Here is a 72089-nt window from a genome sequence, read left to right on the forward strand (position 1 = left end):
TCATCTGTAAACATTTTTTCACAAACGTTACTTATTGTCAGGTATGCATACTAAAAGTATGTCAGTCTACCTTCCAAGGCTACTGCTGTTGTGAAGATGCACCCAAGCATTCGCATACACCCTATCAACTACATCTGAAAATCTGAACAGGCTTATTCCTTTTATTTTGCCTTTACAGGCAAACACTCCAAGGGCTACGTGCACTCTGACATTATCACTGGAATAGATTAGCATCAGGACTGGCTCTGCTCCAGGCTCTGCTGCTACTGCTATGTGACTGATGCGAGTGTAGCCTATGCTCATAACGACCAGTCAAATCCTTTAATATTCCTAGAAATGTACAACGCAACAAACAACGCAGTTCGCATAAGCCTCATTTAATAATTTTCCCTGAATGCGTGTCCTATGGAAAACGATCATGTTTCTTAACTACCATGTGTTTCCAGCTCTGCCCCTACAACACACAACCTAAAACAAGGTACACACTGGAACCAGATGTGTCTCTTTAATGTTGCCTTCCTGCTATCTAGGAGCTGACATCCTGACACAAGGAACAAAAACCTAACTTATTATTATAGTGGTCCAACTTGTCATTGTGTAGAATTGTCCTCGTAACTTTCTTTGTAATTAAATATTGATTGGGAAGAATACCGCCCGTGAAATAAAGAAAAAGATGATAAAGTGAAATTGCTTAACATATCTTGACTTTTACCAAAAAACAACAGCATGGTGCCAGAAGAAACCACCAGGCACACAGCTTGCCACAGCGCGTGCGTGCGCTGACTACGTCACCGACTCTGGTTCACCGTCCTCACGAGTGACCAAGGGGATACCCTGCTGCGGAAATTTTAACTCTTTTTTTTTTAACTGTTTTTGATTCGATTGCGCACATGTGTTACAGATGGGCGCCTGTCATCTCTGTGTGTGATCTGAGGTCTCCTAACACTTGCGTGTCTCTTTGAAACCTCCAAACGAGTGTTGAGCATGCGCTTCCTGAGGAAACACATACATGTGTGTCGCATGAGTTCGCTGTTCTCCTGATGATGGAAGCCTTTGAGGAGTGACCAAGCAGAGGAAAGCCGCTCCCGATCTGACATCCCCAGATGCGGAAATGTCGCCGTCGCACGCAATTTAAAAAAAACGGACCTCAAACATCCTCAGTCGGACTGTGACTGTGCCATTGTGAGGTGTATGGGTGGATTCCGTGTGTTCAGTTATCTCTCTGAGCAGGTTATGATGTGGGGTATACTCAAATCCATTTAACTAAGAATTGGGATATAGCCGTTTAGTCATTGAAGTAGGCCTGTTCCATCATGCATGGATACGTTCCATAATAGGGTAAAAATACAGACTAGGCTACTCTTGGCCCCGCAGCCTTCTTAAAAAATGGGGAGTTTGCATGGCTGGATGCTGCAGCATGCTAGCACCAACGACGGCCACAAGATGGTAGTATAAGGAAGAAACCGAATACAGTTTTTCTCAGTCTCGCAACAATTAGTGGCAATTGTTACAATAATACAGTAACAATTAGGAAACTGTAGCCTACCACATAGTGGATTAGCGAAAATGCGTAACTCAAAAGCAATTATTTGTGACAATGAATATGTCGGTGCAATCAGAATGACAAGTCCTTACGCCATTCTTTGTTTATGAAGAGTCAAACTGTCATGTCAAGTGCATGTCATGTCAGTATGGCAAGCATTGGAATAATGTACAAGGCAGCACTATTGTCTATGGGGCATATCAATTATAGAATGTGTGTGTGTGTGTGTGGGTTATACTGTTATACTGTACTGTAGGCCTACTGTTTGCACTGCAATTTGTTGACAGACATTGTTACAGTATAAATGTACAGCATTGTGCAATGGAAAAAGTTAGGAAACATATAGGAAGCACCCCTTGGGCAAAGCTGTGCACCAGATGTATTGTGTGGAAAATCTTTCTATACATCCTGACGTTCTCTGGCAGACCACATATGTTTGTCAGATTATGACAACTAGTTATGACAACCAGTTCAACACGTTTGCATGTAATGACTCAAACGATGAAATGCCTATTTGTTTTGGGACTATTCAGCATGGAACTATAGTGCATTTTGACGAACATGACATTGGTATTGAAAAGTGTAAAAAGCAGCAGACATTGGTGCACAATCCGTTGCATGTATACTAAAGCATTTGCACAAGTGATACGATATGGAGTTTGAACAAACAGTTTTGAGAATTTCAATTCTGATCTGAGAAATGGACCAAAGCGAATGAGAATCTTGAATTTCCCCTTGGGGATCAATAAAGTATATATCTATCTATCTATCTGAGAAAAACTGTATCCTAAAGTGTAAAACTGATTTTCCAAAAACGTGTATTTCAAAATCTGCAACCATTTCTTGTAAGAATCATGTAGATTTGGTTTGCAGAATAAAAAAAGTTCGGGGCCTGTTCTTAGCGGCCTTTACTCTCCCCGCGGATGTCTTCAGAATTTAGGAGACCTTCTCAGGGGCACCGCTAGAAATACCCCCCCCCCCCCCCCCCCAACTATATAAATAAATGTGCGAAAAATATTGTGAATCAGCGATCAGTGAATAGGCCTACATACATACAACACACATGATGTTTTTCAGCTGATTACAAGCCTAAGCCATTGTTTATGTAATTATTTAATTAGGCCTAATCTTAAGTAAGCATACATATTTTCTATCGTGTGTTCACTCTTGTGAATCTTGTTCACTCGTCAGTGTATTTCTGTTGGTGGTGTTTATTCTTTTCAATAGCCTACAAATCAAATTGTAAAAGCTTAACCTGCCTGCGTATTACAGAGCTTTTACATAGGCTAGGCCTAAAACTGATTTTCAGTGGGACGATTTTATTTGATGTACCCTAAATAAAAACGTATAAATGTAAAAATATTTGTGCCATTGCCACGAGAGAAATAACTATTGCATAGGCTATTTATTTCCCCCTAGCCTATCAGGTGACCTACAACACAATCAAATAAGTTGAACAAGCTGACATTGACAAATAAAATGTATTACTTCGATTTCTATTTTATTAATACCAAACATTAGCATAAAAACATGCATGTATATTTATCTTTTTTAAAAAGGGTAGCCTAATCTGTTCTTCAGGATTTTTCTGCATTGGGATAGGCCCACAAATCCCTAAACCCACCCACATGGAGACCAGCCAATCAGAGTTAGAGTTTGAGAACTGGGAGTTTTAATTGGATATGAAAGGGAAGGCGGGGCATTTCGGCTTGAATGACTGACGGAGAATCTGCGCCTCCAATGAAAACCGGTTCCGCTTCTCCACCCCTATTATTATGGAAAATAGGTCGTCCAACAACACAGTCCAGGAAGATCACTGACGACGCACCAATGAGTGTGCACACACAGTTTTAATAATGAGTATTATTAGTGATGTACAAAACACACAATCCATAGGCTACCTCAGTAACATTAACTAACATTTTACCTTCTAAATAGTCTATTAATCTTATTACCGACAAAGATTAAATTATTTTCGTACCCTACCCCTACACATAGGCCTTAGCCATCAAATAAAAAAAGTAGTCAGACTGTCAATAAAACTGTGGTTGGCAGTGAAATAAAAAAAGTCCATATTTAACAAAAAAAAATTATATAAATATTGCGGTGTTATTTCAGTTCAAAACAACAGATAGAATAGCCTAGTGTTTCTCTCTTTGGTGTGCAATAAAAATGAAAAAACGATCACTGCAGGGAAATAATTGTCGACATCATTAAACACTACATTTCAAATAGGCTATGCCTACTCTAACACAATGGCTTACGATACAAGTGCCTTCTGTCTTTAAGTGAACTATATTAGACTGTCATCTCGTCATCAAACCCTACAAATATTGGATTATTCTGGAAAAATAACTACAGGCATAGCCTAGGCCTAAACTATAATATAGTCTCCCGTCTCATCAAAAGTTTTCCCTTAATTGAAGGACGTTGGTGCTTCAATACTTTCTTTCATATTAAACAAGTGTACTTAATTAAATCGGCCGTATTTGGTGTGTGAGTTCATCCTGATCCGATTGTATAACTGGAACTACCGCACCCGCCCGGCCTTCGTTTGGGATGTGACAGCCAAAGAACAAATGACTTTCAAATGACAAAGGACGTTGGGACCCATAGTCTTGATATTTTACACTAAAGACTAACTTCATAGAAAAAATAATAATTTCAACAATTTTAAGGTGCTCCTAAAAGGTAAGGTAAGCCTTTAAAAAAATGACCTAGGCTATAGGCTACTCGGACCAAAGCAGGCCTGTAGCCTACTGTGCTCTTGACCAATTGATAATTCGAGTCTGAAACATGTTTAGACTAATAAATATTATATATTATGTACATAGAATTTTACCCTTATCGACAAAAACAAAGTATTTACACAAAATGTCACCCGACAAAACATGAAGATTATAGCTGCATAGCGCGAATCTCTATAGACTTCTATGTCCCGATCCTTGTGCAAGGGTGCATGCCCCTCATAGCGTCCACTGCTCACTTGAGTATTGACCACTTGATTTGATCCTTTGCTGACTGTAATACCTGAAAGGCAAACAAGCAAAAGCATTCATTAAAAAAGGGGAAACTGACGAGGCTATAAAGCTATTCTTTGCATGTTCAACGGGCTCACCAGCGCATGAGGTCCTGCAGTCTTAATTTTCTTCACTCACTGCGTGCACCACCCAGTAGGCCCTACTTACTTCTGATTTAAAGTTAAATGTTATAAATAATTTTGAAAACTACAGCGCAGATATTCTGGACAGATGGACAACAGCTCGGCAAAAAGCAAACACCCACACACGCACACGGCAGTTAAAATTGTTTTTAAGGTTATCGAGAGAGTACATTCAACCACCAGGTGGCGCATGAAACCCATAAATGTCTCATTTTCTTGTCATCTTTCAGGAGGCCACGCCATTATTTTATGCCGGGACTTACAGTGTTTTTGTTTTGCTCTTTACCCTATATTGTATTAAATTAAATGTTGGCAAAAAAGGATGGTAATGGTTAAGATGGTTGCTACACAAGCAATATTAGCTTACATCTGTTAGATTGCAAATATTGCAACTGGTTTGGATACACCAAGGGCCCTATTTTCCTACCTGGCGCATGGCGGAAAGCGGATTATTATCCCAGTGCAATGTATATTCATTGTTTATCTTGCACATCTCTTTTTAGGAGCAATTCGCCAAGGGGTGTGGCAATTAACAACGAAAGATGACATGGATTGGATGAAGGGAGTATTTTATCTTGGTCTCCGATATTAACATAGAAGGTATGCAACTTTGGTCTGTCAAAACATGCTATTTTACAACCCTATTATCAGGACTGGGGAGTAAAACATCCCATTTTAGCAGGTATGTAGCGCCCCCGCATGGTCACCCCCACAGGCTCCAGCAACTTCTTCCTGAATCTCCATGGGTGGAAGCGGGCGGTAATCAGACAAGTACTTTGCATCACAGTCTCTATTTGTGTCATAGTCTGTCTTTGTTAAGAGTCCCGAGACCCGTTTTTTAGTGGTCATCTCAAAGTACAGGATTTACATATGAAGGAAGAAATAACCGTGTTTGCAGTTCACAGTAGCTTTGTGACCCTGTGACCGAACTCTCCTTATTCAACACTGCCAAGGTAAAAATGGTTTTCCCTTCTATGTCATCTTTCAAAGGGGCCCGGAAAGAACAAAAGCGCTTTACAAGCCAAGGTGTTGCTGTTGTTTCTGTACCACTAAGCTGTGATGTAACTTCTGATTTTGAGAATCAGAAAACAGGCAAAACCATTCATAACCAGAAGGCTGCTTGGTTAATATGCCAGCAATACAGAGAGAGAAACAAGGACAGGTGAATGGAGAGCCAAAGAGAAAGAGAGAGAGAAAGGGAGAGAGTGAGTGAGTGAGTGAGTGAGAGAAAGAGAGAGATGAGCTGATTTCAAGAGATGGAATGGGGCGGGGAGTGAGTACAAGCAGACTTACAGTGGTAGTGAGAGCCAGTTTTTCTGTTAGGTGCTGCACAGGGGAGGTAAAGAGGTCAGTCAGTGTGATGAGGAGGCAGTAGATGAGCAAATCAAAATCAATAACAAAGACAGAAGAAAAACAATGGAGCGGGTCTGGCCCAGATTAGGCTCTGATATGGCCCGAGCCCGGCCCGGCACTGAGGAGAGCGAGCCAAATCTGCTCCAGGGTTTGCAGCAATGGTGTGAGGACAGCTACAGTATATGCCACAGAGGAAGGCAGGCAAGTAGGGAGGAATTCAGATGCAATGATGTTAAGGCAGTCCATCTATTGCCTATGTCCCATGCAAGTGTGCAGCGCTAATCTTAATAGCACAGCTATTTCAGACATGTCTGACTACAACTCTAAAATATCTTGCATGCATAATGGATTAGACTGAGTGACATTAACTGATTGAAGTGTTACCAACAGTATGGCTTAAAAACACACACATGCAGGGGATTCCTGGTATTCAGAGATTCTGGAAGATTACCCTTGTTATTTTTAAAGTCTTTCTATGCTGATTGCTGAGCTGTAATGCAAGATACATTTCTATGTAAACAGAGATTAAAGTATTATCTTATATTATTTGTCAAAAAACAAAAGTATGTACTGTGTGCACATATCTGTCAGTGTTGCATATTTTGTGTTGCATCAGTGTGTGTGTGCGTGCGTGTGGGTGTTTGTAAGTGCTTGCATGTCTTGGGCTGTGCATCAGTGTGTCCGTCTCACCTGTGCCACACTCTGCTCTGACAGAGGGTTGTCGTCCGCCTGCCAGAAAGAGAAAGAAAGAAAAAGAGAAACCAACTCAGACACGCCTGTGAGGCTACATTAGGAAAGACTGCACCTTCTCCACCAAAACACCCACATGCCATTCAGACATAACCAGTGGATGCTAAAACCTTGAGCATACAAAAGCTCCCTCATATTTCACAAGCATTCAAGTCCTCCCACAGGATGCTAAGAAAAGATTGAGACTTCAGCGGTGTCCGTACTACTGGTCTCTAGCAAGTGCCAAACAGAGAAAGGCTTTTGTTGCTTTTCTCATTACTTGTGCTGTGCACGTTCTGCTTGTGTCTTCACTAGGATTCAAAATATCAAGAAAGACCACTGATTTGATATCAGTGTGGATGGATCAAACTTTAGGGCCAATATGCATTTTGTCTTCTAGGCTCATTTCCTCATTTAGTTTAACAAGCCTACCTGTTGCATTTTAAATTTAAAAGTTAATCTAATCATTACCAGCATTCCCCATTAGATGTCGCTCTCTCATTTTAACTGCAAAGGCAATCCTGCATTTTTCATTGTTAAAACAATGTGAAAACACAATTTGATGTATGTTAACTACCCACTGTTATCACTGTGAGTAAGCAAATAAAGCAGTACAACAATTCATTTTTAATGAATTAATTACAAGTCAGATTCTTTATAAACTGAAACATGCAGGAGGATAACAACAGGAGGATAAGTGGGATATCGACCCTCTAGGTGTCCAGATTTAGGCTATGGAATGAATGAACTTGGCAAAGGAAACTCTTTACGTCCGTGTCGTCCATTAATAATGTGGGACACCTCGGCGGCTGTTATCCCTTCCTCATGTGCTAAATATCCAGGGAACACACACTGATATTCTATTTGTACAAATGGTAAATGCTACATGTAGATTAAAGGGACGTCTAGAAGGTTATGTAGCATCCCAATTACGTTCTATGCTTATAAATGGCTTTGTAGGACCAGCTGTGCTTTGCAAACTCGAGTATTCCCAGGACTTGAAACTTCACTGGACAAAAACTAACAGCTGGTGAACCCAATTGTTGGTTATTGAAATAACATAATAGGATTGCAATGTGAACGCACAGACCACTTAGTGCAAGTTTGTTCTGTAGCTCCTACTACAATAATAATAAACACAATTTATTTACAAACATTTCTATGTGTTTATTCTATGCTATTGCTATCCAGTTGTTAAGTCATGCTGTGATAATGCACCAAAAAATCTGTTTCTGGGTCCTACTGGGCCCAGAGTGGCCCGTTTTTTTCAAAGATAGCAAAATAAACTTCCCCCACTATTGCGAGTAGCCTACAAGCAAATGGTTATTCTACTACTCACTACTAATCTGCCTTCAAAGCTATACTAATTACTCTGTTAGAGTCAAGTGATTGTTTTTTACCCTCACTAAAACAGAGGTAATGGTGAAAAGGTTCACAGGTTGTGAAAACAGGCTGGTTGCACTAATAAACTTTTTTGGACGAAAGATATGTTGGGCCCGGAAACGATATGGACTTAACAACCGAATACTAATACACACGTCTGTTTTGCACTTCTACTGTATACATAATTACCCTTATTCCAAATTCATTCTGAAGTCTAACCTGTCGTTTATGGATATAACACATTGAAAAACATCCACATGCTCCATCAACCCACTATTTGTGAGAAACTACAGACATGTACTTTTGTGATCTTGGGTGGATTTCCAACACATTTCGATTTCAGCTCTTTTACTGATTTGTAACAGCAAAACATGTAGTTACCAGTTGGCAGAAATAGCAACAAAAGTTACCACTGAACCGTGTATATTTACTGAGAACAAACGTAAACATCCCTCTCTTGTTGAGGCCAGTGTTGGTTATGTGGAAACCCACCCATGGAAGTGTGCATCTCACTGCAAGGCCATGCGCTCACTCCATGCAGGTACCTTCTCTGGGCTTCCCACCCACTCTCTTGGTTTAGAAACCTCTTTGCCCTGCCCCCCTCACCCTTTCTGTCTCCTCTGGCTTGCCGTCCCCTCCCTCCCTCCCTGCAGGGGAGGCGGTGGGACTAAGCATACTGGCTGCTGGAGGACTGCGCCTCCACATTACCGGTGATGTAGTCAAACAGGACAAAGCCAAACGCCTGTTCAGAGCCAGCCTATCAGGGCAAGGCAAATGAAGATGTGTTTTTTTTTTTGTCTGTTTGTTTTATTTTGTGAGTAATGAATTGGTGTAGGAAAATGTAGAAAATGGGAGAGGTCTCAGAAGTATCAAAAGTTCTGGCCACGGGTCTTACCCTGTAGTTGACTTTCTCCACCACCTGCTGTGGGTCACTCTCCAAAATTACCCTGACAACAAGATCAACAAGAGACCCATCAAACAAACAACATCAGCCTGTGAACAAAGTTTAAAATAGGACATACCGGTAAATAAGTCAAAATTCATTAATATAGCCATTCTGAATATTGATCTATCTATTAATTTAAAGTAACTGAACTAAATAAATAAATAAATAAATATACTGTATCAAGGGCCGTTTACAGCAAGAACGATAACTATAACGGCAAAAAAATATCGTTCTAGCTAATACGAATGACAACATTAACTATAACGACATGAAGAATGATATCGTTGGGGATCACTTTCAGATCAATTTTGAGAACGATAAAAAGCTGACAGCCAATCAGAAACCATCAAATTTTAACCATTACATTCATCAACACAAAGAGATACTTTTCTTATCGTTGGTCAGTGTGGATGCTTTCGTTATGGTTATAGTTATAGTTATAGGTTATTGTTCCTGGTATGACCGGCCCTTTACACCAGTTTGATTTATTGTTTAGAGAGAGGAGGTCATTTTTTCTTCAACATCACTGCACGAGATCCATATTGTCCACAGATGACTTCCCAGTGTCAGTGACCAAGATACTGGCAATTAATTATTTTTACCCAAAAGGCTGTCCTCCCAGAATAGGAATTTCCCTGATTGTTTTGAACGGTGTTACACCTGTTGTGAAACGGAATACTGCAGGTGTCTCAAAGTCGGCCCTGCAGGTTTACTTGGCCCATATTACATGCCCTCCACACCCATCTATTTTCTCCTACCACCCAACTATTTTCCAGCTTTCTAGACTTCTGTGGTGAAATTCGACAACCACTCTCACCCGCCATCGATGATCTCATCCACCACCAGGAAGACTCCATCCATGTTATCCAGCAGACACCTCCTCTCCACGTTCTTCCTGTGAGGAGGAGACACAGACTGTTGAACAGGGGAGGTTTAGTGTGTTATTGCATTTATTAATGAGGCAGGCCCCGTCATGTCACTCAAACCAAACCAAGTCATAATAGGAGATCTGCGGAGGGTTAAGGAGAGGAGATCTAAGGAGAAGGAGATACTGTATGCGGAGGGTAAGTGCAACCCATGTTATTATATACAAAATAGTCATTTGTGCAACCATACTCAATTCCTTATTAGACATTAATGCCCGTGAAAGGTGCAGGTTGGAGGCAGAATAGCACTGGATGTATGAAAGGAAAGGAGCAGTACTTTTGTTTAGTATTTATTATGAAGGTTTTTGTTGTGTTTTCACTTTGTGTTTTGAATAATTTTGTGCATGCAGGTCCCCCCTCTGATCAGTTTATCAGACATACAATGTAAGACTCAGACTAAAAGCTTTCAGACCATCACACACACACACTCACTAAGGCTGACACTGTTACAGTATATATTTAGTATATTCTTTATATTCTACTGTCCTTATTGCTTAGTTGTGTTTTTATATTATATACTTTGAATTACTTTTTCTGCTGTTAGTGAATGTGTGTGTTGTCTGTATGCTACTGAGACCTTGAATTTCCCCTGGGGATCAATAAAGTGTCTATCTATCTATCTATCTATACACCAGCGACAGTTAGTCCTCTCTAACTGGCCATGCCTCTTAGGCATGACCACTCATGGGTTCACTACTCACTGTGTGCATCACTGATGATGCCGCTGCACCCCCCCCCCCCCCCCCCCCACACACACACACACAACCTCCCTTGCACTCACTGACTCCACGTAGCATCATGCTTCAGCCCATATCTGTATCCTCTACCCCTTCCTCCCTCCTTGCTTGCATGTACATTTGCCCATAGACCTTTTTCCTTTTTATATCCCATTTCTCCCCACATGGACAATTTTCAACGTTTTAATCATTTTCACTTATGTTTTAAATAAGCTTTCAGTGTGTGTTTTTCATTGCTTATGAAGAACTCTGATTTAAATTCTGATGCAATTTTGTTCGTGATTGTTTTACAGACCACACAAGTTACTGTGTATGGGCCAAGACTAATCAGTTCATTTTTGTATGTTTGTTATAATCTTGTTCTGTTTTCATAGCATTTATTCATCATCACCCCCCCCCCCCCACACACACACACACACACACACACACACGTATGGAAAGGCAAACAATGTGGCAATCAACAGGCCATTACTATTTTGGTGTGAGCCCTGCCCATGCAAACATGACTAATGTCTTTCCCCACTTCAGGGTGTGTCAGATTTAGAGCTGCTCAGCGCTTTTTCAAAGCCTAATGGAAGTGTGCTGTTTAGTTCTCTGTTTCGCCACAATCTCACACACACACACACACACACACAGAGAGAGTGAGAGAGAGAAAGAGAGAGTACGGGGGGGGGGGGGGGGGGGGGGGGTAACTGCATTCGTTTCTATGGTTACGGTACCAGGCTTTGCCAAGCAGCTGTAGTTTAGTGATTATGGGACCAAAATTGAAGAAGGAAACACACTGATGATGTACATCAGAAAACAACATTGTCTTCCAGCCATTATAATAAATCATCTTATTTCTGTTATTAGTGTTTCAGTGACACACTGGCATCCTCTATTATTAGCATATTATATCTGTGTTAAGAGAGTGGCATATTATATCTGTGTTAAGAGAGTGGCAACACATTGATTGCCGTTATTTGATGATGAAAAATGATTTGATAATGACGATAATGATTTGATAATGACCTTCGGTAGCTTATGAATGTGTGTAGAACTTACCTTAAGATTTGACTAAGTGATTCAAACAGGCAATTCAGGACAGCCATCAGCATAAGCTACAAAAGTCAAGAGAAAGATAGAGAGACCAAACACAATACACGATTAACTGGACAAATCCAGACATTGAGGGATGTGCATAAAGAGTGGGAATAGACGTAAACTGTATTAAAAAAGGAAATGGAACAGATATCAGGACTAAAAAGAGAGCGGGAGTGGGGAAGAGGAAGAGGTGTGTCCATGTTATTCTCACAGATCTGGCTCTCCTCAAACAAAACGATACGACTTTGCAGTGATAATGTGGACAAAGAATGCCGCCTTAGTGGCCTAGTAACAGGGCGCTGCGTTGCGCTGCCATGCACTGCATACCTCGTTCTCCTGGGCACTGCCGACCACGTAGAAGAACAGATCAATGCTGCCCTTGTAGACAATTGTCATCCCTTCCAAGAAGGCAATCTCATCTGCTCAGAGACAGAGAGTCAGAAAGAGAGTGAGAGAGAGAGAGAGAGAGAGAGAGAGAGAGAGAGAGAGAGAGAGAGAGAGAGAGAGAGACAGAGAGAGGAAGGAGAGTATGGAGATAAGACAGATGGAAGAAGCAGAATGAGAAAATGGATCCAAGCGGCGAAGAAAACACAATGAGAACAGGGAATGGCTGGACATGAGGGAGCAGTGCTGATTTAGGTTTGTAGGTTTGTGAGGTATAGATAAGAGGGGGGTGAAAGGTGATCATGCTGGCCACACCTGAAGGCCAGGTGGAGCCTTCGATTTCTTTGACCATGATGCCACAACGAAAAAAGCTGTCAGTCAGGAACAGGTTCTCTACTCTTTTGTCAGCCGTAATCCAAGCTCTGAACCCCTTGAGGATCGAGACATGGCTTTACAGTCACACAACAAAAAGTAGACCTTGCCAATCAGCACACGGGAGAAGTCTCACATTAACAAAGTTGACCAATAGGATCACAGCTGACACTACCACCTTCATTCATCGGAATAACTTGTGGGCCACTGGCGACGATTGAGAATAGCTCTCTGAAATAAAACCAGGGCATTTGTTGAATGTATATGCCCACAAATTCTATGTTCTATGGCTTCCAATTTTGATAGAGGAGCCAGCTGACATTGTCTTGAGAGTTGTAGCAAAGACGTTTGGACCGCTTGAGAAAGCATTATCTCTACACCCCATCAATGCTCCACATGCCCATCATTGAGGTGTATACGAGGGCCTTTTCCAGCTGTCTATCTAATCACCGGCAAAAACTGAGGCACTTACTGTCAGCTTTGTGGGTCTTGTTGAAGACATTCTTCTCAAAACTTCTCTGTTCCTTCATAGATGGGTAAAGGTCAGGATCGTAGTACTAGAAAAAGGTGAATCAGATAGGAAATATATAATGCATGTCTGAGTGCACGTTTTTCTTTGAAGAAAGACTGATAGTGTTTGGAAACAAGATATACAAGATGTTCAGTCCTATAGGCTCAAAAGCTTGCATAGATAATGTTTGATTGGCAGTGTGAAATTAGATGAATGTAATGTAATGCAATTTTACCTTCGACAGAAGTCTGTTCCCATCATTGTCCAAAATAAATACAGCCTTCACTGTGTATAGTGAAGGTTCCTGAAAACAATTTAAAAATATATCAAAGCCTGGTAACATTTCAAAATCAGAGAAGGCAGGATCAAATCAACAAAGAACACAGGAATCTGTCAACATTCAAGGAATCAGAGACATATGGTTTAGTGATTTGTCTTCATCCATTGCTGCCGAGTTGTTCCGAGCCAAAGTTCTGTTATGCACTGACTACAACTGACTTAGAGTCTTAGTGTATCACAGAACTTCGGCCAAGAGAACAGAGAGGGGGCTGGTAAATATTAACCTCAGAGATGTTAGCATGACGGTGACTCTCTCCTGCCTGGTTCAATGTGATGCCATATGGAGAGGAACGTAACTGTAGAACTTCAAAATGTGCCATTCCCTGGAAATTGACTCCACCTTCTGTTGTACATATCGGTAAGGGCCTTGGCAGAAGGCTTTTACTGAATTAAAAATTACATACACTAGATACACTAGAGGTCTAAGAGAGATTACCTTCGATGTGAAGATAAATGCGAAGGAATGCAACTATACTGGAAATGTGATCAATGAATTCCAAATCTCAGCCATATAAAAGTATTTAACCTATAGGCTACTTCGTTTGGTTAAGGGCACTAGTTGAAATAGACAAAAAATATCAATGAAAGTGTCACGTTTAAGGGTGACACGACATTTGAGACACCTGTGGATTGAAAAAACTCTGCACCACAACCGAAAGAGAGCCGCGGCAGCACACGTTTTGCAAACTGAGTGAAACGACATACCGAAGACGTGGCATCCACGTCCCACTCGGTACAGCCTCGGATTGGTCTGCTGCGCTCAGTTTAATAAGTTTGTGCTGTTGTAGGACAAAGTATTGCAAGTGTGTTCTAAGAAATACTTGATCCATCATGAAAGAGATCGTAACAACGTTCCACATTTCATTAGAATAGTTATGATAATTTTGGTGTAGGCTAGGATTTTACTTTGAGCCTGCACCTATAGCCTATTCAGTGAACTGACTGGCAACTGTTCGAGAGTTAGGCTATGCGACACTAGATTAAGCTATTCCTCGTCAGGAAATGAAAAGTGCAACATTGGCTGCAACATTGTTAACAATACACAATGGCAAGCAATGCAACAATGTCGTTCATTTAAAATGGTCAAGCATTTCAAAAGTAGAAGAGGTAGGCTATCCATCTGGTTTTACAGCCTTTTAGCTTAACTCAACGAGGTTCAATGTTCCACATAACGTCCGAGAGCGCATTTTAAACCTATATTTTGAACGCCATGTTTGTTAAAGGACATGATGCAATCAAGTTTGAATATTTTATGGATAACATTAAATATTTGCAAATTACTGACCAGAGCCACAGAGTCCATGGTGTTGTTCCTGTGTTGACGTGGACAGGTTTGAGCTGTCATTACAGCAGACCTCGTAGAATCCTCTGACTCACGAGTGGGCGGATCTAACTGTGGATAGGCTGCTAGATTTACTGAAACTGAACCACTGAGGACACCATTTGGGCTCTGCGGAGGTGCCAGCTGGCACTCTTGTCATACAGTATAAGAACCAAAATGGCGTTTTCCGACAAACTAATGTTAGACATAGCCTATTTTAATCCATGCAACAGGGTTTTCTTCATTTAAGTGTTCGATGGTTTAAAAACCTACAGCAACGATGCAGTCAAAGTAAAGTTAGGCTATATATGGAGGTTGCCATGTTGGTGTTGCCATTATAAATAATTTACAGTGATTAAAGATCCGTAATCTCGCCTGCTATTTGACTTTTGCATAACGTCTGGCATTGTAGGTAGGTCAGTGACCGCCTTCTGGAGGGGCCTGTTGACCAACAGTTTATAGCTTAGGCTACCATCCAACAAGAGTGTTGGTTTCTTGTGGTGCTTTTTACATCTATTACAGAAAATGAATTATTCAAAGTCAGTCACTAAACATCTGATTGTTCTTTTGCCTAATTCCATTCTTGCTGTGTAACTTTATTTGCTTACATGTTAAAATGCTATACTGCAAACAAAATCCTGCAGGTTGGGCCTAGTTGACAGTCATCTGAAATTAAACTCAGATTATAGGCCTCGCCCACGTTGACAGTCCCCAACACCGGGAAACATACATCAGATAGTCTCTGCATCTGGGAATCCTGATCTTTGTAATACACGTGCACATCATTGCATCCCTGGGATATTTTGTGCTCATTGTATGGATTACAGTTCTGGCTTCAAATCTCAGATCCGGTAGCCTAATAGAGTCAGTCACACTGAATAGAACGCCAGTTATAAAAGTGTGTTGACACTGCAATGGACCAGTCAAACTTCAACCTTTTACTTGCTTCAGTACAATTTTGAAAAATAGGACTCATCAAAATATCACACACACAACCACACTCACAGTTAGCAGAACTCTTCGCACCTTTTGTAAAATTGAACTTTTGCCAAAATTATATAATAATTTATAAAAAACTTGGTTATGTTACCGTATCATTCACACATTGGTCAATCTGATTTTGTTTGAAACAGTTACTTCAGAACACTTTTTAAATGTACACTTTTCTAATGATATAGCCTGAATTTGTTCATTTCAGGGATACTATAGAAGTAAAGTACATGAATATTTTGACAAAACACAACACACAAGAACAGTCCTGTACACTGACATACATACATACACATACACACATTTGGTATACCTTGCTAGTACTGGCTTTTGCCTTCAGACCTCCTTAATTCATTGTGGCATAGATTCAACAAGGTGCGGCAAACATTCCTCAGAGATTTTGGTGCATTTTGACATGATTGGGGCAGCCGTGGCCTACTGTTTAGCACTTCGGACTTGTAACTGGAGGGTTGCCGGTTCGAACCCCGACCAGTAGGCACGGCTGAAGTGCCCTTGAGCAAGGCACCTAACCCCTCACTGCTCACCGAGTGCCGCTGTTGTTGCAGGCAGCTCACTGCGCCGGGATTAGTGTGTGCTTCACCTCACTGTGTGTTCACTGTGTGCTGAGTGTGTTTCACTAATTCACGGATTGGGATAAATGCAGAGACCAAATTTCCCTCGGGATCAAAAGAGTATATATATTTATACTTATACTTACTTGATAGCGTCACACAGTTGCTGCAGATTCTGTGAGGTGCAGCCTCCTGTTACGCGACATCCCAACGGTGCTCTATTGGAGTGAGATCTGGTGACTGTGGAGGCCATTTGAGTACAGTGAATTCACTGTCATGTTCAAGACATCAGTTAGAGATGTTTCAAGCTTTGTGGCATGGCACATTATCCTGCTGCTAGTAACCATCAGAAGATCCATACTCTGTGGTCATTAAAGGGATGGACATGGTCAGCAACAATACGCTGGCAGGTGACAAATAAACTAGATGTACCGCATAGCGGTACAAAATATGACTGCCGCTCAGTCCTGTATATCCATTCCGCGAAAATAAATCACACTTCAATTTGTCTCCATATTTTACTCCATCCCCCACTCTTGAAACTTTTGTGTATGCTTGTTTGGCATGCCTGAGTGTGTGTGTGCGGCTGCACAGAAAGTAGCCTACTGGTGCTGAAAAGGTGAATAGATTGTAGAATAGCCAAAGAAGATGTAGCATTGTTATAAAACCTTTAAAATCTCTAAACAATCACAAGTAGGGCAGTTCATCACAGTTCATCCATTGCAACTGGATTGATGAAAGGTCACTTAGACCTGTAGGCTACATTGTATTTGGGAAAAGCAAAAGGTATCAGCATAATGTTATTATTTTTTTTTTTATGTATTTATAAACAAAAACATCTGTCAGTTCCATGCCGTTTTCAACAGCTATCAAAAACAAAGGTCATTTTTGGATGGATGGATTTTTTGTGAATGTTTCTTCTTCTACATAAGATTTTAGTCATCTTTAGTTCATGTAATACTTTATTGTCAATGCACAAATTAAGTAACAGTAGTCTGAAACTAAATGCTGTTTTACATCTAACCAGTGGTGCAAATAACTGACATGTCCAATTGGGCCTTGATGAAATGCGTCGCTAGACTGTTCATACACATTTTAACTTTTGTCCGTTATTGTTCGTGCAAATATAGGCTGATTCATGTTCCCTTGCATTGTGTAACTGAGGTCCATGGCTAGTCTGGCTTTCATCAGACCAAGCTCAATCTTTTAAGAAATAAAAAAATAAAAATAGCGGGCAGATCAGGCTGGGTTCACCCAGCCTAGTCCATAGGCACCCGATATTGTTTAATTTTCCGATTGAGATATACACGCTCTGGCTATTCTAAATGCAAAAATGCATCAGGGAGTTATGACAAAACTGTAACAAACTAGATCCTAATAGAAAGCTGTTAGCTTCCCTAAGCTACAGGATTATAAGGTAGGCCTATTTACAACATAAATTGTCAATAGGCTATGCTGGCGACACAAATAAAATCTCCTTTGGAAACCAATGGCTTACGCCTTACAGTATCAAGCGGACTTAAACTGCCATATCGTGGCGAAAAGTTGTAATAACATTCACGCAGCTCCATGAGTCAAGGAAAGCGCGAATGAAGTAGCCACTTCTAAATAGGACCCACTACACAGTAGCTTAAGGTGTGTTGCTAAAGCAGCCATAATGAAATGAAGGTGTCATTGTTTGGATACTTCACACACACGTGCTTTTTAATTTCACAGACTACAACTACCAAGCTGGAATCAAAGCACATCGATTCCCCTCTCACACCCTGCACGCACTTAAAACAAAATAAACAGGCATCTAAGTCTCACGCATGTATAGGCAAAACTGTATCAGACCGGTGTAACGTTGGTAAATCTTCCATTGCACAGAATGATTTTGTAGCACGTGCAATAAATGACAGTCGAAAGATACAAACAGTGCTGCTATCAATTTGCTTGGTATAACCGCATTTATAGTTTTCTACAAATGCAATCAATCAAATTGGCCTCCATCACTCAACCAACGCTAACGGTAACATTACCTAGGTCGTTATTGATATAAGATTAACGTACCTGCAGTAAAAGCCAAGCATGTCCGATAAACATCCTCAGATTTATTTCGGCTTCAAGAAGAAATGGGAATTACACTTCATGTGAACCCCGGGGACGAAACGAAATTTTTTCCGTAAAAGTCTAGTGGGGCTACATACCCACCAAATTTCATGTGCCCCGGTGGTTCGGTGTCCCGGGTATCTTTGACCAAGAATTCAGGAAATAGATGACGGGAAAAATTCTTGAATTGTGTGCGTGTACAAGTTTATGTTTATGTGTGTGGGTGTGTGTGTGTGTGTATGTGCGTACTTGTGTGTTTGCCTGCGTATGTGTGTTTGTGCATGTGCATGCATGCGTACATATGTCTACTGTGTGAGTATGTGTCATACGTATGATTACTGTAAATGTATGTGTGTGCGTGTGTATCTGTTTATGCACATGTGTGCACATGGAATGGGTTAACATGACCCCTGGAGGCAAACATACGGAAAAAATTGGTCATCCTAGGCCCTAAGGTTCTCAAGATATTCACAGAAAACTGTGTCTGCCCTACCCTCCTTTCGGGGGGTGCAGTCCAGCGGGGGGGGGGGGGGCTACAGATCAAAACGAAAAACGATGGTTCCATGCTATCCATATGGGGTTACATGCCCACCAAGTTTCGTCTACCCCGGTCTTTCAGTGTCCCGGGAATCCTTGACGGAAATTTGGACATGCGAAAAAGGAAAAAAAAGAAAAAAAAAAAAAAAAAAAAAAAATCTGACTAAACCTATATGACCGCTGCTTCGCTGCGTGGCGGTCATAATGATATAGTAGTATAATTTTAGTATAATTTGTATTTTAGTATATTTAGTATATTCTTTATCTTCTACTGTCCTTATTGCTTAGTTGTGTTTTTATATTATATACTTTTAATTACTTTTTTCTGCTGTTAGTGAATGTGTGTGTATGCTACTGAGACCTTGAATTTTCCCTTGGGGATCAATAAAGTATCTATCTATCTATCTATCTATCTATCTATCTTCTATCTATCTATCTATCTATCTAAATGATGCTCAATTGGTACTAAGTAGACCAAAGTCTGCCAAGAAACACTCTGCCACACTATTACATCACCACCACCAGCCTGGACTATTGATACAAGGCAGGATAGATCCATGCCTTTGTGTTATTTACACCAAATTCTGATCCTACCATCCAGATGTTGCAGCAGAAACCTTCAGGCTCTTCAGACAGGGTGACAATTTTCCAATCTACTGTCCAATTTTGGTGAGCCTGTGCAAATTGTAGCCTGTTTCCTGTTATTAGCTGACCATAGTGTTAACCATTGTGGTTTGCTTCAAGGTTCCACTGTGTTGTGTGTTCAGAGATGCTCTTCTGCATAGGCTACCTTGGTTGTAACAAGTGGTTATTTGAGTTACTGCCTTTCTTTCTGCTCGAATCAATCTGGTTTGACTCCTGGTATCACCAAGGCATTTTCAGATGTTAATCACTGGATATTTTTTTGTTTTCGGACCATTCTCTGTAAACCCGAGAGATTGATGTACGTGAAAATCCCAGTAGATCAGCAGTTTCTGAATTACTCATACAAGCCCATCTGGCACTGACAATAATTGTTGTCGCTGTTGTTGCCGGCAGCTCACTGCGCTGGGATTAGTATGTGTTTCACTAATTCACGGATTGGGATAAATGCAGAGACCAAATTTCCCTCATGGGATCAAAAGACTATATATACTTATACATGTTGGTTATTGTCTTCTTTGTTTACATAGCCTACGCCTCCAGGTCCTATACCTGGTACCTAGATCTCTTCCCCTTCCATTAATATTACCTTCCCTATCTGTTGGAAACAGATACTCACTTGTTGCCTTTTACAGTGATTATAGGCCTGATTGATGAGTTTATATTTATGCACCTGATCTCCACCTTCCGACTCTTTTTAGATGAGTTTATGATGCAGGACATCTCCAGGTCATCTCCACTTAGGAACAGTTACTTACTGAGGCCATACGATTGTTTAACTCTATGCACAAGCACTTTAATGACAAAATAAACTATACCACAGCACACATTTTACCATTCAAATTTTGTATAAAATATATGATAACTGTCCATGCCACGTTTTTGTGTATGTTTAGGTGCACATATTGTTTGTCATTATTGTCATTATTATCGTTTTAAGACCTGCACTAAGGCACATGGCAAGTAATCTAATCTAGACAATGGCGAAGAAGAGACATTATGTGAGATTTTGCTGACATTGCACTTTTTGTATGTTGGCCTCCAGGGGCCATGTCAACCCATCCCATATCCACTCATTTGATGTATAGCGCCACCTAGTTAAAAATTAAAAAGCAAAAATGAGGCATTGTAATCACAGGTATCTTTGGCTGACAGGTTCAAAACTGCACAGAATTTGAAGTGTAGGATCATTATGATACCCTCTGAATCCATGCCAAGTTTCGTTTATGGGTCACCATACAATAAATTAATATATGTAGACATTTAGTGACTGTACACTACACATGTACATACACACACACACATAAAGATACACCCATACACATGCAGGCACACACACACACACACACATAAACACACAGTCAAGTCAAGTTTATTTATATAGCACATTTCATACACAGAGGTCATTCAATGTGCTTTACATAAACAAAAGCAAACAGGAATAGCTGATAAAAGCATGAAAGGGCAAAAGTCAAAGAATAGTTTAAAAAGTGAAGAATGAAAAAAAAATAAGAAAACATAAAACACACAAAGTACATAAAAGCATAAAAAGGGCAATAGTTTAGAAGTGTTTAAAAAGTAATAATTAAAACATAAAAAAACAACATAAATGATTATACTAGCACCCAGTGTGCAGCAGCACTCTATGGAGATGCTTTAAGTAGTTCCAAACTGTGCGCGCACACATATTTCCTTTCAGGGCCAACATGGCCGACCACAGGGCTCAATAGTCCCCCTCATGGAGTATAAACACCCAAATAGTTAACACTCAGTTTCAGAGAAACACGGTAGCTGTAACTCTCGAACCACAAAGAACGAGCTGTTACACTCTGACTTTGCCCAATCTGTCTATTCTGTTAGAATGACAACACAACTACCTGACAGAATCCCCCTTTGCCCAACTAAGGACAGCAATAGTGCTACAAAGAACAATAGCCTACTCACCCGAAAGCTGTACACGCCTTCCAGACCTCTCAGGTCTCAGGAGAATACTTGTTTGTAAAACCTACTGTTAAAACTAAACATGGTGAAGCAGTGTTTAGTTGCTATGCAGTTCAGCTCTGGAACCAACTTTCAGATGAGATCAAAGTTGCCCCAACTGTAGCCAGTTTCAAATCTAGACTTAAGACCAAATTTTTCCGAGATGCTTTCTGCTAACTGATCAAATGTTCATTGCACAGTTCACAGAGCACCTAGGCATACGTACGCACATGTACACACACAGGCACGCACGCACACACATAAACGCATACATGTACATGCACACATGCAAAAACACACCCATACGGACACACAAACACACGCAAGCACACACACACGCATACACACCCCATTACCCCCACTCACAAGCGAACACACACACGCACGCACAGACACATAAAACACGCACACACATGCAGGCAAGCAGACACACACACACACACACACACACACACACACACACACACACACACACACACCATTACCCCCACACACACACTCACAAGCGAAAACACACACACACAGAGAAGCACACATATACACAAAAGCAAACGCACCCTCATTTACATAAACAAAAGTTGCAACAGTAGGGATGGAGTAGGAGATGGAGACAAATTGAGAAGCGTGATTTATCTTTACAGAGAGAATGTGCAGGACTGAGCTGCGGTCGTATTTCGTACCGATTCGCGGCACATCTAGTTCTAGTAAAGCCTGTAAGGCAGGGGTCCCCAACCTTTTATGTACCATGGACCGGTTTGATTCCTATTTTTTTTCACGGACCAGCGGGGGGGGGAACTCCAGTTATGTTTGAACAGTGAAGGTAACGATCTCTTGTGAAAAACGTGAACTTGAAGAAGTGAAAATTGAACAATATGAACTATGAATATTGAACAACTTGAAGCTACATCTATAAGTGTGTACATGCTTAACAAAATATGGGAACAAAACATAAACGTGCATTACGAATATAATCAGTGGGAGCCCTGCTTGTTTCCCTGCAACAAGAAGCTTCCATCTGGGGGTGATGGAAGACAGTGACACCCTCAGTGTGTTTGAAATGTCCAGTCGATTGCGCAATTTGTCTAGTTGCAGTCATTGCCGAAAACCCGGCCTCGCATAGATACGTGGTGGGAAACGTTTTCAGCGCTTTTACGGCTATCTCGGGATATTCTGCTTTGGTTTTGATCCAAAAACCTGCCAGAGAGGTTTCCTTATACACACTCTTAAGACCACCGTCATTTGCAATTTCGATCAACTGCTCTTCCTCCTGCGCTGACAAGTTAGGACTATTCGGGATATTGACAAATGGGACACTCATTGGTTTGCCGTGGATCTTTGAAGGATGGGAAGTAACGCTCAAACTCATTTGAGAGCGCAACAAGGTGATCGCGCACCAGCTGCGAGAGAAAGGGCCCTGCCTCAGTCTCTCCAAAAACCCCCACTACTTTTTGGAACATATCAAATACACCCCGGTCCACTCGTCGTCCCTACAAATCAAGCTTGGATTTAAATGTAGCGACTTTATCTGCCAGTTTAAAGACAGTCGTCATTCTCCCCTGGAGTAACAGGTTGAGGTCATTAAGCAACCCGAATATGTCACACAGGTAAGCGAGTTTTGACACCCAGTCCTCATCACTAAAATGGGCAGCTAACGGTGACTTTTTTTCTGTAAGAAATCTCTGCAGCGGCTCTCGCAACTCAAACACTCTGGCCAGTGACCTGCTAAAGATGCTTGTTTTTTGTTGCTCATTCTAGCAGTTTAGCTAACTTCGTGTGACACTACCGTTCGCCAAGAACTGATCAAGTGAAGTGAGCTGACCTGAGGCTGCACAGCGCTGAAGGCAATATAAGTGTTGAAGGCGGGACAGACAGACGTAAGAAAATAGACCTTGCAAAATGCAAACATGCGTGCAATCAAACAACTGCATATAGGCCTATGCCATGTAAAAACGTGACATTATTGCGAATTAAATTTAGTTTAGTTTGCATGCATTTTTTTTTAAAACTCATGTCGTAGGCTACGGCCCGGTTAGGAATGTCCTGCGGCCCGGTACCGGGCCGCGTCCCGGTGGTTGGGGACCGTTGCGTAAGGGTTTACTTTACAGTGCACTTGATAGGTTATTGGGCTGATGTCAACATTTTGCCACTAGGGGTGCTTGGCTCGATGGGATGTTTCCCTGGCCTTCCCTAGAAAAGTGGGGACAAAGAGTAGCCTCGGCTATCTATGCTAAAGCCTTTTGTGTGTCAGTGTGGTGGAAGCCATGACAGACAGGCCATGATGACTGACGTTTACATCATTTTTAACCACTTTATTTTTGACCTCTTAAACCACGAATTCACTCTCTAGACAGCTCGCAATTATGCAATGTGGAAACTAAAAACCTTGGTGTATCTGAACTTTTGAACAGTGATATGCTATCCACAGTTTCTGAACAGCCTACTGCCATTGCACATTGTCTTCCACCTGTTGACCAGTTGCTGGGCTCAAGCCATAATACTGACCAATAGCAGAGCGCTACCGGCGTAGGCAACTCCGCATGGCAGCAAGCACGAGCGAACAATAAGCAAAATCCGAAGTAGGTTAGTCTTGTGCAACAAACTAGTTTGGTGCCTGTGAAGACTGCTGTTGCCGTGTGTGTAAAAAAGTATAACTCGCCGCGTCACATTGGGAGGAGATAGTGATGATTCACCGGCAGCTCTGGGGTTTATAAACGCAACAGGGTGCAGTCAGTGCAGTTCTGCCGTTATCCCACACAAAGACAACGAGTCAGCCTATTCTGAGACCTTTGTTTATAGGCAGCACATCCAAGTCCCTGATGGGTAAGTCTATATAGTAGCGTATCTTAGTTTCCTGTTTGTCTATTTTTTTGTATTCATATACGTTACAGCTTTGCGTTATAGCCTATTCTATTGTAGGCTATAATTCCTTTGTTTAGCGGTGTTAGCCCTTGCTTAGGCGAACTCGTGAAATGGGTCATAACAGTTAACGTAGATACATGGCTTTTTATGGCCCTTTCCAACTGTCGGAATCTTGCATGGTTTTGAAGAGAACGTATTAGTAAACACGCGTATTAATTGCTCTCCAAAAGTTCTGAGAAGTTCAGTTCGATATGAACCCGATTAGGCTACCCCATCTCACAAACCAGCCTTTACTTGACGGTTAAACTTCAGCACCTGCTGCTGCCGTTTCTTTGTGTTTCCCAAATTTCACAAGTCAAGCTCGCCATGCTAGAATAGATTACCCGGCTACATTGAACTGAACTGCGTAACGCCTGAAACAAATGCTGTGCAGTGGTTGATAAAAAGGGAGGGTATTCACATTTCGAATGAAACCTAGTTGCATCTTTTGCTTTTGGTTCTACAAGTTAGGCTATTCGTAACACAGTTGAGAATCTATCCTTTCAACGCTATTGTAGTGCGCAGCCTTCCTGGCCATGTTAAGATTACATCATGTAACCGTTGTCGTGTGACCAAAACCGAACCACCCTGATAATTCACTAACAAGTTTGAGAAGTAGGTGAGTGTGCTACGTAGATAAGCTAACGAACAAAGTCCAAACCGAATGTAAGCTTATTCTTCTGTAACATGCTTCTACGACAATCCTAATGCATTACAATGGTAATATATCTATTATAGTAATGTTTGTGACCGAAGTATGGCAATAACTATTTGATCGTTCTCTTTTGTAGGGTTACCAGTTTTCGTCTGCACAGGAAGCAGTCCATGTGTAAAGCGCTGTGTGAACTGAAACATGCTTGTTTTTGTTTTCAGGATGTCCGCAGTCACACTGGAGAGAGATAACAGGAAGATATCTTTTCTTTATTTCTAAATAAGTGTCCCTAGCCAAACAACCCTACAACCCTGTTGTAATTTCATCATAAAAGCCTTGCTCACAGGACACCGGCTAAATCTAGGTCTAATATCTTTTTTTACAAACCAAAACTAAAGTAAATAATCAGATTTGTGGTTGTGGTGTATGTTGGGGCCTTTCCCCAGCTGTCAATGGGAATGTACTTAAAAAAATACCTGACCGAGGGCCTTATTCAGGTGGCCATCCTGCTTAGCTTATGTGGGATGCGTGTGGATGTGGATCCATACCTGCCCCCTCTGCGGGAGATCATCCTTGGGCAGAGCTCTGCCCTGACGCAGACGCAGTTCCACAACCTCCGCAACTCTCTGGAGGGCCAGGACCTCCACCCCAAGAGTGTGGACCTCGATGGCTTCTTCACTGCCCGCAGGCTTCTCGGCTGGGTGCGCTCCCTGGATCGCCTGCAGCTGCCCACCACAGAGCTGGAGGCCTGGCTGGTTCACCGGGAGCCTGAGCCTCTGGCACCTGTGTCTGGGCAGGCTGGACAGCTGGAGGGCACCACCGGGTTGGACGGCTCTGGAGATCTGCCAGACCTGGGCCTGAGAATAGGAGGAAGTGGAGGTGGAGGAGGAGGTGGTGGTGGAGGAGGAATTGGAGAGCTGGGTTATGGACAAATTGCTGTCGACAACGACACCGCCCCAGGCGCTGTAGCTCCACTCCCGAGAAGTGGACAACAGGACGGCAGTGACTTCATCAAAGAGGTAGATTCCACTGACGCTATGAACTAGCATCTCAGAGCTGCTGTTGACACTCACACATCTCACATCACATACCTGGCTGCCATACCTGTGAGCCTAGGGCCTGGTGTGATACTACTTTGTGGAAAGAAATCCCAGCAAACAAGTGCACTGTGCCATTATGGCAATAATTTAGCTAACAAATGCTGTCAAAACTGGATGAGGCCCAAACAAAGCCAGCTGTACTAAGGACTTTGAAACTTCCAGGAAGTAGATCCTGCTGATGATATAAGCCTTTGTTTTACAACAGAGCAGGGTTATTTATGTGTGATCAATTGCAAAGGCTCCAACTAATGAAGACGTGTTCATGTATAGAGTGACAGTAGAAATCAGGCATTACAAGAGATGTATCCTTTAATGGCACATGGCCAGCTATAATGATCAGGAGATTAATGGGAAGTAAGGCCTGTTTAAATTGAGGAACAACACTCTGAATAGTTTCCAAGCCTTTCATATGGTACCAAATCCTCAGGATATACTTGTTGACATCTATGCAGCTACAGACATTGGGTACTTTCCCCGCTGTTGCCAGTACTTTATGTTGTTGTTACAGGGTATGAATTGGTGGCTGTGCCAGGCATCGTGTGTCAGTATGCGGGAGCAAGGCTCGACAGGTCCCTTGTTACTTAACAGCTGCACGCCGCATGTTGTGGTGTCCTAGTGACCGAAAGAGACAGGATCGTTTTTGACAGCATGTGACTTACAATGTGTTGTCTGACACATCAGCCCCTACTGGTAGCTTCAGAATAATCCAGGAGATGTGTAAGTGATTGGTTATTGTGTGTCAGCTCACAAAAATATGTTCAGACAGATGCTTTTACCATGTGGGTTTTAAAGCACCTTATTCTTGGTTAAAAATGAATTTTGTCAGTAAAGTTAGACCGTTATACGGGCTGAATGGGGAAAATCCACTTTTGGGTTTAAAGTTTCTTCATATTAATGTACTTTCAGTTTTTGTGGATACATATTAGAAGAACTTCTGTTGACATTATTCTGGCACATTTATTGGACGAACAAAAGACCATAACTGCTTGCTAAACTGGCAAGTCCAAGGTTGCCTGGCTTGCACTTACTGTTTCAGTCTGAGAATGCGACTAGCCTTGGCACTGTGCCCATCTACCAGAACGGTTGTGGATTCCGCCTGGGGACTCTACCACTCTTTCTTTCTTTCTTTCTTTCTTTCTTTCTTTCTTTCTTTCTTTCTTTCTCTCTTTCTCTCTCACTCGATCACTCTCTCTCTCTCTCTCTCTCTTTTTCTTTCTCTCTTTCTCTCTCTCGCCTGGCATAGGTTCTGGACACTATAGGGATTTAAAAAAATGTTTTTTTGTCTTTTTCACTTTCATTAGTCAACACTGTGCCTTGGCAGTGGCACACATGCTCTGTTAGATTGATGAGCTGTTTTGACTTCAACCTGTTGCCCCATCTGAGGTGAGGACACTCTCTCTCCCCTGAATGAACCGGCCCCAGCTGACCCGACCCTATACTGTTCACTCCAGTGCTGTTAAGTGTTGGCAAGGACAGCTCAATTTTTTTTGCCTGCGCGTGACCAACTTGTCTATTTCTGGACCCAGGGCATGTGTTTGTTAGTCTGACATGAGCAAAAGACCCAACATTTGTCCTTCACCCCTGCACTGGTACTCATTCGCATTTGTCTCAGTCTGCACAAGTCTGGTATGCCTCGGGCATTTAAATATTCACTCCTCCTTCTGATGGTTTAACAAAATAATACTTTCTGAACATGTAAACCATTATTTTGTTTCCATTATGTTCTAAATCAGGGCTTTTCAGCTGATTGTGAACCAGGGATCACCATTCTGACTAATTACGCAACCCCAGGACCACCACTGAATAAAAATACTGATTCCCACATTGAAACTACAATACTGAATCCATGGTCAGGGACCACCAGCAATGTCCTCACGGACCACAAGTGGGCTGCGGACCACTAGTTGAAAACCCCTGCTCTCGCCATGGGGGGCAGCCGTGGCCTACTGGTTAGCCCTTCAGACTTGTAACCGGAGGGTTGCCAGTTCGAACCCCGTCCAGTAGGAACGGCTGAAGTGCCCTTGAGCAAGGCACCTAACCCCTCACCGCTCCCAGAGCGCCGCTGTTGTAGCAGGCAGCTCACTGCGCCGGGATTAGTGTGTGCTTCACCTCACTGTGTGTTCACTGTGTGCTGAGTGTGTTTGACTAATTCACGGATTGGGATCCAGTGTCAGGGAAATTGGATCAAAGCGTCAGACATACGGTTGTTGCTGCCTGTGAGGCGTGACTGGTCTAGAATGTTCCGGTGTTTTCCACATCAGCTGCTGATTGATTTACTGTTCCTGGACTTGAGCACACTCGTCAGTTCAGTCAATGGGATCGAGACGCAGACAGGGGTTGATGAAAGATTAAGGGGAGGTGTCTTATATTTTACTTTTCCTGGAATAAGCAGAACTCTGAAAAATGTATTCATGGACACGGAGGATTCTCAGTTACACTTTGTCCAGCATAACCATGTCCCCAATAAAAGGAACAGCACTTGACTGGGCAGGTTTGTGGTCTCTTTTGGCGTCGTCAAGACGCTTGAGCTGAGAGTTTTGGGCTTGGCTTCTCTGAGGGTGGTTGTTTTGAAATATGAGGAGGGGGGGGGTTCACAAACACATTCGCTTTCGCAACGCCTGTTTACTGGTCAGGTGATCGAGTACATGGAGTCCCCTCCCTCATCTTTTCACTGGACATCTTGAGTGTACATTTGTGCCCCCCCCCCCCCCCTTTAGCCTTCAATGACCTGTGTTTGGATTCAGTGGACAACAGTTCTGTTTTTTTATGTTTCATGTTATCATATGTGGACGACTAGTATCCACGTGAGTGAGGAAAACAGTGATGGTAAACAGAACTAAACAGCACTGTAAATCCTCAGAAACTGGCCACGGTTTTTATCATTTAGCACAGAAAATAACATGTGTTCATCATTCAGAAACATAAAATTGAAACGGGGTTCCCGTAGGGTCTTAAAAAGTCTAAAATTCTGAACTTTAAATTTAAGGCCTTAAATGTCTTAAAAAGGTCTTACATTTGACTCACTGAAACCTGCAAGAACCCTGTTGAAAGGACAGGCCACACAAGACAAGAGCAACATGGAACATACTTGGTATTTTCAATAGGTCAGTAAGGCAATTATAGAGGGAAGAGCAAAGGAGAGTTGAGGCGTATAGTGGAATATAGGGATTCTATAAACTTAGCACCAAGGTAAGAACAATCAGTGTGTGACAACTACAGTATTCACTGAATGTATTATTAGTTATAGTTTATAAAATGTATGAAATGGTGAGGGGGGGGGGGGGGGGGGGGGGGGGGGGGGAGGAGCGTAAAGAAAGCTCATAATCTCAGATTTTAGTCCCATGTAATTCTTGGTGCTGAAGAGACAAGATATGGTCACTGACTTGGGTCAGCAATGACATCTATCGATGATTTAATAGTTCTGTCAGTCCCTCAGCTCAGATGTATTACACCAACACATATACCAAGCCAGTCAAGGTCATGAACGATGCTCCATCACCAAACCACTTCAGGATTTAAGGCCATTGTTCCTCAACAGCTGAGGTGTTTCTTCATTACATTTGGGATCAATCGCCGGGCTAGGAAGCCTATCTAAATTTAGTGCATACTGGGAGTCGGGGACGTAGGACCAACCGAAGCAGTGGGATTAACTGAGCTCTGGTTTAGGAGCATGCAAAGGTTAAATCTATTTCTAGCTGTCTCTCTACTCTTTGTGTTGGGTGTCTGTAGTAGATACATAAACTGATTTGTTTGGGGGGGGGGGTCATACCAGACACTTTGTTCAAAATAAATATATTATATCATCAGGAGGGCTTTATGGGACACCACAGAAAATGAACAAGCTTGTTTTTCTAAAATAGAAAGCCAGCCCTTGAACAGAGACATTTGATATGTTAACTGTATTTATGTTTGCATATGACATTGTGAAGTCTGTTTAGTCTACATTCAAAGTACAGTCAGAGATTACCTATTAACTTTGACTCCTTTTTTATTTTTGCAGGAGGGTGATATTTTGAACTTCCTGTGGCCTCAGGAAGCAGATCCAGGTCCGCAATCTGACAGCCCTGGTTACGGACACCACCGGCCACCGTCAGAACCTCTTCTGAGTTCTTTTGATGAGGAGGAGGACGAGGATGAGTTCCGTGCTGACATTTGGACAACTGGAGGGCAGCATCACACTTATGGGGACCTTCCGTTTGGGGCAAATGTACAAGAGGTAAGAGCCTGCACAAAACCAGTAAATGTCAGCCATTTTATAGGATTTCCACTCAACACACCCAGAAAGCTGCCTACCTGTTAACCTTTGCATTTCACCTACATCACAGCCTTTTAAACAGTTCTGTAGCCACAACGCAAACAATACTGGATCCTGTTCAAAGCAACCAACACCTTCTCACTAGAGTTCTTAACGGGCCTGAAAATTACAACCCGACCCGGCCCATGGCTTTTAAAGCCTGGACCCGATGTAACCCGACACATCAACATGAATTATCTGCCCGAACCCAGCCCGCGGCCCGACGTAAAACATACGTTTTGACTGTTAAACCCTGACGTTATTTAGGTGAAGTTTCAACACATTAGCGTGAAAATTTACTTAAAACTGTGATTTTCTCCTCTTCTGCGTATTGTGACTGAAAAACCATGTCAACTTTGGATGTGGCTCTCTTAGCGATACTTTTTGCAATACCCTCGAGATAACCCGAGTCATTTGCTTATATTTTCCTGTCGTGCCGACCCGACCCGTTGAGAACTATACTTCTCAGTATTATTTACACAATAAGTTTGTAAAGCCCTGAGAACTTTCAGAAAATATGTACAAGATGTGATCAAAAAGAGAAGCCAATTAAATATTTATCCACAAAAAAGTTGCAGTACTTTATGATGAAGAATGTGAGCCACATCTTCCAACAACTGGCGTGGATAATTTTATGGTGCTCTCATATCTTAATATTCACTGGATACCATGACCGAAAGACAAAAGATGTTTGCCATCTCACACCTCTATATTAGCCACAGCATCTACTAGGTCATAAAAAGTGACAAATATAGGCATCATTCATAGTTGTTTAAAAGAAGCAGAATTATGGTGCAACAGATACTTGGGACTATTGAACCTACAGTAGACTTGAGCATGCCTGTAAGATTACATAACATGTATTTAAACCAGTTTTATATTTACATGTATTTAAAGCCAGAGGGTGTCTACCTGTATGAAATGAGGACCGTTTCTCTTCAACTCATGGCTTGTTTTATGACAATTATGGCAGTTAAGATTGGTATTTGTACCAGCATGAAAGGTTGATGGGTAAAGCCAATTATGTAAGTGTATTCAGAGACATTTTGGCATAATGTACCAATCTGTGAAGAAAATTGATTTTTATTTATTTATTTTTGCTGCATTAGTTACCACAATGTAGAGGCATGAGTCATGTTTCTGTTGGAGATTTTGTCTAGAACAGTCTCAAGGAGGACACACACACACACACACACACACACACACACACACACACACACACACAGATTTCTGACCTAAATACCAACTCAAAGTTCTTCAAGCTTTTGTGCTGTCCCGGTCTGGTTGGTTTTATCTGACAGGGAAGTACAGTCCTTGCAAATACCCTACCTGTGACGGGTAGCAAATAGCCTTACCTGTAAGTACACTGCTCCTTCTCTGAAAGTTTACCAGATAGTGATCGTATAGGAGTAAAGCTGAATGTCCATGAGCTATAATGAATAGAAAATCGGACTGCCTTTGTGCTGAACAGACAAAAACACTGTATTATGGAAAACATGAAATAACCCAAGGAAGAAATCTGAATGGAAAATATTACTTTTGATAAATAATGACTCAAATTAAGTCATGCTACAAACAACATTCCCTGATTCTATGACTTGGCCTAAATGACTAAACCCTCCTGACTCTACGTCTGGGATAGACCATTTTTAAAAAACAGTGATAAGTGGATAAGTGTAGACTGGTTTCTTTTTTTAAAAGTATATTTAAAAGGCTTGTTATGCCTTTTAATGTGATATGATAGTTGAGAATGACCGGAATCGAGTGGGAGAGAGTCGTGGTGGGATCCGGAAAGGACCACGGGGCGGGAATCGAACCTGGGTCGCCGGCTTACGGTGCAGGTGCCCAGACTGGTTTCTATTGACAAGCCATGGCATGTTTCAGTAGTAATTGATATGGATGCACCATTTTTCATTTTTAAAATATTTTGGCATCGATTTCTGGGAACAGCTGAACATAAATCTTCATTTTTGCATGTCAGTTATTTTTGTGGTGGATTCCACCTCTTCTAAGCCCCAGCTCAATAGCTGCCTTGGGACGAAGCTGATATCTGTGCTACACATTTACATTCATTCATTTAGCAGACACTTTTTATCCAAAGTGACTTGCATTATGTCATACAAGGGGTTAAAAGTGCTTTCCTCAAGGGCACAATGGTGGTAGGCGGGACTTGAATCGACAACTTTTCAAGCTACTGCATGCTAGCCCCACTCCTTAACCACTGCGCTACCACCGCCCCAATACACATATATACATACGCTACACATGGACATCTCCAAAGCTTGACATTGTCCCACTAAGTCTTGCCTTGGGATGAGCAAGTCGTGTCATTGCACATGTATGAAAAGGTGAAAAGAGGTTGGTTTTTTTAAGGCCTCTCTTCTCTCCTCCTTTAGTTGATGGGCCCAGAAGTGGACACTTCACTGTCCCTACAGGAGTGCTTACAGCTACTGGAGGACACCTCTACTTTAGGGCAAGAGGCAGAGGTAAATGGTCTGAGGGAACAATTTGCTGTTTGGTTGGTTTCAATTTTTTGTGTGTGGGTGTTTGATAATAGCCTGGCTAACGTCAGACCACATCTCATTGTGATGGGGTCTGGGAACTAGACATTAATTTTCTCGTATTTGAAACGTGGTTTACGAATGCCCAGAGCCGTTTATTGGGCGCTCCGAATGTCTATGAAATGCGTCTGTACATAGCTCATAACGGCTTCGGTGTTTCATCATCGTCTTGCTGCCCTCCCTCCGTTCAGTGATTGGTTCCTTCGTTGAGGTGAAAACGAAGTCCATAGAATCCAGGCTGCCTAGCAGCGTGAAAAAATTGCATGCGTAAGGCAGCATGGGAAAACCCAGGCTGATAATATGTGAGGAACATCAATGATGTTCACTACTAAAGAATATCCATTTATGGGGCAATTTGTGTATTGGTTTGGATGGTTGATGGAAGATTGTTTAAATAACAATCTCTTCTGAAGTTCAGTTTGTCAGTAGGTTTTACTTTGGATAGAGGTAATAAAATGTAATTATGGTTGTGACACATTAAGTGTAGTTCTCTTGCACAACCATGTGGAAAGCCCTAGTTAAAGCATAGATTCAGCTCTTTGGTGCTCAGTTCAGTTAACAGTGAACACTAGACTCTGATTGCTGACTGCTATCTCCATTGTAAACATTGTAAATTGTAAATTACCATACTATGAAAAGAAAATACCACATGGCCCACAGGTCCTTTATGCCTTTGTCTTCAGCAATCACTGTCAGTGCATAGGCATGCATGGGATTAGGTTATTCATTTATTAATTGGGTGCTACAAATTGGTGGTGGTTAGTGAGCCCCCCCCCCCCTTCAATGAGAAGCACTTTGGGTGCCTTGAAAAGTGCTATATAAATGCAACATGCTGTTTTTGTTGTTAATTATGTGTACTTCAATGTGTGTTTTTTTTTCTTGTTGTCAGCTGCCTGACCCAGAGCTGATGGGACTGGATGAAAATGTCTCATTCTCTGCCCAGAGGCCCCTCCTGTCTCCCCTCATCCCAGGGGACTCATCGATGGAACTGGAGCAGCAGTGGCACGATCTTCTGGCCATCATGGAACCCCAGGTAAATCCCACTCTACACCTGTCTGTCTAAACCATTAGCCCAATCCACATCCTAGTCCATAATTGTGACTGACGAAACATTTGGGGACATTTGCCGTTATTCTCCCAGAGAACCACCCAGGTGTTAGGGAATCTGGTTCCTGTTTTGTAAAATAACTTGAAATCTTTATGTAGTATGTTGTTGCAAAGGAGTTTTAGATGCCAGTTCACCCTTGAAAACCTATTTTCTATTATGTCATGTTTTTTGTAGGATATGGAGTTGGATGAGCCGCCGCTGAATTCTCCGGCCAGCAATGACGTTCATGCATCAGCCACTGGGTCATTGGATACATTGCTTCATCAAGATGTAAGCCTGCACCAAGCCTCTGTGCCCAGAGTGCTCGAGGATGCCATGGCGGGATTGTCCCATTTGGATGCTGTCCAGACACCTTCAACACAACACCACTACTCAAGCAACTCTTCCGACAGCACCTTTGGTTTTGGGCCTCCTCAAATAGCAGATCTCTTGTTGCCCCCTGTGCTGAATGGCACTGCCAGGAACGATTCCGATTTGGTCGATCCTGCTCTGCTGATGAACCTTCTAGAGGAGCCAGCTTTGGCCAGTCCTCTCAGACCCCTGCTAGAGGAGTCCCTGTTGGACGAGATTAGTTTAATGGACCTGGCCCTGGAGGAAGGCTTCAACCCCTCTCAGATGAGCCAGCTGGCCGAGCACCTCGAGGACTCCGACTCAGGGCTCTCCCTAAATTTCAGCCACAGCCCTGCCTCCCCGAGTGGATCCGAGGCTTCCTGTTCTTCCTCGTCTTCAGACTCCTCTTCTTCCTCCTCGCTGTCATCTGCAGGGTCCTTTTTCGAAGAGGGGGCTGTTGGGTATGATCCCGGGTATGAGGGCATGGAAGACTCTGAGGAGGGCGCATTTGAAGGACACACAACAGAGACCAGCAAAGTGTGTCGGGCAAGCTACATAGAGCCTAGCCGCTTTGAACACCTCCCGTGGCTAGACAACGTCAGCCACGATCACACTTACAACCAGCCGCTGTCCTCGCGGCGAAATGCAGAAAAATCCCAAAAAGGCTGTTTTGAGGAGCCGCACGAATTTGTGGTCCAGGATAAGTCTACGAGTCGTGACGAGCGCAGAGCCCGTTCGATGAGGATCCCCTTCTCAACCAATCATATTATCAACCTCCCTGTAGAAGAGTTCAACCAGCTCCTCGCCAGGCACAAGCTGAGTGAGGCCCAGCTCACACTGGTCCGAGACATCCGTCGGAGAGGCAAAAACAAGATGGCGGCACAGAACTGCCGCAGGAGAAAGCTGGACGTCGTCGTTGGATTGGAGCACAGCGTAGAGGGCCTTCGGCGTCATCGGGCCCGCTTGCTCCGAGAAAAAGCTGAGATTAACCGTTCGGTCCAGGAGATGAAGCAGCGCCTCAGCAGTCTCTATCAGGAGGTTTTCTCCAGACTGAGGGATGAAGAAGACAGGCCTTACTCCAGGCAGGAATATTCGCTTCAGTTCAACACAGACGGCCGTGTCGTTCTGTCCCCCAACACCACGAGATCACAGTCAAGATGCAAGCCCGGCAAGAAACAGAAGGACAAGAGGAAGTGAGTGGCTGAACTGAAATCGATGTAAAAAGATTGTTCTCAGGACTCCGGTACTGGAGCGAGAAATTCCTCCTACATCTCCGTGGAGGTGGTTCTTCCCATTGAAAACTGTTCTTAGAGATGAAGGTCAGAAAATTACATTGTAAGTAACAGACTGCATTCATTTGAACAGGATGGGAACAATAGGACAAATGAGAGTGCAAAACTCTGATGTCTCATCATAATCATTAGAGCAAAGCTGCTGACAAAAAAAACCCTGAAACACTGCAGAAATAGGACAGTGGCACACATGGGTGTGCTTTCAAACAAACAACACAGACCTCTGAGTGAAAGAAAACATTGTTATGTCTATGCTGACCGGACACCAAAGACAGTTGAATTGAGAACTATCAGAAAAAAATATATACTTTGCAATGAGATCACCGCAGTGGGCATTCAGGAGTGGTGAAATCCACCAAAATGATCTCCATGCTACCCCATGAAATACTTGACATGTTTTGTTGCTTGTGTGTTCACTTTTATAACAAACTCACAACGGTGAAAGTTAGGAGGCTGTTTGAAACCCTTTTAAGATGAGCATTTAAATGCAGTGTCAATGAGTAGTAGCCTGTCTTGCAGTCTAGTGATAAGTGTGCCTTATTCAGAAAGACTTGATTTCCACTGAGTGTGACAACCAAGTGTATAGATTTTCTTTTTCCTCAATGTCTTCAACTTTATTTTGTGTGCCCACCTCCCCCTTCCCCTCCTCCTCCTGTGTATCTACTGAGACATTAATAGTCACTTCGGCTTCATGGTTTGGGTAAATCATGTCATGGGGGAAATCCCTGTGGTCTGTGATTGAAAACACCAAGCTGAAGAGAGTAAGCAAGCACTTCTTATTTATTGATTGGATATTTAATTTTAAGTGCAGCAGCTTGATTTTGCCATCAGAAAGAGAGAGAGGGGGGGGGGGGGTGTAGTCTTTTGAGACCTACAATAATTACACGGTTCTAAAGGTATGGTAAAAAGGACAATATTGCAAAGTATCCATGTGCATTGCGTGCCTCATTACATCTTTCTTGCAGACCGTTTCATTGCATTAGGTGACATTTGCCCACACATGGCCCTGAAAATAATATATATTTCTGTGTGTATATGTATATGTATGTGTGTGTGTGTGTGTGTGTGTGTGTGTGTGTGCGTGTGTGTGTGTGCGTGTGTGTGTGTGCGTGTGTGTGTGTGTGTGTGTATACACACACACACACCCAGTATTATTTGACCAATATTTCAGTGCTCTCTACCTTTCAGCAGGATGGGATAAGGTCAGACAGCAGAAACTATAGACCTATAGGGTGGTGCAAATGATGGATGTTCTTCATAGGAAAAGCATTTTTTTGTCTGGAAAACGGACCTGTGTGCTTATCTAAAAGTAATGGTTCTGAACATACATGTATGCGGCCTTATAATTCAAAAGCTAAAATACAAGATAAGTAGTTCTACAAGGAGTAATACTAGTGCCCAACAGCTCAAAGTTAATTTAGACTTTAATGTCAAAACAAAACAATAGAACAAAAACACTGACATGGCAAATATTGTGTAGTATGTGAGTCGTTCAATTGTGTTGCAATAGCCTACATGTCTTTTACAATTTCTCTACTCCTACATTGGCTTTGTCTGTATACATGGCAGCTCTCAGGAAAAACTACTTTCATCAGTCATGTTTTTTTATGTATATATTTTCTGTGCAGTATCAGCATTTTCTAATGTGTGAATTGCATACACTTTTTGTAAATGTTTTGGTATTTTTTGGGTTAATAAATTATATTTCTGTTTGTACTTGTGTAACTATTTTTGATGAGAATCTCAAGTATTGTTAAATCGGCAGAACAGAGCTCCAGACAATCAGAAGCATTTATAGAATTTTTGTTTATGCCCAGTGCAAGGGAAAGGTCAGAATTGTACCTTGTAGGTCCTGCCTTGTTCATTATATCCCAAAATGAAACCACAGATCCAAGTTCTAGGTATACTTTAGAATAAAATCTTGAAATATTGGAAATAAAATGGAGTAAATTAAACTGGGGTTAGAGGAGAATTCCAGCGATTTTCCACCTAGATCTCCATTTCTTGACGTCACCTAGTACTGTACAAAAACTAAAAAAAGAAAATCTGTTTTACCTAGGTAGAGCCAACAGGCAGCTACAGGTCATGTTTGAGGCCCCATGTTCAAAGGGTTCAACTACTTAAAGCAGGCCTTATTGCATGTCTAAGAAGTGCCTTTCTGGCCAAATTGACCTACACTACAAAGCAGTATAGAAAGGAGGATCACAGTTTGTTTCTTAAAAATTAGGGTTTATTTTGCAAAACTCAAAACAAAATACAGTAACCCCTACAAAGTGACAATGAAGAGTAGTAACATGCATGTTTTTTTTATAACAGAAAAACAAAAGGATTTACAATAAAGCAGTACTAAAGCACTGGAAGAAAGCTTGTAGCAAAACAGAAAAGACTTCACAAGAGCATCTCTGTGGCCTGCTTGCTGGAATGGGTGTTTACAATCTCCTCAAAGTCAATTCCCCCACTCACATGTCCAAAGGGTTTGCACTTGCCATAGTTCGGAATGTCACTGAATACCATCCACAGCGAATGTCTGTGCCATTTACTGATCGTTTCAACATGAGGCACATTAAACTGTACAATAAAACCATGATGACGACCGTTTAAGCTTTAAGCGCTGATTGGACCGAACCTCTCAACCCGGACAGTGTGGGTACCCAGGGTCACTGGTCATTTTTTTTTTTTTGCATTTTTGTGTCCTGCAGTTCACATCACATCACTCTACATTCAACGTTGTAACATTGGCTAACTTGAAACATGATGAACAGAATGAGAGGCAAAGGCCACTTCAATCTGATTGGCCTTGACAGCAAAGAACACCTGCCGGACACTGATACAAGGATGTGCATTAGGTTACACTAAACTATGGCAGTGTCCTTCTGTTGTCGATTTAGAATATATACTTTCCCCCCCCCCACTCAAAACCCACCCAATGATCTCTAATGAATCTCTTCAATTATCGCTACAAACATGTAGGCCTACTTCACCATTCTTGACCCTCCCCTAACCATTTCAAAAAGAATATGTTACAATAAACACTAACTGTTAAGGAGTTTCTAGGAGACTATGGGAAATGTAGTTCTATCCTCCAAAGGCTGATCATTTAAAGTTTAGTCAGTAGCTACAAGATAACTCAAAGATCACTGGGTTTCATTTGTATTCATTGTGTACCAATGCACTGCATTAAAATGGATATTAAAAATGGAAAGAAGAGGGGTAGATATTGTTCATTTTGCTTACAACTCTCAAGAGGCTCCATTAGCCCTGGTAAAAACACATGCATTTACATATCACATGATAATATGGAGAGACAGCCACATTAAGGGAAACAAGGACAAGATCAATTAAAGCACTAAAATGACCAACTTACCAACACTGAGACTACTGGACATGACTGTAACAATCTTGCAGTCCCAACCTCTATTGAATAAATAGAGGATTTGTCTGAAATAGTTTATGAAGTTGTATACTCACACAATATTTTTTTTCTCCATAAACCAGTCTGTTGATTACACCATCCACTGACATTCAGAGAGAGACAATGCAGCCCCTGTGAGTTAAAACTACATTTCCCATAATCCAAAGCAGAAATGAAGGAACTGAGAAGCCTCTTGGTCACATCCCTCCTCATCTGTCACGAATCCATTCTCAAAACCGCTCACCCCAGTTTGCTCACTCAACCACACCAGCTTCCAAAAAGTCCAGGATCTTTCAGCAGCAAAATAAGGAGAACTTAGAAGAAAATAATCTAAAAACGGCCAATCTTCAGCCCTCACCTGTCGGAACCAAGCAATACCCCCCACCGCCCCCCCAAACCCCTTCCGCTACCCTTCAGTTTTTGTCGTCCTTCTTCTCCTCCTCTTCAGTGGGGTAGGAATGCCATGTCAGTCGCTCCTCGTAAAAGGATATGACCACCTGCGGACACTTGACATTCGCCTCCTTCGCTGGTACCAGGTCTGCCTCGTCTGAATTTTTCCTAAGGGGGAAACAACATCCAAAGGAAGGACTATTACATTTAGAACAGTATATGCAAGTACACTTCCCATGCCTCATTTATTGTTTCATCAGTAACAGTCTAGGCTGAAGTCCAGGAGATAATACCAGCATGTAGTTCTTTCTAAGGGATGTATTTTAAATTTGTTGCTTATGGTAATGGTATGACAGCAACAGATTGTGCTTGGTGTTTATGTTCCAAGTTGTAACAATAGATGAACACAGTGATTACGTTAACCTTTTTTCATAGTTACAAATCAACCTACAGTACAGTGTTTTAAGGCTACTGTTTTTAATAAAAAGGTGTGGAGGGATATGACAAGTGTGAGCAGGGTACCAACCATTTCATGAGGAACATGAGCTCTCCACTGGAGTCTGTGGCACCAATGATGCGCTCAGGGTCCAGTCCTCTGGCAAAACCTCTGGGCTTCTCTGCCTAAAATAGCACAACACACAGACAGACAGACTTATTGAAAAATGCACGCAAATCTACCTAGATAAGATGATTTAAAAAAAATGGTGTCATCTTGCCAAAAAGTAGAATATTACTCAGTTACAGACCTACCAACCCTGAAGAACGTTTTTCAGTGCAACTTAATGTAAAAAAGAAGGTCCACACACATGCGCTCAGTTTGCTTTGATTTATTGGAGTTTGATACCCAAAGTCTTTTTACTTTGGATCTTAGACTTCTGGCTCCTTCACCTTAATTTGGATGTGCGCACATTCCCCGACTGAGTACAACAAATTTCAGCTCCCGATGGCCTACAGTGCAGAATGCATGTCAATTTTTTTTTTCCCAGCTTGGGGTCTCCTAATCTGCTCCCCTCATCATGATTATTTGGCTGGCATAACCATTACCTCCACCAAAGAGAATGCATTTCTGGTGCAATTTGTTTTATCTGTCTGCCTGTAAGCAGGTAAAGCTACCAATCTAGACCTTCATACATGTAAAGGTCATGTGTGGTTGAGAAAAATGTTCCTTCATAAGTCAACTGCAAGCCTTAAAAGACCATCTTAGAAAAAGGCACTTTAATAAGTATTGACATTTGAGCTCAACAACCAGTCAATTGTAGCCGGAGAAGGAATACGAAATATGGATCAATTCATGTACTGGCATATGCTTCCCATCAGCCAGTGGTGTATTCTAGTTAGCTGTAGTGGGTATACTGTGATGTAGTCTAGTTAGCTGTAGTGGGTATACGGTGATTGAGTCTAGTTAGCTGTAGTGGGTATACTGTGAACAACCCCAAATGTTAATATGTATCCTTGCCTATTTTAGTGGGTGTACTGAGATGATTTTAAGTGGGTATACTGCTTAGTCCTGCGTATCACGTAGACTACACCATTACCATCAGCATATGAGCTACTAAGAGCCAGCGCTACAGAGATTAGAGACAATGTCTGAAAATGCTGTCTCTGCAGTGGCACAGCGGTTGCAACGCAACAGGTTTACAGGAAGCGAACACCTAGCGTGCAGAAAGGAGTCTCACCTCGTCTTTCCTCTTCTTGGGCCTGCTCTCCTCTCCGCCCACGTCACTGTCGGACTCGCCCGTTTTCCTCTTACCACCCTCCTTCTTCTCCTCGTGCGCAGACTTCTGGGACTGCAGGAACTCGGCGATGAGGTCTGGGCAATCCAGGTTGTCCTCAGGCTCCCATGTGTTGTCCTCACTAAAGGGACAATCAAAAATACTCAGGACAAGAAACCTGCAAACTGCTACAACAAAATTCTTTGATATTCCATGACTTGGACCCAAATATGATAAAACACCCTGACTTTCCATGTATGGAATAGACTATCAAAATTCCATGATATTCCCAAAATTCCATGACCCGTGAGAACCCTGGTTTTAGTATGAATTCCACATAAGTCTTTGTACATGAGGCCCTAGGTCCAGTGTGCCTCAATGAGCAGGTCCAGGCAAGTTAATCATCCACCAAGTTAATTTTGCGGTCAGCACTCATTTAAGTGTTATTCAACAATACCAGTAGATTTACTTAGGTGTGAAACGAGCACACTGTAAATTCAGTTAGAGGTCTGCACTCCCACGGGAGAGCGACGGGTTGCGACGCTAAAGAGTGCGGCACAGGACAGGGTTTTGAAAGCTCTATGCGAGAGCCGGCAGGATGAGGCGAGTCTGCGTGCGGTTGAAACAGATGATATACTGCACTCCCGCAAATTAAATATGTGCATCAAAATAACATATAGAAATGATTAAAGTAGTGTGTATAATTATAGTTGAGCTGGATGTTATGTTAGGCTTAGGCAGCATTAAAAAAACGGGGTTTAAGCAGCCTAACTGACTGATAGTCGTTTACATTGGTTCAATTCTTTCTTGCTGCACCGTTGTCAAAACTCGAAATCGAAAGCATGACAAAGAAAGAGGACACCACAAGGCTACTTCAGATGTTAGTGCCTTTCTAAAGGTAGTCTACATTCAGAACCAAGAAACTTAAGACTAGACATCTGGCAGAAACATCTTTTTCAGTTGTATGTGTCAAGTGCTCCTTTCATGAGACAAAAGGCAAAACTGAACAGGCCTCCTACATATCCTGCAGGACATAATGTTACAGATGGGGACTGGAGTGGAACTAAAATTGACACATTATTGCAGGAGCGGGCAGACCTCTACATTTCACTGTCGTCCAGTGTTTTGAAAGAAACAAAGAGTGCGAAATGTCAATTTCTTTGTCAGTCAATTCATTTCTCTTCTTTTCTGTCTGCCATCCTTCTTTGTTAGCCTACAACACCCTCGCTCTTCCATCTGATAACACATGAACATGGTGGTTCTACTGTACATCTATACTTTAAGCACAACGTCCAAGAATGCAACAGACTTACTCCGAGAAGCCCTTCCACTTGAGCAAGTACTCCACGCGTCCCTTCACCACACGCCGGTCCAGGACCTTCTCCACCACATATTCCTCCTCCTCCTCCTCTACCACTTCCTCCACCTTCTTCTTGTTCTGCTTCTTTCCTGCGGTGGTCGCCAGCTTTGCTGCTGCTGCTGGGGCCGCTGGTGCGGGCACTTCTGTAAAAGCGAAGGGCAAAAGAGTTCGGGTGGGGGGGTAAGAGAAAAAAAAATTTTGGGGGGGGGGGGTGAGTAAGTGTCTATTTGTGATTTTTTTTTTTTTTTTTTTAAAGGGGGAGGGTGACAATGGTGCAGCCTTGGGAACTGCTGAAAGCGGAGCTCTGAAAGACACAGGTGAAAAGGCTACTCTGCCATGGGATGCTCAGACACCTGGGCAGAGGTCATTAACGACTTCTTGTCCTCTCAAAAGCCAGCTTGTTTAGATAAGTGGTCAGACCACAATAGCGAATGGCAACTAAACCCTTTCAGAAAACTGACGTCATTTGCATTATCTTTATCAAAGGACTCCAGGGACCTTGAACAGGTGGGTAGATGAACAACCGTTAAACTGAAGTTAAACTGAAGTTAAGTTTCACTCTACTGTCAAAACTGACACGGCTGTGTTGTTATAGGATTGTGTGAAATTTCCATCTTGACAAACAAAAGAAAAGGCTAGATTAGAGCCTGAACGTTTATTTCACTGATTAGCAGATGAAAAGAAGTGGTAAACAAAAACACTGCCCTGCTTACCCATATACAGCCTAGTTACCCACAAAAGAGTGAGACAACACATGTTAACAGTTGACTCGCAATATATAGCACATAGCAGCTGCTCGCCAATTTGAATAAAGAAGCAGGTATCTTAACAGTGAATTTTAACTTCAGCTAGGCTACATTCTATAACTACATTCATTTGAAAACAGAATCAAAAGGGGCTGTAAGCATTGTGGAAAAGTTTCTTTGGCACATTCTTGTTGCAAGGTTTGTACTTCCCCTCCAAGTGTGACAACATTCTAGAACTCAGTCAACCAAATTCCACATCACTTTTGCCAATCCAGAAGCCCTTGTGTGCTGATGCAATGAAATGAAGATGGTAAACGAACTGAATGTAAAATGTGAAGAAAAAAAAAAAATCAACTCCTCTAATACCCATTCAAGAAAAGACAGTTAAACATAGCACACCTTTTCCTAGTCCCTCCCCACCATGGGCGGTTCAAAGCACATTTGTAAGCTAACCACCCCAAACCCTGAAGCTGGAACAATTGAGTACACTCCATTGCCCTGTCTACTGAACACAGAAAAGACTAAGAGACAAAAAAAAGATAGAAAATGTGTGGATTGGAATAAAAAATAAATAAACAAAAGTTTGCATAGAAGAAAGTTGTGGGACACCTGCACTGGGAGCATCATTAGATGTGTCTGCAGTCTGGCTCATGCTCGGCTTGAAGGATCACTGGAACCTTCCGGTTCCTTCTCAACGTCAACAGAGCTATACAACAGAGCGAGAAGGGGATTAGGACGGCGGGGGAGGTTGGAAGGGGAGAGGGGATAAGGGGATGATTTTCATGAATCATGTGGCATTTGGGGGAAGGAATAGGAAAATTCACACAAGGCAGCAGAGAATGGCATTGATAAAACACAACAACATACTCCAACACAGTCGGCAAGGTCAGATTCGTCACAGGAAACACCAACACAGGAAACTCTACAGACTAAATAACGCAGGATTCCATCAGGCTGATACTAATGCAGCCATTTCAAAAAACTTTTCTATTATTACGGGCTTAAATAAATCAGGAAAACATTTGTGTATTCACATCAGAGAGTGTATAATGAAAGCAGCGCAAGGGTTTTAACAAAAATAAACATCTTACATTTCTTTTGAATCAGAATGATTCAGTGCTATGGAGGAATAACACAGGCACACATTAATAAATCCTGTACACAAACACTTGAATGTATATTAATTAACAAAGATTCAACATTAACAATACACAATTATACCCCAAGATAGAAAAAGAGGAATCACTTCCTGGGTCACAACCACCTTTGACAATCCTCTCCTCTATTGCCAGAAGCAAAAGCAACATTGATGCTACTGTAATCAGGTCTCTACAGCTCAGACAAAAACAATGTGTTTTCATATGCAGGACCTTGGGGCTGACCTTGCGTTCAATAGAATAGGATAGGGAAGGGGGGGTTCACAACCTTTTAGATCTTCACAGGTGTAAAACTGTTGAGCCACACTAGCGATCTAAACTGCCTGAAAATAACAGACTTGAAAATTAAATGTCAGTTATATTGACAAAAATTCAAAGTGGCCTCAAATGGAGTTCAGAATTAAGTTGTTATGGCAAGAGAATCAAACGCAGGGGTCTCAAATTTAACGGTCATGCAGGACACAAAACTAGCTTTATATTCTCTTCCATTCAATCCATTTGAAATGACTTGCTCTCCACCCCTCCACCCCCCAAGGTCTGCTAGCACAAGCCTCTGTCAGAGAAAGGCTCAGGAGTAGGGTAGGATGGGAGTTGTGAGGCAGTGGGTCAGAGAATGCTGCTGTGAGATAGATTACTGGAGCATAAAAGATGCTACATGCTGCTAACTTTGAACACAGGCATTGGTTTAGAAGAACAGACCAAGCGAGAGAGGGAGAGAAGAAGAGAGAGGAAGCACATCCAGGTGAAAGTCAACTGTGAACCTCCTGTTCATGTATGGGGGGCAGGGCTTTTACTTAAACACACCCTCCACCACCACCAACTTCCCATTCTTTACCATTGGGTGAATAATACACACATACTTTTGCCCTCCCTCACCACACACCATTCGAAATCAACAAGGCATCACATCCTGCACAAAGTCTGAGGTCAGTTGGTCAATTTAGTCAAATTATTAAAAAATATACAATCACTGTGGGACGAAGGCATGACCTGCCTTTTAATGAAATACAGCTCAGTACAGCTCTACAGCAAAAACTGTAAATGGGCGTTTTAGGATACACAAAGCCGAAATGTTGCTTGTGTTATTCTAACCCCCCCCCCGCGAAATTATGTATTCATTTATTTACATGCCAAGTCCGTGCACGTGGTTCTGAACCTCATGATGTCTACAGTCTACAGATCAACTAACGTGCAAACTATTTCAGAACACGGGTAGATTATCTCCCAAACTAAAATTAACCTTGCATACAATAAACACTGTCTGTACAAAGTACTAAACATACAAATACCAGCTACTAAAGTCGCTTTCTATCTGAAACTGAGGCCAATGCCGACTACACGTTTCCTGCCCTTCGATAACGTCAAAGGTAATTTAACGCAAAAACTACGTTGACTCCGCTAACTAATGTAGTGCTTCATTAAATCTAATGGCACAGGAAATTGTACTAACTGTTATATACACAAATGTGGCTACATAGACAGAACGATGAGGCCCACCCCCCGTTACAAAACAGCAGCGGAGACACTGCACATTATTTTTAGCTAGGCATCTGTTGTAAAACTAACGAATGCTTCGGGCTACCTGTGCGATAATACATATCTAGTCAACATTATCAAGACGTTTTCGTTTAAAACAATTAGCCAATTACTGCAATTCCGGTACCTGTAACGCTGAATCAATGTCTGTGGGAAACGGTGCCCAACAGTACATCTCTATTTGCAAGCATTGCTCGTCTCAGTCATGGCTTCCCGCCTCCTCCTCCTCCATGTTGACCTGAATCAACGCTACAAACGCGTCTCATGGAGCTGGGAAATGCTGCACGAGGCTTGGTCAACATGCTGATACAAGCAACTGATCACAGTGAAATTAAGACAACAAAAATGAATGAGCAAGCATTTAGATCACGTGGTTCGCTTTTTTGCACGATGATTCTACAGCTGCAAGCCAAACAAACCTCAACGTTCTGCAAGGCTACTGGGATGGACTAAAATGGAACTTACCTTTGCACAGAAATGACAACGGACACACAGAAGTGAAAAGCCTTTTGCTCTGACTTGGAAACAGCGTGACTGGTACTTATTTTGCACAAGCTTACAGTTGTTATGTGGGAAAAATACAGTAGAACGTTGTGTTACTTTACAACCACGTCCCTTCTGCTTGCAGACAAAAGACTTCGACTACCCCAGCCAGCCACCCGCCAACTCTGCTTGAGCATGCGTCAATTTACGATCGCGACAATGGCATGATGGGAGATTGAGTGTCAACAATGGAAAAGTATTTTAGTTAGTAAGCCTACCACTTTATGCTTTTTACATTAATGTACACAAACTGAAAACGTGATTATCTTTTCACTGCCTGCTAAACATGATGATGAATAGGCTACTAAAAAAACCTTTCCAGACCTCCAGACCTTTTAGCCTACTGCTTTCGAGTGGCTGCACTGCACTCTCAAAAAGGATTTTTCAGCACATCTGTGTGTCTAGTTAAGGACAATACACTTATTTTGGTTTAAAGCCCCGTCAATAATATAAAGTAGCCTAATGCATTAATGACTAAATATTGGCTAATCACAAAATTAGAAAAGTTGGTAGGCCTGAGGGTTGCAATCAGATTATTTATTGGATGGAAGTGTCATGGTCTGAAGTCAATGGCATATTTGACTTTAATCAGTCTGAATTCATCTGTATGTAGATTGTAAAAAAAAAATCTGAATGAATATGCAAAAGACAAAAAAAAAAACATTTTCCTTTTCACATTCAGGTATTCTACCTCTTTCCAAGAGATGCTCCCTCCCCATCACGATTACGGAGCAGTAATATAATATCTGATCTGACCAAACATTCACAGTGCTCGCTATGAATAGTGTATGTGCCAATCCTTAGTGTCCAAATAGCGCCCTTCACAGACTACCCTGGCAACACATAGCCCACTGTTCACTTACAACACAATATGGCCGTACCAATGACATGACTAGTCTACAAGGCGAGGGAACTGTGAACAATTTCCCGAGCCACTGTTGGAGGTTTGGCTGCAATCCATAAGTTGCAGCTAGCAGGTTCTTTCCATGTTCCTGATGAAGGTGGTGAGATTTTCTGGTGATAACCTCAGGAAGATCAATGTTCTAAGGATTCCCCCAAAGATACTGATCTCAACCCATTGTGGGACACTGGGTCATAAAAATACTTCTGGATCACATCAAATATGTTATAATATTTTGTCATTTTTAAATGAAATGTTGGCCTAGAAAAATCCAGACTCATTTACAAAGTGAATAGAGTCTGGTGACTCAATTGGGATTCGTTTCCGACACTTGCATCACAACGGGCACTAACTTTGAAATCATTGGTCCAGCCTTACCAAACACATTGATTAGAGATTCCTAATGTTACTTCCTACTTCGCCTAAACTAAACTGACAATAAACAGCATCAACAGTCAGGAAGCAATGTATGTGGGTCTACCTTTGCCTCTGTATATCTGCATTTTTCCAACTGCATTTTTTGGGTGGGCCAGGCTAATGAAATGTAGGCCCTTAAAGGATTGGTTTGGTGTAAACACAACCTGGGTCTATTTATGCATGATAACTCTTGATTGGGAGCAAAATTACAGCGGGGGAAATAAGTATTGAACGCCTCAATTTTTTTTTCAGTAAGTATACTTCCAGTGAAGCTATTAACATGACATTTTCACCAGACATTAGTATTAACTCAGGTAATCCACACATATAAAAGCAATCCAAATGTCCATAAGTAGAGTTATGTTTAATAAAGTAAAAGGACAGAGGGAAAAAGTATTGAACACGCTAAAAAAAAGCAGTACACCAAAGAAAGGCAAGGAACAAGCTGGAATCTGTAAGAGTAATTTCTCTACTATCTGTGCAAATTAATAGAAACTGGTATACACTCTTAACACAAACTGTGTGGTCCCTATGTGGACACAGAGATGTATTAAATAACCGTTGTGTCCTTTAGTCAAGAAAGAACTCGCACACCAATGTTGCTGAAGCAATCAAACCAGTGATGAAAAGTGCAAAGTGCTACCAAAGTGAAAAACGTTTTCGGTCCCATTCAGACCATCATCAGTGCAAAACTGGTCACCAAGGTGTCACACAAGAAACATCTCATGATGGGTAAAAGCAAAGAGCACTCACAAGACCTTCACAGCCTTACTATTGCAAAACATATTGATGGAACTTCCAGTAAGCAGCATTGGGGCCATTATCTAAGTGGAAGGGACATCACTGCATCATCCACTGGCCATGCACAAGAGCTCCTCACAAGATTTCTGACCAGAAATATGGACCCTTTCAAGAGAGTTCCATTATCAGCATCATAGTTGGCCCCACAAGACTTCCTTTTTAACATTCCATATGTTATCTTAATGCAGAGGAGGTAGATTGGGGCCCAAATAGAATGTTCAAGCATTGTTTTTGTTTTTGTTGTTGAAAGGGTCCATACTTGGAGGCAGCAGGTACAATTGTTACAGAGAAAATCATAATGCATTCCATCTCCATGGCCTCTATGCACACTAACACCACACAACTCATTACTGAGGAAAAACATGTCAAAGCTCGTTTTAAGTTTGCCACACAACATTTGGACAAACCTATGAAATATTAGGTAATATGAGAGAATGTAGTCTGATCAGACGAGAGCATAATTTAACTTTTTGAATGTCATAATACGCATCATGTATGGAGGATAAATTGCAGTGTACATCACCCTAAAAATACCATGCCAACAGTAGGTTGGGAGGTGGAGGCATCATGGTGTGGGACTGTTTTTCATCCCATGGTGGCAGACTTCAGACAGTTGAAAGAGTGAAGAATGGAGCCATTTTCTTCTGGGGGAATCTTGCCATGATGAGGATAAGATGTTGGTGGACCTTCCAGCAGGACAACGATCCAAAGTATACAGCAAAAGGAAACTCAATTGGTTTCAGAGAAAGGAAATCAAGGCCCTGACTTAAATCCAACTGAAGATTTCTAAAAGGAACTAAAAATTCAGTCCTGGAAGCTTCAATATTTAAGACTATCTGTTTAGAAGAATGGGCCAAAATCACACCTGAATACTGTGACTGATTAGTTTTGTCATACAGGAAATGTCTTCAAGCTGTCATTACAAGCAAAGGTTTTTCCACAAAGTATTTAAAAAATGTTCAGTAGGCGCATTCAATAGGCCTACTTTTTTCCTGCGTCATTCCACTTCATTACACATAACTTTATTTATGGACTTTAATGTTTGGATTATTTTAATATGTGGATTACCTGAGCGAATACTAATGTAAATTTCATGTGAATAGCCTCATTAGAAGTATACTTCCTGAAATTGTTTTTGATACGTTCAATACTTATTTCCCCCGCTGTATGTAATCAGAGGAGTTTTGACATACACTGTTGTTTGCATTAGCAACAAAATGGCTTATAGGTTGTAACAGCAAGCCATGTCAAAAACAGTCAACCCACTTTCAAACCACTGACAAGTCTCACATTAGCCTTACACTTCGCTGGTAGTGTAGAAAGGGTCCCTACAGACAAATCAAAGTAAACTTTGAAAGTGTACAGATAGGTTATAATTATAATTACATTATAATTAGGATGTTTATTAAGTCAGTGTGTTACCTTCCTTCCTATTCTGGAAGCTTCAAATCAGTGGGCGAGATGCATGTGTGATGAGAATGTGATGCATGTTTGTATTAGAAGTTTGTACTCGTTATCATCCATAAATTGACCTTATATTGTGTACACTAAACTAATCCTTGAATTACTCTATCATGTATTGATTTAGAGCAAATTCTGCTGTCATTGTTGGTGTTTTATTTGTATGAGTTATATTTCCCCAATACACTGAGGGAGTCTTACTTGGGTGGACTGATGCTATGTGTTTGTGATGAAAATGTTGCTGTTGAAGTCTGTCTCTTTATTCTATTTAGTTTTCTTAGTCTTTTCAGCCTACATTTTCTTTTTAGAATAAGTGCAATATTAATACTGTGATATGACTAGTGGGTCAAATGTGTTCACCCTGCTTGTACTGTAATGCCAGCAAAGATTTGACATGTTATACAGGGACAATAAAATACCTACCAATACAATCTAGGACCCAATTAATGTTTCCAGTTAGCTCACAAGCAAGGAATAGCACATGTGTAACACCTATTACAATGCAGGTACAGTTTATCGGTGAACAACAATTGCAATTGGAATTGAAACCAGGTCCTTCAGTGTGAGTGTCTGCTCACATAACTTAAAAATTACTGGTCCGATCAAGTTTTTATCCAAGGCAGAGGGTCACCGTCTCAAAATGCAGATTTTAGAATTTGGTTTCACTTTGGTTAATATTGCATGACAGGGACGAGGGTCTGGTTGACTAGGTAGGTGACTGACTCTTTTTTCCGACATGTGGGGAATTTTAACAGCTAAGCAGCAACACCACTGTATTTCATAGTGTAGTGGACGCTATAGACATAATTCACTATATTATGTTCTTAGTATGTGTTTCTTATGTAGTTATATGCCTTGGTAAGTGTGTTGTGTGCTTTAGGTTATAAGATGATCTGGAGTTTGATGTGCACTCTGCACACACAGCTGCATATTTATTAGTCAGTGTTGCATGACGCAGTCCTTTTATTAAGGAGCTTCGCCTTTGTTTATGTCATGGGCAGCGCCACATTTTCTGTTAAAAGAATAAATGACGCACGCTGTTGTGTGGTAAATGTGAGAAATTGACGTTTGAATCCTTATCACAGTTTCCACATTGGTGACCCCAACGTTTGTCTGCTGGACAAAGACAAATCTGATCAAAACAAATAATGTTTCTTTGAAGCTGCCAGAGTTCTGGGAGTAATTAGCTTCTGTTTGGTTTGTCCAGACAGAGGCGCAGTTTGCGTTGTGAGATCATGGCGGATATTATGTGGTGTCAGCCCTCGAAAGTTCAACGGTGACAACAATGATAGGTTGCAGGACAGCTGAATGTGCCTGATTTCACCTGTAGGTGGATCATTGAACAGGCCAGACGGAAATTCTACGATGCTGTTATTGAACACTTCGCAAGGATGAAAGACAGGAGAAGGGTAGTGTAATGCACCCATGTAGGCTACGACTTGACTGGTGACGAATTTATGGGGTGATTGTGCTAAAACTAAAAAAGCCTATTCTTATCATTGATATCAGCATGGGCCTACTGTAGGCTACATTAAGGCCGATTGCACAGTTTGGGGCCTTGTGTGCGCATGTGTTTGAGTGTGTGTGTGTGAGAGAGGGAGAGAGAGAGAAAGAGAGAGAGATTACTTCAAGCATTCTGTAAATCTTTTTATTACGCCTCGCCACTGACAGGAAGCAACTTGTGAGGATGCGGCAGGCATTTCTCAGACCATCGAATCATCAGCACTGGTGTCCAGCAAGGCTGTGTTCATTCTCCCCTGCTCTTTTTCCTGTACACTTACCACTGCACCACCAGTCTGTCAAGTTCCTCAGGTTTGTGGACGACACCATCCTCAATGAACTCATCTCTAGAGGAGATGAGTCTGCCTACAGGAGGGAAATTGAAAATCTGGCAACCTGGTACATTGACAACATTCTACAGCCTAATGCTGCCAAAACATTGGAGATGGTTGTGGACTGGGTTGTGGTTGAGGAACCCAGCACCACCAACCCCCATCATACCTTGTGACTCCCCAGTGGAAACCGTGGAGTCCCTTCGCTTCCTGGGAACTATGTCTTATGTGGGAATATAACATTAATTCCTTTATCAAAAAAGCGCACCAGAGGAGGTACTTCTTGTGGCAGTTGAAGAAATGCAACCTGAGTGCACTTCTAGTCCTCTATCATTTAATCCATTCTTTCCTCCTCCATCTTCATCTGGTATGCTGCAGCCACTGCCAGGGACAGAGGAAGATCTGCTCTGCTGAGAGGCTTGGACATTTGGACATTGAATTCCTTCAACTGTGCTGCTCCTGTCAAAGGTGGACGCCATCTTAAACTTCCCACAACTGGTCACAGTCAAGTCCCTGCAGGAGTTCCTTGGCACAGTGAACTTTTACCACCACTTTATTCCCAGAGCTGCTCAACTCATGCCACCTGTAGGGCCCTTAAGGGCAAAACCTCCAAACACTAGGTGCATTGGTCCATGGACAGAGACACAGCATTAGTGGATGCTAAGACTGCTCTGGCTCTGTCACTTATCACCCGGGTTACGATTGCCGTCACCACAGATGCCACAGACTATGCCTTGGGTGCGGTACATGAGCAGTGGGTAGGCGGGGCCTGGTAGTCACTTGTCTTCAGCCTGCAGTGAATACTGGGACTGGGAAATGTTTGCCTTTACTTTGCCATTCAACACATCTGTTCACTGCCGGAAGGGCGACAGTTTACGGCATTTGTCGATTACAAGTCGGCGCCGCTGACATTTGCCACGACCAAGGTGGCTGAGTTGTGCTCTGCCCACCAGCAGCGACAGCTCACAGACACAGACATACAGCATGTGCAGGCAAAACCAACCTTGTTGCAGACTGCCTCTCCCATGCCCATGCAAGGGCCGTCCACTTGGGGCTTGACTATGACTGAATGGCAGCATCGGCCAATTGTACCCACTGCATGTGGGAGGTTTTTGATGTTGTTCACGGTCTCTCTATCATCCTGGCAGAAAACCATCTCAAAGGCTGGTGGCGGCCATGTTTGTCTGAAAAAATGGGCATGGCAGAAAAATGGGCAGGGCAGACTCTTGTGTGTAGTGTCAGCACCACCACACCAGGTACGCTCGCATCCACGCTCGCATGAGGGTTTTTTTCAGACATATCGAAATAGCACTATTTCACTAGCTTGACGAGCCAGACCAACATCAAGATCAGTGGTGGAATGTAACGAAGTACAAATACTTCGTTACTGTACTTAAGTAAATTTTCCACGTATTTGTACTTTACTTAAGTAAAATGTATAGTGCATACTTTTGACTTTTACTTCGTTACATTTTACAGCAATTATCTGTACTTTTACTCCGCTACATTTCTACAACACCATCGTTCCTTTTTACGATACATTTTATGATCAGTTTTTTTTTTTCTCTCTGACAAACACGTTTGTTTTACCGGGGGGTTGCTACCAAAGATTCTGGAGCGCTACGTGCATTCTTAGAAACATAAGCTTCTAGTCTAGACCAGGCAAAGCGTGAGCTTGTAGCCATCTGCATTCGGTAGGCTATATTCACCAGACCCATGGCTACACTGTACATGCAACTGTGTTCTGTGCCTTTCTCTGTCTGTTATCTGCAGCGTTAGGGCCTCCTCTCCGATGAGATTGCTATCCGCGGATCAGCGAAGTTACAGGCTATGCCCATGCTTCTGTCACACGTCTGATCATTTGCGGCACAAAAGAATGGTAGACTATTAATGAACCGGTGGCCGGAAAAAACGTAACATTTTCCAGATTAGGAAATATTCCTTAATTGTGTGTGATTAAATAAAGATGCATAGCCTACAATTGGGGGGTAGTAACGTGAACGCTCATTCAATGTCTATGCGTCTGCGCAAGTGAAACTGAACTTAATCATAAAGACACCTTTCTCAGCAACTTTTCTGTTCAATCAGCATAATTGGCATTACGATCCACCCGACGTTTCCCTTGTCTACCCCGTTAAACTTCAGGCTCTCGTGTTTTGCTGAATGATATTACTCAGCAGATCACCCTAGTAGATAACCAGAATTACAGTCTCTAGAATTGTAGGTCAGAATGTAAACTGGGCCACAGATGGTAAGCACAATTGCATTAACTTAAAACTATCTAGTCGAGTATAACCTAAAACTAGCTTAATTAAAATGCCACAGCCCATACTGATTTTTCCTTTTAGAATATAGATATTAAGAGAATAAATCATTATGCAAATACTTTTACTTTTAATACTTAAAGTACATTTAAAAGCAGGTACTTTTTACTTTTACTTAAGTAGGGTTGTCATTGTGGTACTTTTACTTTTACTAAAGTAAATATTTCTCTGTGTATTTGTACTTTTACTTAAGTACTGAGGTTCAGTACTTCCTCCACCACTGATCAAGATGTAATAGGGTCTGGGAACTTACTGTACCATTCAGTGCTCAATCTGAGGGGCGGGATAATCGGTCCCATGCATTTTCCTACCAGCGAAGCTAGTTGGCTAGTTGATCAAACTTTTGCTAATTTTAAAAAAAGCTTAACTCGAGTCGCGATTCAAAGACCACTGTTCGCCAGCAGCAACATCCATCTTCTTTGTTTTCAAGTAGCAGGAAATTCACGCGGAACCGTCGCCTACTCTATACACGATGTGATTGGCCTGATAGAAGTTTCATTTTTCCAGCTCCGTCGCTGCAAAGTAGGCTATAACGGTTTTGCTTTCGATATTTTTTTCTCCCTTTGCATTCTGACCCCCCTCAATCCAAATCCCATTTCCCATCCCAAAAAATGGGGAGAAAATCCCAGCAAAAGGGTCGATTTCAGGCATAAAATTTAATAAAAAGTTAAAATTGGTCAAACAATGTAACTTTTTTCATATCAAGTATTTGCACTTGATCTACATTACGGGTTACAGTTATAAAGAAGACAAGGTATAATAGTTTGTATTGAATTATTTGCTGAGGATTAGATAAAGGGTCTGACCTTTTCAAAAGAAACTGACAATGGAAGGGGATCTTTGCATTGTTTTATAGTGCTGTTTTCTCTTTCAAACAATCAAAGGAAACTCATGCCGCCTATAACTGTTGTTCCTTACATAGCCATTATGGCTAAATTATTACACTATTAGAGGCACTGGTAATCCGGATTTTGTAATTGTGAAAGTTTTGTATCTGGATCAGGGTGAAATGGGACCTGGTATTCTCATTTTATGTAGCCATTTCCCAACAGATTAGCATCCAGCTTGGCTTATCTCCACTGGCACCAACTAAAGCGGCAGGTAACTGACTGGGTGTCACAATTGATGAGCCTCACTCACAAAGTCATGTTGGATTTTCCTGTACAGTATTCGGAAGATCAGACGTTATCTAACACAATATGCCACACAACTTCTTGTGCAGGCTATGGTTCTTTCCAAACTGGACTGTTGCATTGCATTGTTAACTGGCCTCTGCTGTGAAGTGAGACTATTACATGATGATTCAAGTAGCAGACACATCTTGTCTCTAATCAACCAAAGCCACATGTAACTTCTTTGTAAATTGGTCTTTTAATATTGGCTATAATATATTATATTAAAAATTCAAATCCTGGTAACACTTTACGGTAAGGGTACATACGCTATGTACCCTTACCGTAACGCTACAGGTGGCGGCATGACCTGGTGCTGAAAAAGCTGGCAGAGGTGGCAGAGGCAGGCAGACAACAGGCCAACAGCCAACCTCCTGCCCCTGTGAGACGGCACATCTCATTTGCTAGAGCTGGGGAAGATCCCAAACCCACCCACCAGACAGCAACACCAAGACTCCTCTCACCCGGTGGTGAGTGGACCATGAGGGTTGACCTGGGGAGACAGCTCCATTTTCCAAGGGAGATAGTGGAAACATCGCTCCGGCCAGATCTGATCTTGTGGTCAGTTCCAGACAAGACCATCCTGATGGTGGAACTTACTGTCCCGTGGGAACAAGGCATGGAGGCTGCCAATGAACGCAAACGTTCCAAGTATGCAGACCTGGCAGCAGAGTGTCAGGAGGCTGGCTGGAAAGCCATTACACGCCCTGTTGAGGTGGGGTGTAGGGGCTTTGTGGGCGCCTCAACAGTTCGCCTGCTGCGAGACATTGGCTGCACAGGAGCAGGGAGCCGGAAAGCCATGAAGGAACTGGCGGAGGAGGCAGAGAGGGGCAGCTTCTGGCTGTGGCTGAGGAGGAGAGATAGAGGGTGGGGGCAGAACACCTAGGGCATCAGCAGGGGGTGGCAGGTAGAGATACCAGCCATCGCTCCGCCACCAAGAGATGTACTGGGGTTAAAGGAGCGAAACATCAGTGACTGGTGGTCCCCAGCTGATGACCCGTTCCTGCCCATAGGTGTATAGGGGAACACACTTGCATAGAGTGCACTGGTGGAGGTGCGTCAGGCAGCAATGCCCAGCAGGTATACCAACAGCCTGTATCTTCAAAGCATGAATTAGCATGAATTTGTGCATGAATTAATTCATGATTTATGTATTACTTCATTACTTAATATCTCATGAATCATCAGGAATTTACATGAGCTCATAGTCTGTCATTCGTGACCTCATGCATGAACAACACATCAACTTAATCATTACGTATGGTGGGTACATCAGTATGATTTATGATTTCTTAAGAATGATCATGATAATTTCTTTTTCTGCCAAAAATGTGGTCAGCACTACTCAAATTCTGATTTGAGCACAACTTGTGCAGTTCTCTAAACACATGGCATTTTTCAGACTTTAGTTGAGGGCCACAAACATGATGAACACATGAGTATTAACCATAAATTCATGTAATCATAATAATCATTCTTAAGAAATCATAAATCATAATGATACCCACCGTACCGTACCACCACAATGCTTTGGTTGATGTGTTGTTCATGCATGACGTCATGAATGAGAAACTTTGAACTCCTGAATTCCTGATGATTCATAAGATATAAATGAATGAATTAATTCATAATTCATGTACCCTTACTGTAAAGTGTTACCCAAATCCCTTACTCTGGCCTATTGGACATCTGTCTCTACGCCCCTCTCACCCACTGCGGTCCTCTGATGAGCATCTGCTATGTCAGTCTTCCATCAACACTAAGAGGCCACAGTCAAGGCTCTTCTGTGATTCCTCGTTGGTGCAATGATTTACCTAATGCTCTTCGTTCTAGCGATTTTTTTTTAATCTTCAAAAAGTGCTTAAAGACTCTGTCTGTCTACCTTGTCTATCTAATTCTCCTTACAGTCACAGTTTGTATATGTTAATTGTCATTGTTATCATTTAGTGAAATTGTATTTAGTCTATTAATAATATATTATTACATTTGTTTTAATTCAGCCTATATAGCTTTACTTCAAAGATAATGGTAATGTAATGTTTATTAATGCCATTGTAAGTGCTACTAAGAACGGTAAAATATAAACATAAAATGTAAAGACTAGGTCCAGACTATATAATACTTTTATGTTGTGTACCAGTTATGGAAGTAACATGGAAAACATGTATATGACCTACCTTGCAAGGGATTATGAAGGGATTATGCAATTTTAGTATGAATGTGCAAGCTCTTCAGCTCAGAATTATCATGCAAATCACACTTTATGTTTTTACAGACCTTTCCCATACATGCGTTCCCTGTCAGTCTCCCCCAACCCCCCCCCCCCCCCCCCCCCCCTCTCACATATACACAGGGTTGACTACAGATAGCTGCTGACGATTGGCTGTGGAATGGATATGACCAAGAGATTGTTTCTGTGTGAGTTGCATTGAGGTTGCAGATGAAGGGGTAGTGTGTGTGTGTGTAGGGTGGGTGGGTGGGCAGGGGGGGGGGGGGGGGGTCGGTTAGGGGGTCATGGCACAAACAACACGTTCAGCTTCATTAGCGACCTGTTGCCCCCGTTAACAGCGAAGCCATTTTTCACCACAGACCTCCAGTCAATTAGAAGTGGGTGGGTGGTGACTTTGGAAAGAACTTTCTTGAAAGATGCTTGAAGGGGAACTCATCAATGGATTATGCTAAAGTAGTCTGCAGGTTAAAGCATTCAGTTGGATTATAACAATAATCATATTGAGACAAATTATTTGATTTTTTTTTTTAATTATTTGATTTTTTAAAAATATTTATTATTCAGAGTAGTCAGGACTTTTGTTCTAATAAAAGTCTCCTGGTCAGATTGTTGTTCATTGTCCATTTAAGGCTAATCAACCGTCTATCACAAACCTATCTAAGAGATCATATGGATGCTTCTGGAATAAAAAGTGAGAAAAATAAAAAGATGCAGACAAAAAGAAAAGAAAGATTGCCAAGAGCATTGTGTTAGTGTGTATCAAAAGAAAGAAGATGTAAAGACATGATAAATAGAGACTGAAAATAGGTTAGGGGGTTATCGGAACGGGATATAGAGATACGGAGGAGAGAGAGGGAGGAAACTGGGGTAATGTAGAGGAAAGAAGCATGATCGAAAAGCTCCAGGAGAACAATGGAGGTGTGCTAACAAAATGTATCTTCTGTCTCAGCAGCATGATTGAGCTAATTACCTCATTACTCATACACAACCACCAGCACTGTGTGTGTGTGTGTGTGTGTGTGTGTGTGTGTGTGTGTGTGTGTGTGTGTGTGTGTGTAGAGGGAGAGAGAGAGAATGAGAGAGGAAGAGGGAGGGAAAGAGAAATGTAGCGAATGAGTGAGAGAAGAAGGTGGAGAGAGAAAGCATAAGCAACCAATAGAGGTAGGGGGAAGAAAGGTGAGTTACCAAATTGGCTATCCAATTCAGAGTGTGGGCAGAGGTAGCTGAGGTAGCCAATGTGCCAGCATGGCCAACTGCCCAGCAGTGGTGCAAGGCTCAAGCTGCCATGCTGATTATAGCATTATAATAATACACCAAGATTTCACTCACTAAAATCAGTGCCTCTCCCTCTAAAATATGTGGGTACTCACCAGGCAAAATTTAGTACACAACACATATGGTCAAATACATCCAGCAGGAAATGACATGCCCTATTAGCAATGGCAACTATGCACCATATACAGAACTCCACATGAAGGTAGATCAAGTGGAGATCAAACCCAAAACGTCCTGCTGCATCACCGAGGAGCCAACAACACCAACTATCCTGGAAAAGCCCATCAAACGCCTCAGATGATGGTACACCATAGAGATCTAAGACATCGAGCAGGTACACCATAAAGCTCAAAGACATCGAGCAGGTACACCATAGAGCTCAAAGACATCGAGCAGGTACAAGGTAGAGCTCAGAGACATCGAGCAGGTACACCATAGATAGAGCTCAAAGACATCAAGCAGGTACATGGTAGCGCTCAAAGACATTGAGCAGGTACAACATAGAGATCTAAGACATCGAGCAGGTACACCATAGAGATCTAAGACATCGAGCAGGTACAAGGTAGCGCTCAAAGACATCGAGCAGGTACACCATAGAGATCTAAGACATCGAGCAGGTACAAGGTAGCGCTCAAAGACATCGAGCAGGTACCGCTCAGCAGGATACAATCAGCAAGCTCAATCTTATCAACAGCACAGCTCTCCAGGACAAGCTCTGACGCTTATAGGTTTGGCCTACTGCCCCAACTCATGTAGTCAATGATCATCCAGTGAGTCTCTCTCAAGCCAAGAGAGACTGGAGAGACTAATGAACGTTCATGTGAGGAGGTGACCTGGCCTCCTGAGATGTCAGCAGCATAGGGCTGTATGGGAATAGTGCCATCATGCCCATCTCTAGTATTGTTGTTGAAAAGTGTGCCAAACCAAAGCAGGAGATGGCACCTCATAGATTCTTGGGACTTAAACCCTAGTCACAGGGAAAGAATGGACCCCATCAGCTGCAGCATTGATAAGACTCCAGCTGAACGGCAGCACCTAGTGGTGAAGGATATGCACTGCCAGAAAGAAGCAGGCGACAAGGACAAGGGCCGGTCCTACGTTATTCTGGGCTGGGGAGCATCATGAGACACAATTAGTGAAGTCAATGAATGCACTTAATGCAGAAAGCATTTATTTATTTATTTTCCTGGGCCCCTCTCCAGACCGGGCCCGGTGCGGTGGCTCAAGTTGCTACCCCCAAGTTGCTGGACAAGGCAGGAGGACACCACAGAGACAATGAGTACCACATGGAATGAACTATGTGGAATGGAGTCCATAGACTGACATGATCACCAGAGTCACTTATGACGGCCTGCCCTCTCCCACTAACCTAAATAAGGCTCAGTGAGGCCGAGTGGTGAGGTGTCTGGGAGCTCAGGAAGAGCAGTGGTGTAGTCTACGTGATACGCAGGACTACGCAGTATACCCACTTAAAAAGCATCACCATCTCAGTATACTCACTTTAAATAGACATGGATACGTATTACCATTTGGGCTTGATCACAGTATACCCACTACAGCTAACAAGACTACATCACAGTATACCTGCTACAGCTAACTAGACTACATCACAGTATACCCACTACAGCTAAAAAGACTACATCACAGCATACCCACTACAGCTGACTAGACTACATCACAGTATACCCACTACAGCTAACTAGACTACATCACAGTATACCCACTTCAGCTAACTAGACTACACCACTGAGGAGGAGCAAACAAGAGGGTAATCATCAACGCCATGCCTTTTAAGACCCAGGAAAAGTCCCCATGCTTACATCTTTCATGCAGGAAAAAGAGAAAATCTCTCATCTTCTGACTTGTGCACACTGAACGAAGCTAGAGAGAAATGAGAGTTGACATAGAGACCAGATCTGGTCCTGTACTCCAAATCCGGACGACTTTCCTTCATCGTGGAACTTATTGTCCCCAGGGAGGATATGTGGAAGAGGCATTTGAGCTGAAATGCTGTTATATGCACTAAAATGCATTTCCATGTAATGCATTTAAGGCAATAAAACCTTGACTCAAGAGACACCTGTTGGCAGATATTCGTTATTGCCACAACAAGAGAAGTATCAAGATAAAATTAGTCAAGGCTGCCATCTAGCGACCAAAATTGATGTAGGCCTGCTTCGAATTGTCTACTTCCGTTCGTTGGTTAAAAATATATAATACATATTATATATGTATATATAAATAACAACCTCTGTAATTTGATGTTACTAACATTTAATATGTGTTACTTTTGTTATTAATACAATACTTATTTAGCTTTTGAATGTGAAAAGCACATTGCAGATAGGCCTAGGCCTACATGATTCATGACCATAATCAACTCAACTAGACTAGGCCTATAAATTCACCAAAGAACTTCACGTTGATAGATCCCTTTTGTCATTATTTGGCCACATAAAATACGGATATCTGAAAATCACTAACAAAGTAAAAGCACTAAAACATAGGCTAGCCTATAACATTTATCTGAGGAGCAACAGTGGGAAAAGTCAGATAGGCTACAATTTCCTCTGTGGGGTAGGCAGCCAATATAAATAATTTTCTGTTGATACTTGGTTAATTTTAAGCACAGAGTTGTTATTTTTATGTGCCCTAGGTTCCAGAAATGAATAATGGTAGGATTAGCCTAGTGGTTGAAATAACAACGGATACAAGCGCAACAGTGGAGAGGCAGTTGCTATCCCCAACCCCCGCGACCTGGGGACCTCTGGTGATTTCAATCTTATTTTTGGTACTTTCCGCTTTGTACTCTGGCAATAGGCTATCCCTGCTGACACCGAGGTCTTGGTTGGAGGGGGAAAATCGATACATCATCAGCACGGATTCACAGAATCTAATCCCGGGTGAAGCCGGTACTCATGAACGGCTCCATCAGCCGATACGTTAATACCAAGGAGCAGTATCTATCTCCTGCTGTCTCGAGAGCCATGTTTTATGAGGCGCGCAGGAATTCTTTACCAGCCACCAGTTTTGAAGAGACACTCTTTTTCCGCCAGGTGGTGCTTAGGAGTAATGTAGTATTTTTCTGAACCTCTGAAAAAGCTAATTACATTTAACATTTCATTGTGAAGGAAAAGAGTTGATGGACTTGAAATAAATTAGGGCTGTTGAAATATGCAACATTTAATATTGAATCACGTGCATTAAAACATCAATTTTACATAGCCTTCTTTCAAAATGGGTAACACTTTCTTCAGATGAGACTAGCTTTTTTTGCCATCACACCAGACTTCGTTTTGTATTGGACTTGTAGCAACAACCAAGTTGTATGAGAATCAAGACCTACAAGAAACCATTGACAAGCAAAGTCAGCTGTACTGATGGTTAACAGCAGAGGGCGCACTCTTCCTCAACTTGACATAAAGCCTAGTCTCTCTTTTTCTCTCTTGCTCAGTGGACTCAGCCAGAGCAATAAGGGAGAGGAGACAAACATAATGAGAGATCTTGTTGGTCCATGGGTGAAAATCCTCATGCAGCCTATAAATGCCCTTATTCAAACTCTCTCTTTCACACACACACACACACACACACACACACACACACGCACACACGCACACACGCACACACGCACACTGCCTACAGCAGCACTCTACAGCAGCACACTAGACCCTGTGTTTATGGTCCATGTGTATGTATGTATGCATAGTTTACACAGTTCCTTCTCTATACAGTACATTGCACTGTTTTTCTTTCCCTTATAGAGTCCATCCTGTATCACTTATGCGTCTATTCTTTTTTGTTCTCGGTCTGATGCGTCGTTCTCTCCCCTCCCTCGTTCTGCCATGCCTCCATCTCTCCCTGCTGTGACAGGAGGTTTTAATATCTCTCTGCTCCATCTGTGCGTCGCCTTTTTTAACATTCCCCTGCTGGAGAGGCACTTTATGTCTGCCTGTACACACGCACACACACACACACACACACACATACACACACGCACACACACACACACACACACACACACACACACACACGCACACACACACATACACACACACACACTCTCCCTCCTCTCTCTCATACGCACACACACAAACACAAACACACATAGGCAAGGCATACACACAAACGGTCATATTTTAGGATGCACACATACACACAAACACACACACACAGAGACACACAGACACACAGTGTAATACTTCATCAGAGCATGCAGAGAGAGACGCTGATGCATGCTCCTTCTCTCCTCTTCGCTCCTCTCCCCGTCGGATTTCCGTCGAGGAGGGAGTGAGAGAGAAAGGGAGAGGGAGAAGGAGAGGGAAGGAGAGAGTTCACACAGAGTTCGAGAACGACAACCGACCTACCCCCTCACTTCTCTATACCTCTCCCCTCTTTTTTTCTCCCTCTCTCACTTTTACCCTCTACACCCCTCTCTCTCTCTCTCTCTCTCTCTCTCTCTCCTCTCCCATAATCCCCCCCCCCCCACCCACTCCTCTCTTCCTCCCGCCTGCCTGGTCACTGATCTTCTTCGCTCAATTGAACATATTTTGACTCTGGAGTCCAGGATCGATAGGCCTGATTACCGTGACTCTAAAGAACACAGAATGACACAGTGGCCGGAGAGGGTCTCCTCCACATGACCGGGAGATGGACAGACATGAAGAGAGACAGCGAAACAGACAAAAGGAGGCAGAGAAGGATAGAAGGACATGTTGAGAGGAAGACCACAGTAGAACGCAAAAAAAAACACAAGGGTGGGAGAGTGGATGTGTGGAAGGGTATGGATGGATAGATACTAGATAGACAGACAAACAGACAGACAGAAAGACAGACAGAAAGACAGACAGGTAGACAGACAGATAGATAGATAGATAGATAGACAGACAGACAGATAGATAGATAGATAGATAGATAGGTAGGTAGGTAGGTAGGTAGGTAGGTAGGTATGTAAGTAGGTAGATGGAGAGATTATAGATAGATAGATAGACAGACAGACAGACAGATGGATGGAGAATTCCCAGTTGATGGGAGAGCAGATTAAGATCGGCTGAAGGGCAAGGCTGTAGGCTGTGGTCTCTCTGACCCAGACATGGCCACTCTGTGTCCTAGCACACCACAGAGGCAGGGTGGACAGAGGGATTGGGAGATGAATGGCTGTTTGATTACAGGGGAGTGTGTCCTCCCTCAACCTCCTTTTTTCCATTGGGCTTGACCTTTGACCTCTGTTAGACCCCTTGAATCTCCCTGCAGGGTTTAAGGCATGGGTGGAGAGGAAGAGGCAGAATAACACATATCCTGGCTACCTCAGACTCCATTAACTGTGTGACGCACATTTGAAACATGAATATACAGCGGACAGACCTGCACACACGTGAAGGCACACATAGTCAAACACACACCCATTTGTAACAATGGTTTAGCTGAAATGTAAGCTTACATCAGCGCACTGTACTTAACTCTAAACATACTGCATGTTAAGAGTGTATTTGATGTTCAGAGTCTCTCCCTCTCTCTTATTCTCTCTCTCTCTCTCACACACACACACACACACACACACACACAGCAAGAATAGTGTGAAAGGGATATATTTTTCCACACCGGCTGGAGACATATTGCTTTAAAGTTGTGCATAAGACTCAATCCATCATGGCAGATTGCAAACCGATCACCTCGCATCACTGTCCATCACCGAGGCAACACACGGCAGCCGCCTGATGCGGAACGTCTCCGCTCATCCTTTCTTCCCCACTCGTCATCTCTCTCTCTCTCTCTCTCCCTTTTACTCCATTTTAGGAAGGGGGGATGAGCGATGAGCCAGGGGGAAGAATGTACTGAGGAGATAAGAGCACGGAAGGAGAACAAATGGAGTGAGCGTGAAAGGCAGGAGAGACAGAAAGGGGGAGAGAGAGAGAGAAAGAGAGAAAGAAAGTGCTATACACGGCTAAGCGTTGCGAGGGCGTCTTATTTTTCCTCGCGACCTCTCAATGACCCCACTACTGAGAGAGTGAGGAGCGGGTGGAGATACAGCATGAGAGAGCGATACAGAAAAATGAGATGGCGAGGGAACGAGAGAGAGAGAGAGAGAGGGAGAGAGGTGAAGAGCAGACGGCAGAGGAGAGAGAGAGGGACAGAAAGAAAGATAGGATAAAAGAGAAATAGAGATGATATCTTGCATGCTGTGTGGGAGGCTACTGGGATAGGAGTCGAGGGGGAGAAGTCACCATGACAACACCACACAAGGGTGCCTGTGATGTCATGTTTACCAACGAAGGGTACAATGGGCAATGCAAAGGTGGAGAGAATGTTGTGTGTGTGTGAGTGTGTGTGTGTGTGTGTGTGTGAGAGTGTGTGTGTGTATTTGCTGTGTGTGTGTGTGTGTGTGTGTGTGTGTACGTGTGTCTCTCTCTTATACTCCTGCTTGGTCTCTATTTGTTGTAATCTCCATTTAGACACACCCAAATGCACATGTGCTGTATACATACACACACACACACGCACACACACATGCATACACACACACACACACACACAGACATATACACTAGGAGATGGAACTCTCCTGTGGTGTTCTACCCTGGGGCTGCCATGTGATGGAGAATAGGAAGTCTGTCATTGCCCTGCGGTTGAACTCAGCATTCGCCATCTACACATAACCCCCTGGCGCGAATGTACACACACACACACACACACACACACACACACACACACACACACACACACACAAACACACACACAAATACACAAGCATGCAAAAAGCAGAATGTACACGCTCACCAAAAGCAACATTAACAGACACACACACACATGCACCACAAATATAGAGCTTTGCGTATGCATATGTGTACGTGCGTGCGCGTTCACACACACACACACACACACACACACACACACACACAACACACACATACACTTAAATTTACATAGTATTTCACTATCTTTGGACCATTGACTTCAAGTGGAAATACCTGGTCAGCTACAACCTGGACAGAAGCCTCAGTGGGACACACCCTCTCTTTGAACCTTTTGACCTTGCTGGGGGTCAAGCCCTCTCTGGTTGAACGTGCTTTCAGCATAGATTTCTGACCAGCTCTAACCACAAACATTAACATGGGTTAATCTGATCAAAACGTCTGTTTGCATATAGGGTACATGTGACCCTGGATTTACTGCATTACATTCATAATAATAAGCAGATTAAGTGCATGTCATTTTTAAAATTCCTCTCCCGATACCCGCCCCCCCAACCCCCCCCTCTCTCAGTGAACTATAACTAAAAACATTTAGTCTGAACTTGATCAAGACTTAACCTATATGTGCGATAGCGTTGCCTAATAAAATGGCTTAAAATGATGCTTGCATGAAAGTCATGAAGTGTGAGAATAAATGACTCAAACCTCTTCTCTCTCTCTCTCTCTCTCTCTCGCTCTCTCTCTCTTGCTGTCATGCCTCTTTCTCTTGAGAGGGGTTACTGATGGCCCCTCAGTGGTAATGGCCATTTAAAGTGGATGTGAGTGCACTAGAAAGCCACTGTAATGATGGCTGTTTACCCCCCACCCCCCTTCCCCTGCAACCCCCCCCCCCCCCCCCCCCCCCCCACACACACACACACGCACACACACACACACACACACACACACACACACCACACACACCACACACACATACCAATCTGTAATGATTAGGATTCCAAATGGATTGGGCCGCCATGGCAACCTGCGAGCAATCAAACGATAAAAAAAGAGTGTTTGCCGCCATCCGCATTCGTCATGGACGCAAGCTGCTGCGTCCAGACGCACGACGGCCAGCCGAGGTTGAGCCGCCATCCGACTGGACACCCTGTAGTTGACCTGAGGATGACCCGTGGGATGACCGCTGGATGACCCCCCCTCCAATATGACCCGCCGATGACCCCGCTGTTGGTCAGGACATGACCCAGAAGGGCGTTCCCATACAATGCCAATTGGTTTGTGATTGTTGTTTTGTTTTGTTTTGTGTGGTGCATTACTGCAAGGGCGCGAAGAAGCAGTGCTGTCACTGCCTGTAAGCTCACATCAGCACTTTGGGAATTTCGTAACTGTCCCTAAGCAGTAAGCCCACAAAACAAATGACTCTCCCTCATTTTAACTGGGGCCACTCACTCTATGTATATACAAGTCTATCCAGCCCACTTGCTTCATATACACAACAGTCTTGAGGGTTACAGAGTACGGTGGATTTGGAACGCACCCCTGATGTTGACCAGAAGATGACCCCGAAACCGCAGACTCACCCCGGCAGCAGCCTGACCACTGGGTGACCCAGAAGTGGACAGCCCGGTCAGGGCCAAAGGTCGCAGGGGTCGCCGGACTCGTCTAGGGACACAAAGGGTCTCTGGTAACAACAGCAGAGCTGGAGGGAGAGTGGACATAAATGAGAAGGAGAAAGTGACAGATAGAGAGGAGAGAGACAGAGAGAGAGAGAGAGTGAAAGAGAAAGGAAAAAAGAGATGAGTGTTGCTAGGGTCAGCCTGAGGGGCTTTCCCTCTCCCTATTCTCTCCTCTCCTTTCCCTTCACTTTTTCTTTCTCGCTCTCTCTTTTCTTTCCCTCTCTCTCTTTTCTTTCCCTCTCTCTCTCCTCCTAACCTCTGGCTGGTGGGGAGGGTCACTAAGGAGCGGCCCTGGGCTTGATCCTTTGACCTGTCCGGCCGGTTGGCCTGGCCGTGAACAGGCTTCGGCATGAGGGGAGCCCTGAGGCCATCATATGGAGACTGCCAGGAGATAGCAAAAACATCACAGGCCTTTCCAAATAAATCTCCCCAGCCTATGCTCACCCCTTCACTTTCATGTTCGTTGTGAAAATCCTCCCCCATTCCCAACTGGACATAGAAAAAGCACCAAGCCACTGGAAAAGTCCCAAACGGACAGCTTTCACACTCTGATGCCTGCTTTTGTTTCAAAACAGTGGTGACCTTTGACCTTCTTGATTCCTAGGCTTTTCCCTCATGTTTAATGCAGAGTGTCATGACAGTATGAAACATTAGCTACTTCAAGGTCAGATAAATCAACCACGGGGTCATAGGAAATGTTTTGGGAGTCATATCATGTCATATCTTCACAACAGCACCCCTGTCTGTCTTAACAATTACCACTTAATTTTCCAGCCAAATGTTTCTTTATGGTGACAAAAAAACTAAAATAACCTTGTAAACACGCTGTTTGCACATTATGTTAATAATCAAACATCAAAGTTAGAGTTCAACTCTGCTGGGTGAAGCTGGAACGGATGTCGCCTGGGGACATGTTCCACGGCGTGAACAGAGTCTCAGACTCAGCATGGGGGGGAGCCCTTAGCCTCGATGTCCGTTTTCGCCGAACAGGAGGTCACAGCGAAGCAGGCCAGGCTGTCTCTGTTAATGAATGAGCAAGATGTCCCAAGGCAAGCATACAAGGAAACTTTTCTGTCTTTTTTTTTTCTCTGTCCAGAAACCGTGACAGGAGAGTTCACAGGCGCTGTTCTACCACTTGACCTGCAGATGGCAGCAGTGTCTGCTGCAGACACTGACATCAGAATTGATTCACATTGATTCGTGCTGATTCACTTGTGGCCTCAGATGGACAGTGCAACTCTGAATCAGTTTTGTTCGCTATGACCTTGGCCCAGTCTCACCTCGCATCGCTCTGAATTAGTGCATCACTGACTCAACTGGATTTAGGGTTTTAGTTTCTCTGATTGAACGTCACCATCACACTCTGTTGAAGCGCAAATGGATCACTGTCGGGAGGAATCAATTCCACACTGAATCATACGTGTCATTCGTCCCGATTAAGAGCATCACCGACCACTACAGGTCAATATTATTGAAGGCAACTGTACCGACTTGGCTGACATCCCCAAACGCTCTCTTATCTCCTTTATTCTCCTCTTTTCTATTTTCTCTCCTTTCTTCTCCTTTTTCTTTTTATCTCACCAGCTTCCTTGTCCCCTCTTTGTCTCTCTCCACCATCCAAACCCCCGGCCAGTCTTGGCCAGTGGTCCTAGGCCCTGTGCCATTGTTGCCCTGGCAACTGTTGTGGCAATTATGCTGGCTGTTTCCACATACAGGCCTCAGGGCCTGTCGAGGTGGCAGTGGTGATTTGATACCCATTTCACGCCCCTGAAAACTGCCACTAAAATGGGCCCACAAATGTCTGCAGATCAGTACCACTGTGCTGCACTTGAATTCATTTTTGCCTATGTATATTTTGTCTATCTTTCTATAAAAAGGAGGTGTAAGTCAATCCAGACTGGTACATAGGGCTTCTTCTAAAATGATGACATTTCAGATATTCAGCCAACCATTCACCTGTTCCATCCATCCATCCATCTTTCCATCCACCCATCCACCTATCCATCTCCATATTTTACTGTCAGTTTTGGACACATCTGAACGTATTGAGAGCAGAAACACTATATTTTGCAAGGTTTAAAGCACCTGGCCTAGTTTCCTGGCAGCACGTCAGCACTCTGCCCAGGTTTGCATTGGCCCCAGGAGGGTCATTTCCATCTATTTATTTTTATTTATATCTTTTAATGTCCGTAATGCTCTTTTAAAGAAGATATTAGCTCAGCCTCATCTTAAGATATACAACTCAGCACAGCAGAAAGAGCTCGCTCCGGCCATTAACTTCTACAAGACTCCCTGGCACACTCTACAGCGCGCGCACGCACACACACACACACACACACACACACACACACACACACACACACACGCGCGCACACACACACACACACACACACACACATATATCCTGTCCCTTGCTGTCTCTTTTCCTCCCTTTTCAGTGCACACACAGGCATACTGCCTTTTTTAAACTTACACTGACACATATTCTATTTGAGTTAAGAGAGAATCAACGTTTTTCATGAGATTGTTTAAAGTAGTCATCAACAGCAGCACATCGAGAGAGAGAGAGAGAGAGAGAGAGAGAGAGAGAGAGAGAGAGATAGAGAGAGAGAGAGGGGGGGGGGATGAACACCAGAGGCCCAGGTCTGGCCCAAGTCAACACACGGGCTGGGAAATCAAAGACTCCTATAGATTCATGTTCTTCAGGAATGTGAGAATGGTGCACACACTTCTAAGACACCTAAAGCTTTATGTTCTACAAGAATGTGTGAATAGCATGACACACACACACACACACACAGACACACACACACACACACACACACACAGAGGCATAGGCTAACCCTGAGCGGCTGCTGAATGTCACCCAGGGGATGTGAGGAATTCGTCCAACTCAGGCCTCACAGATCAGACCTGTCACACTGGAGCCCATAAATAAGCCCTCGCATCTGCCCTCGACCAGTCACAGTGCAGGGAAGTGGCTCTCGGGGGAGGAGCCTGAACCAAGGGTTCTGAAGCTGTGTTCTAAAAATGGGCTGTAAAGACAGTGAGTGGTGGTGGCTGTGGTGGTGTGTGTGTGCGTGTGTGTGTGTGTGTTTGAGTGTGTAGACACCCTACACACTCAAACTCACATACACATACACACACACACACACACACACACACACACACACACACACACACACTCACACCACCACAGTGTGTTTGGGGTTCCCCGGCCAGTAGTTGACTAGACCTTGGTTGAATCTGTTCTGGGATCAGCTGTCATTGTGGTCTTGTACTGCAGACATATTGGAGAAACACAGTAGGGGTTGCTTTTTCTGTCCCTCTGCACTCAATGAATTACTGAGGCTATATCAGGAGGTCATATTTCTCATTTAACAGTGCTGAACACAAGTGGGCCTTTGATACCGTGGGCCAGAGTCTGACTACCCATGTCAAGACTGTAACTTTACATAAATGTATTCAACAACCGTGGGGGTTCATTTTAAAGTTCTTTAGCTGTTTTTTTTCTGCTGGCTTGGTGCCTTTAATGCTACTCCCGTAATACTTTCCCTTTAGCACCAGATAAGATACATCACACTCCAAAATATCCATGTTAGGAAACCAGTAGAACTCAATAGGATGCCCGAGAGCACTGGGCAAACTGCCCCGCTCAACGCTCCTGACGCGTTTAAAAAATAAATCATCTTAACTTGATACCCAAGTAGTTTTGTGGTCTGACACAGGCCTCATATAGCTGTTAGAATGAACGCTAATGCTGCTTAGTCAAATGAGAGTGGCCATCATACAAATGACAATTACTCACAATTAGGCCTTAACGAGAGGGAGGGGGCATATCTGGGCATATCTGGCCACCAGGACTTCTATTCAATTAGGCTTTATGGCGGCGTTTATGTGGCGCAGGTGCGTCGTCGCGACGCCTAATCACGTTAACGTTTCCCGGTGGCAGGCGAAGCCACTGGAGGGGGCGGAGAGCCGTCGGAATTCATTAGGAGCCAGACCGGACGCGGAGCCCTGGGCCGCAGGCCTGGTCACCGTGCTGGTCAGGTGGAATGCATGTGCTGGCAACGGTGAAAATAATGTGTTCAGTCAAACCAATGAACAAATGAATGAACGAATTAATACACTTTTATCAGATATGTCCTGTTGATAAGTGGACTGACCTCATAGTCACCATTATGTGGTGAACCTAGATGATGTGAGTGCTGTGTGGTGTTCTGCTTCTAAACATTTGAGACAGACATAGGGGGCAGCCTACTGGCTAGGGCTTCGAGCTTGTAACCAAAGGGTTGCCAGTTCGATCCCCGACCCAGTAGGAAAAATGTGGGCGGGGGAAGTGGTTGAGCACTGCTCTCCCATGCTCACAGCTCACAGCTTCAGGTTAGTGTGTGTTCACTGTGTGCTGTGTGTGTTACACTAATTTATGGATTGGGATAAATGCAGAGACCAAATTTCCCTCACAGGATCAAAAGAGTATATATAATTATACTTGTACATGGAACTGGTTTAAAGGCGTGTAAATTCATTGTATTTGCATCCTTGTATGGGACCCAATTTGAGCAAGGCCACCAGGGTTACTCTTTAGTGTAAATAACTCCTGTGCATGGTGCTGCGA

The 72089-nt window shown here is 42.8% G+C and overlaps 3 protein-coding genes across 9 annotated transcripts; 1 reads left to right on the forward strand and 2 right to left on the reverse strand.

Moving 5' to 3' along the window:
• Positions 1-3374: 3374 nt before the first annotated feature.
• On the reverse strand, positions 3375-14835 carry copz2 (COPI coat complex subunit zeta 2). Of its 3 annotated transcripts, none has more exons than XR_006030579.1 (10): positions 14755-14835; positions 13366-13434; positions 13092-13176; positions 12191-12282; positions 11825-11880; positions 9935-10012; positions 9067-9118; positions 8778-8928; positions 6750-6788; positions 3375-4573 (listed from the first exon to the last, which is right to left on the reverse strand). XR_006030579.1 is itself a non-coding variant. In XM_042084789.1 (10 exons), the coding sequence occupies exons 1-10, from the start codon at positions 14812-14814 to the stop codon at positions 4526-4528; spliced, it is 612 nt and encodes a 203-aa protein (XP_041940723.1). In that variant the 5' UTR covers positions 14815-14835; the 3' UTR covers positions 3375-4525. The 3 variants fall into 3 exon arrangements, 2 of the variants coding, with proteins under 2 accessions (XP_041940723.1, XP_041940724.1); XM_042084789.1 differs by lacking the exon at positions 8778-8928 and adding an exon at positions 6000-6032; XM_042084790.1 differs by lacking the exon at positions 8778-8928.
• A 9269-nt stretch (positions 14836-24104) lies between these two features.
• Positions 24105-36295, forward strand: LOC121704508 (endoplasmic reticulum membrane sensor NFE2L1-like). 2 transcript variants are annotated; one of them, XM_042084782.1, is made up of 6 exons: positions 24110-24422; positions 25374-26171; positions 30253-30468; positions 32943-33032; positions 33997-34140; positions 34390-36295. In XM_042084782.1, exons 2-6 carry the CDS (start codon positions 25605-25607, stop codon positions 35740-35742), a joined length of 2370 nt encoding a protein of 789 aa, XP_041940716.1. In that variant the 5' UTR covers positions 24110-24422; positions 25374-25604; the 3' UTR covers positions 35743-36295. The 2 variants fall into 2 exon arrangements, with proteins under 2 accessions (XP_041940718.1, XP_041940716.1); XM_042084784.1 differs by lacking the exon at positions 32943-33032 and having other exon boundaries at positions 24105-24422.
• Positions 36296-38045: 1750 nt separating this feature from the next.
• On the reverse strand, positions 38046-46816 carry cbx1a (chromobox homolog 1a (HP1 beta homolog Drosophila)). 4 transcript variants are annotated; one of them, XM_042084787.1, is made up of 8 exons: positions 46616-46816; positions 46278-46466; positions 44549-44576; positions 44067-44163; positions 42665-42854; positions 41316-41493; positions 40166-40260; positions 38046-39807 (listed from the first exon to the last, which is right to left on the reverse strand). In XM_042084787.1, exons 4-8 carry the CDS (start codon positions 44107-44109, stop codon positions 39663-39665), a joined length of 651 nt encoding a protein of 216 aa, XP_041940721.1. In that variant the 5' UTR covers positions 44110-44163; positions 44549-44576; positions 46278-46466; positions 46616-46816; the 3' UTR covers positions 38046-39662. The 4 variants fall into 4 exon arrangements, with proteins under 4 accessions (XP_041940721.1, XP_041940722.1, XP_041940720.1 ...); XM_042084788.1 differs by lacking the exon at positions 46278-46466; XM_042084786.1 differs by lacking the exon at positions 44549-44576.
• Between the last annotated feature and the right edge of the window lie 25273 nt (positions 46817-72089).

Source organism: Alosa sapidissima, chromosome 3, assembly GCF_018492685.1.
Source record: "Alosa sapidissima isolate fAloSap1 chromosome 3, fAloSap1.pri, whole genome shotgun sequence".
NCBI lineage: Eukaryota > Metazoa > Chordata > Actinopteri > Clupeiformes > Clupeidae > Alosa > Alosa sapidissima.

Bases quoted from the DNA above. Each gene is read 5' to 3' on its own strand.
- copz2 (XM_042084789.1), bottom strand. From the start codon at position 14,814: ATGACAGCTCAAACCTGTCCACGTCAACACAGGAACAACACCATGGAC. The intron at 13,177-13,365 runs GTAAAATTGCAT...ACCTTTTTCTAG, and splicing joins GGAACAGACTTCTGTCGAAG to TACTACGATCCTGACCTTTA. The intron at 4,574-5,999 runs GTAAGTCTGCTT...TTTGCCTTTCAG, and splicing joins AACTGGCTCTCACTACCACT to GTATTACAGTCAGCAAAGGA.
- LOC121704508 (XM_042084782.1), top strand. From the start codon at position 25,605: ATGGGAATGTACTTAAAAAAATACCTGACCGAGGGCCTTATTCAGGTG. The intron at 30,469-32,942 runs GTAAGAGCCTGC...CTCCTCCTTTAG, and splicing joins TTGGGGCAAATGTACAAGAG to TTGATGGGCCCAGAAGTGGA. The intron at 34,141-34,389 runs GTAAATCCCACT...TGTTTTTTGTAG, and splicing joins TGGCCATCATGGAACCCCAG to GATATGGAGTTGGATGAGCC.
- cbx1a (XM_042084785.1), bottom strand. From the start codon at position 44,109: ATGAGCCAGACTGCAGACACATCTAATGATGCTCCCAGTGCAG. The intron at 40,261-41,315 runs GTGAGACTCCTT...GTGCTATTTTAG, and splicing joins CCAAGAAGAGGAAAGACGAG to GCAGAGAAGCCCAGAGGTTT. The intron at 39,808-40,165 runs GTTGGTACCCTG...TTTCCCCCTTAG, and splicing joins CTCATGTTCCTCATGAAATG to GAAAAATTCAGACGAGGCAG.